This window comes from Harpia harpyja, chromosome 9 (assembly GCF_026419915.1).
Source record: "Harpia harpyja isolate bHarHar1 chromosome 9, bHarHar1 primary haplotype, whole genome shotgun sequence".
NCBI classification, from domain to species: domain Eukaryota; kingdom Metazoa; phylum Chordata; class Aves; order Accipitriformes; family Accipitridae; genus Harpia; species Harpia harpyja.
This window is the reverse complement of record NC_068948.1, coordinates 40,625,328-40,680,723: the sequence shown is the minus strand read 5'-3', so window position 1 is coordinate 40,680,723 and position 55,396 is coordinate 40,625,328. Positions and strand designations below refer to the sequence as shown.

At 41.4% G+C, this 55,396-nt stretch overlaps 2 protein-coding genes across 5 annotated transcripts; both read left to right on the top strand.

Annotated features, from left to right (window-relative positions):
- The first annotated feature begins 5,478 nt into the window (after positions 1 to 5,478).
- On the top strand, positions 5,479 to 21,244 carry TOP3B (DNA topoisomerase III beta). 2 transcript variants are annotated; one of them, XM_052798043.1, is made up of 18 exons: positions 5,479 to 5,568; positions 5,943 to 6,113; positions 6,872 to 7,003; positions 8,000 to 8,106; positions 10,459 to 10,533; positions 11,456 to 11,652; positions 12,105 to 12,261; positions 13,362 to 13,475; positions 14,391 to 14,481; positions 14,790 to 14,944; positions 15,181 to 15,286; positions 16,495 to 16,641; positions 17,335 to 17,508; positions 18,315 to 18,443; positions 18,700 to 18,849; positions 19,282 to 19,382; positions 19,625 to 19,826; positions 20,712 to 21,244. In XM_052798043.1, exons 2-18 carry the CDS (start codon positions 6,044 to 6,046, stop codon positions 21,191 to 21,193), a joined length of 2,589 nt encoding a protein of 862 aa, XP_052654003.1. In that variant the 5' UTR covers positions 5,479 to 5,568; positions 5,943 to 6,043; the 3' UTR covers positions 21,194 to 21,244. The 2 variants fall into 2 exon arrangements, with proteins under 2 accessions (XP_052654003.1, XP_052654004.1); XM_052798044.1 differs by having other exon boundaries at positions 5,482 to 5,573.
- Positions 21,245 to 26,313: 5,069 nt separating this feature from the next.
- On the top strand, positions 26,314 to 55,180 carry PPM1F (protein phosphatase, Mg2+/Mn2+ dependent 1F). 3 transcript variants are annotated; one of them, XM_052798048.1, is made up of 8 exons: positions 26,314 to 26,620; positions 37,212 to 37,345; positions 41,849 to 42,048; positions 42,678 to 42,866; positions 44,038 to 44,181; positions 45,169 to 45,262; positions 46,411 to 46,535; positions 46,990 to 55,180. In XM_052798048.1, exons 1-8 carry the CDS (start codon positions 26,445 to 26,447, stop codon positions 47,101 to 47,103), a joined length of 1,176 nt encoding a protein of 391 aa, XP_052654008.1. In that variant the 5' UTR covers positions 26,314 to 26,444; the 3' UTR covers positions 47,104 to 55,180. The 3 variants fall into 3 exon arrangements, with proteins under 3 accessions (XP_052654008.1, XP_052654006.1, XP_052654005.1); XM_052798046.1 differs by having other exon boundaries at positions 37,215 to 37,345; positions 46,411 to 55,180; XM_052798045.1 differs by having other exon boundaries at positions 46,411 to 55,180.
- The last annotated feature ends 216 nt before the right edge of the window (positions 55,181 to 55,396 follow it).

Below are 55,396 nucleotides of genomic sequence, written 5' to 3'. Positions count from 1 at the left end.
CACTGTAATTGTGAACTGCGTTCTGAGAGGTTTCTCTTAATGAGGGGTCTTAGGTTTTCTTTTGGTTTGGTTTTTTCAAAGCTGGTTCTTCATTTTTTTTCACAGCTGCTTCAACCTCAGCAAGGTCCTAGACTTGAGGGGACACGGGTGGTCCTTCCCAAAGAGCGAGCAGTGTAGCTACAGTTGTTTGGATCATTTTAACTTCAGAGATGTGGGATAGAGAAAGGCCATAAGAAAATGTGGTTGCAATAAGAAGGATAGAACGTATAAAAATATGATTAAGTTTTCAAAGTCCTGAATTCTGCCCCATCCTGGGTGGAGTGAGATGTGAAATTCAGGCAGATAAGCTTTTGGCTGGCTCCGCTTGGGGTCAGCTGGCGGAGCTCTTTCAGCACTGAGGATTCAACCCAATTCAAGGCAGAAATTCCAAGTTCCAAACCCAATAAAAACTCTGGTTCAAAAACCGGCTGAGATTTCAGCCAGGTGACAGCCAAGAATTTACCTCACCTCTAATTTACACAACTCAGATATTTAGAAAGCAAAGACATGAATAATTAGGTATACAGTAAACATTACAAGGCTGTCTAAATCTCCCTGTGTGGTTATGAATTATAAATTATGTATTTCCTCACATCCAGGTTTTTGTTCGGGTTTTTTTTGCAGTGGGGTTGTTTATGGCATGCCATATTGTTATCTAGATTTGTCTCATTTGAACAAGAACTTCAAAACTGCAAATGTAGTCGATACCCAGTATAGGCATGGCATGGCCAGAGTGCATGTGTGTGTTCTGCCAGACCAGTGCTGGGTTTCTGACAGGTCAACTTGAGTGTCTCCGTGTTGCAGTATTATAGCTGGGAGTACGGTGTATGTATAGGCAGGGAGACATGGAGCAGACAGGAGTGACTCTACATGACCTAGCTCAGCTGGGCAGTTATCAGCCTGGTCTCAGTGCCAGCCCTGCCTGGGCCAGCGTAAGGGAGGGTGGGCAGCAGTAGCTGGTCTTCAGGGTAGGAAATGAGAAGCTCCACAGTGCAGGGCAGAACAAAGCCAGCTTTCTCAGGTGAAGCGCGACCACAGCTGGGAAACCCGGTGCAGGAGTCGGGAAGCTAGCTCAGCTCTTGAGAAATTTGCACATCAATGTCCCTGTGCCAGAGGCTTCCCTGGTGTGTGACATGAAGACAGCATTACCTTCCCTGGGAGCACAGGGAGGATAAGCTCTCCTGAGACGGTGAAGCATGCTGAGTCTGCTGATGGTAGCTGATCTCGGGGCATGTCTACACCAAAGTGGTGAGATTGCAATTTATGCAGACCTTTCTACTCAGATAGGCTCCCACGTGGGCTGTGCTACCCAGGTCTCAGCTACTTGCTTGGAGGTTGGGACCTTGTGTGGCCATGGCTAAATTGTTGTTAATTTGCAGGTAACACCCTGAAAGCAGCTGAGGTCTGTGCCTCCTCCAGCCATACTTACAGGTCTGCAGTACAATTACATACACGTGGGGGCATGAGTTTCAAATGGTCACCATCATGTTGCCTTTGGGTTTCTTTTTGCTTTTGTTGTTGTTGTTGTTGTTATTGTAGACCGCATTTGGAGAAGGGACTGTGTTATCCTACCTGGATTATGGATTACTGTCAATACCAAAACTGGGCTGGATTATACAGCAGTTAGTACAAATCGAACCTGAACAAAAGCATGTGTTTGGTTTCTCTCATTTCATCCCTGTGGATCCGCTCCCATTCACACAGGTCCCTTCCACATCTCTTCCTCACTTTAACGTGGCCTTAAAGTGAGAAGAAATGCTGTATATGATAGATAAATGGTGCTTTAACTCCACAGTCTTTTTATTTTGACATTCCCCCCCCCCATTTTAGTAGGTGAGCCTACTTGTTTCTAAGCAGTACTGTACTAATTGGCAGATGTACATTGGATATCTATGGGACGGAAGCCTGGATGTTTGCTAACACAGAGCTTTGGTTATCTGTGAACTTTTGCATTTTCCTTTGAACAAAAGGCTACTACTTAGAGGGAAAACAGAGTCAAGATCCAATGATACGTCATGTGTAGTGTGTGTGTCCCAGCAACTAATAATATCCTGTTTCATCAGCATTCACCCTCTTCTCTCCTTTCTATTATTCAATGATTTTTTTTTTTAATTATTTCTTATAAGAGGCACAAGCATAAATTTCACTCTAGCGCAAAACACTTCAAGTGCTGTTGTTGCTCTGTATGGGGCAGGCTCTGTCTCCTTCCCAGCACTGAAATATCTGGAGCCCAGATTTGTAGTCAAGATTTCAGGCGCATTTTTGTGGCCTCATAGTTCTTATTTAGTTTTTAAAGATAAAAAAAGAAAAACTATTTTAATAATTTGACCTGCATTTTCATCATTTCTAATGTCTGTGGTATCCTTCCAGATGTGTTTCTGCCTGCCCGACCCTCCTGTCAATATTTATTAATTTCATGGCAATCTTTTTAAGTGTGTTTGGAAACAAACAGGAAAAAGTTACTCTAAGGTCAAGAACAAGCCCAGGGAAGCGAAACAGGAACGATCATGCTCCCTACAACAGTTTGTGTTTCTGTAGCTTTTTCTATCTTGCTCTTAAAATGGGCTTTACACATACGGATCTGTAAAACATCCCTGAAGAGGGAAGTTCCTACTCCGGTCCTGGAGGTGAGAGGAAGCACCAAGGCATTAGTTACCAAAATGAATCGGTGAGTCAGTGGTAGAACGAGGAGCTCCAAGGCTCTAACCCCTGTGCAAGCTCTTCTGCTGGAGAAGTGAGACACGGACATCTCAGTCAGAGTGACAGCTTTGGCTACTTAAATAACAATCCACTGGAATAACCTGGGGGATAAATCGTGTTGAAAAACTTGGGACTCTACAGGCAGCAGGACCCGTGAGGTCAAAGTGTCCTCAGCGTGCAAAGTGCTTACCCAGAGCTGTAGCTTTCTTGGTTTTATATGCTTACCAAGTCAGTGTAAATCAAACTCTGGCTAATGATTTAAACCCAGAAACAAAACTTGTTTTTCTCCGAGAAAACCATAGGAGAGGCTACTTGCTTTGTTTTTTTATTATTCTGCCCCATTCGTACAGCTAGAGGGCTGTGTTTATGGTCTACAGCTCTTCAGAAGAGAAGAAACACCAGCCAGAGCTGAAAAAAAGTAAAGGAGGGGGGTGTCAGCTGTCGCGGACGAAGCCTGCCCCAGCGCCGTGGGGAACTGGTGTCTTGGCAAACACGGCCTCTTGTCCTGGGAGTTTCTCCCGGTGGGAACGAAGAGTCTCCCAGGGCCGGGCGCTCCCCGCAGGGACGGTTGGGTCAGGCGAGGCGATCTTTGCAGCCCCCTCGGAAGGGTGAGAAGCTCTATTAAAGAAAAGGCGGCCAAACCCTGAAATGGCAGGAGCACCCCAGCGCCCAAAAGCCCTCTGAGAGGAGCTGGCGGTGGGAGCCTGGCTCGCCGGGGCTCTCGCACCGGGGACAGGAGCCGATCACCGGCGAAAGAGACCGCCGCCGGCGGCGGACCGCGCTCCCTCTGGCGGCGGCGGCGGCAGCGCCGCACACGCCGCGGCCGCCTCATCCCGTCGCCGTCGCCGTGGCCGAGCCAAACCCGGCTGGCAGGGCCGCGGAGCCCCCCTTCCCCAGCCCGGCTGGGTGATCTGGTACCTTCGGGCTGATGGAGCTCCACACCGGAGGATTAGAAATGGCGGGGCCGGGGGGATGTGGGGGGGTCCCAACCGGAGAGAGGGCTTTTCGGAGCGACTGGCGTTGAGTCGGTCCCCCAACGTGGTCCGTGGGTTAGGCCAAGGAGGGTTGGCGTGTACACGGGCTGTGCGGGAAGCAGGGGTTCCTTCAGGCTGGGGAAATCTTTGTGTGGTCCGGTGAAGCGGCCGCGGACGCGTCCGTAGGAGCGCAGCGGTACGTGGGGACTCAGAGTGCCCGGCGTCCCTCGGCTACGTGTCGGAGAGACCCGGCTGCGCTCTCGCGGGCAAGTACAAGTCCGAATTGGCATGTTACGCTGCACGCTCAAAAAAAAGAAAGGTTGGATTTGGTAGAGGGCTTTTACTAGAGAAAACTGAAAAATACGTATCTGATGTATCTGAAGACTTGGTTTTAACTTGCCTCCCAATTGTTCCAGATGTTCCCCAGACGTCAAAGGGAACCAGGCATTGAAACGGCAGAACACGTTTGCTTTAAGAAGTTCTACCTTCGGTATTGCCAAAGAATTAAAAGCCCTGGGTTTGTTTTGATTTTCCTTTCACTAGTAACTTTAATATCTATTAATTGCCTACTAATCTAATTGAAGGTGAATTAGTTCCTTTTTATTCCAGACAGCGTGAGGTTGATGCACATCCTGATCCCGGCTGCTTCCCAATCTCTTCTCTTTGGGTTTGTATGGTACTGAGCAGCTCTTGGAAGAGTGCTACAAGCATTGGCAACAATCGATGCACACCACGGGTAAAAACAGAGAGCTGAGCTCCTCCGCAGAGAGCTTATAGAACTCACCGACTCGGGGCTTCCCTCTTTAGCGCTTCCTTTGACAGAAAGGTTTTGGGGCACGTGAAAGAGTTGAAGGCTGCAGGAGAGGTCGGGAACTGTCCCCGTCTGCTGACAAAACCTCCGCTGAGCAGGGCCCAGCGTCCCCGGGGAGCGGCAGCTGGGGCACAGGCTCTCTGATGCCCCTCCATGGGCCCAGAGGAAGGAAATGTGGGGTGAGGGAAGGATGTGCCTCCGCCCGCGCCCTTCCCTTCCCGCTCTCCTTTCCCTTCTTTTTCTTGCCAAGTGGGAAATCGACATTCAATTAATACTTAACGTGCGGAAAATGCGTTTTTCAGGAATTTATGATACAAATTCAAGATCATTCAAAACGTCAGTATTGTTTCCGTTGCCGCCTCTGGGTGCAAGGGAGTTGGCAGCTCCGAACACTCCGAGGACGAGTTCCTTTGCGCTGGAGGAGATGCTGCTAGAGGCAGAGGCTGCCTGTAGCGTTTTAAGTCTACAGAAGCAAGGAACTGAATTACAGACTGTGCGCAGGCGCCCCGGTTTGACTCAAGTTGCTGGAGTAAAGCAGATACGAGTGGTGTGCGCGGATTTTCTCAGACAGCTTTGATTATACCTGTTTTCTGTGCACCTCTGGTAATAATCAGACTTGAAGCGAGACGAGTCTGTGCGCAGCCGGCCGGTTGTGCGGCAGTGGGTACAGCGTGGTCCCGGTGGCAGGACTTTGCGCAGGAAGTTTGGGCAGGGAACGGTGGCAGTACGTTTTTGTGATGTGCTTGTGTTCGGCTACGTATCTAACATCAATTCCGAGGGTGAGTTTTGGCTTTGTTAAAGTCCTTGGAATAAAAAATAGACGCGTGATGTAGGACAGACGTGCGCCCCGCCCGTTCCTCCAAGCCGCCAGGGGGCGCTCGCGCAGGCGGCCGCCGGCGCGGGGCGGAGGGGCGGGGCCACCCACACGACACACACACCGCGCGCGCGCCCGCCCGCGCCGCTTCAAGCCGGCGGTGCCGCTCGCTCGCGCCTTCCGGTTCCGTGACCCGGCAGTGCAAGCGGAGGCCATGGCCGCCTGCTGAGGTGAGGTGAGGTGCGGAGCGGGGCCGGGGCCGGGGCCGGGGCCGGGGCCGCTCCTCTCCTTCCCTCAGCGCTCCGAGCGGCTCCTTCGCCCCGCAGGTTGGGCCGGGGCGGCTCCTCTCGGCCCCTCTCTGCCGGCAGGTCCCGGCTGTTATTTACACCTCCGGTTGAAGCCGTTCCCAGCCGTCTTCTCTGCCCCGGTGGGCTTCTCGGCGAAGAAGCTGCGGAGGGGTGGGCCCGGGCACCGCGAAGCCCCGAGGGGAGGGTGCTCGGAGCTGTGAAATCCGTCACTGGCTTTCTGGTTTTTGTAGTTGTATTTACTGGAAGTGGTTTTGCAGTAAACCTGTGTTATACTTGCTCTCTCTGTCTCTCTCCAGGCCGAGGACTGACTTTCGCTTGTGAGCTGTGTGCCGTGGTCACTAGTAAGGCCGAGCTGTACCGTTAAGGCCTGTGCCACCTTGCGTCTCATCAGGTGAAAATGAAGACCATTTTAATGGTCGCGGAGAAGCCTTCTCTGGCTCAGTCCATCGCCAAGATCCTCTCGAGGGGTAGGAAAGAAAGCGTGTCTGTTCGGTCCTTCTGCTTGTTGTTCAGCCAGTGGCAGTATCGAAGTGCTCTGGAGTGCCCAGCCCAACTGAGGAGATCAGTGTTAGCTGCCTAGAGGCAAATCGCGCAATGTTGAAGGTTACCAGGTTTTGCTGTAGATGAAGTGAGGTTGAGAAACACCCTGGTCAGTTATTTGGTGGTCTTGGGGCAGCTGCCACCTGGGAGTGGTGGCTTAGGACAGGTTGCGGTTCACAAAAGAGCTGGATGGCCCTTCACGTTCTGTTTATTTTTATGTGCTGATGCCTATTCAGTTCAAGACTAAAGGAATCTGGTTTTGATATTTTATGTAACTGTAGTGTGTGTTGGTACATATGGTTTCTGGAAAGTGCTAATCAAGTAGCAAGTTGCTGTTACGAGATTTTTGAAGCTCTAGTAAATGTTTTATAAATAGTGGAAAATAGAATGAGTTGGTTGTATCTGTACTGGTCTAGAAAACTAGCTGTATTTTCATAAGGATTTCCTGGTGGGAGGGAAAAGATGGAGGAGATAATGGATAGTTTCAGTTGAAAACGAAATATGCTTCAAAAAAGGTCTAAAGTGATAATTAACTGAAATAAAAACTGTATCAATGAGTAGAATTTTGTGATCAGGAAGACCCTAGCTATAAGATCTAAGAAAAAGGGGATGTCATTTCACACAAAATAACTTATTTCAATAGGGTTTTTTTATCCTGTTGATATTTATGGTCTTATTTTCACAGGAAACATGTCCTCTCGCAAGGGACTGAATGGTGCATGCTCTGTGCATGAGTACACTGGATCGTTTATAGGACAGAGTGCCCATTTCAAGATGACATCTGTATGTGGTCATGTCATGACTTTGGATTTCATAGGTATTTGTTCATAAGATATTTTCACTGATATGGCTTGTAGAGCTGTCAAAGACTTCTAATAGGAAAATACTGATCGTGGAAATAATTCAGGAAGAATTTTCAGGAGACAAGCAGAGAGAAAAGGAGGATGAAAGGATCACTTGTGGTCAGCAGTTCTTGATTTTTGTTTCTAGTTCTCTGGCTGACTTCTTGCATGACCTCAGTCATGCCACTTATCTTTTCTGTGCCTGAATTATATCCCTGGAAAATGAGGGGAGATGAGGCTCTATTTGCTTACATGGAAAAGTGTTTTGGTGCTTCAGATGAAAGATGATTAAAGAACGCAGAGTCCAAAAGGATATTCTCTGAAGCATTGTAGTGTATTACTGCAAAATAGAGATCTGGTAAGGATTATGCACAAAGAATCCTGTCACTAACTTGCTTTGAAGTGTTGGACTAGTCATTTGACTACTGTATTTCCTCTAATGATAATTACGAGTTTTATGAGGACTGAATTTTGAGTTATTTACACAGTGCTTTAAAGAGGTACAGTTTCGTGTAATTGCTAAGCAATATTACTAACGGTTACTTTAGAAAAATGGGAATGAACAAAGATAAACAGTAAAACAGACTGCAGTGTGCATGTTGTGTGTGCACTGTGAAAACAAGGAAAAATAGCTCCCACCCCTTGGCCTGATTGATTGATTGTACAACGGAATAGCTCATGTTTTAATTTTAATTTTAATAGCTCATGTGTTTTAATAGCTCGTGTTAAAATTTCTGAATGGTGTGTAGTATTTCTTTCTTTTCTTTCCTATGTCATGCTTCAAAACGGTAGCTGCAATTCACATAAAAAGCTAAGGGGTGCCTTGATATATAGTAAAGCAAGATGTGTTAGGGTAGAAAATTTTCCAATACAAGTTTTGAAAGCCAAGTGTTTTGCAAAGTAATTTTGTTTGTTTGTTTGTTTTTTAAATATATATTTAGAGCTGTACTTAATACACTTTTGCTTTTCAGGAAAGTATAACAGCTGGGACAAAGTGGATCCAGCAGAACTTTTTAGCAAAGCTCCCACAGAAAAGAAAGAAGCTAATCCCAAACTGACCATGGTGAAGTTTTTACAGGTATTCTTTCTTATGAGTAGTATTTGAGAGATATCTTTTTGTTTTGGCATTCTTTTTCTTTATTTCATCTGGAGCATATTCCATCTTCAAGGATTCATTGTTCTTATTCTTCCTCTTCAGATATAAAGCAATGAGACCTATTTTTATCCTGCCAAGAAAAAAGAAGTGAAATTATTTTGTGGTTTTGGAAAGCAATAAAAATTACTAATAAGTTTGAAAGATCAGTGTAGGATTTTGCTATGAATTAGCCTTGCTTTCTAAAAAAAAAAAAAAATCTTAGAAGTTAGCTAGCTTTATTTAAGAACCAGAAGTATAACCCTTTTCCAGCCCTTAGAGTGGGTCAGTGTATTGGGTTTGCGTGGCAAGGTTTTGGTAGGGGGGGTGCTACAGGGGTGGCTTCTATGAGAATCTGCTAGACGCTTCCCCTATGTCCAACAGAGCCAATGCCCGCCAGCTCCAAGATGGACCTGCCGCTGGCCAAGGCCGAACCCATCAGCGACAGTAGTAGTGCCTCCGTGATAACATATTTAAGAAGGGGAAAAAAAAGTTGCTGCGGTACAGAAACTGCAGCCAGGGAGAGGAGTGAGAACATGTAAGAGAAACAATGCTGCAGACACCAAGGTCAGTGAAGAAGGAGGGGAGGAGGTGCTCCAGATGCTGGAGCAGAGATTCCTCTGCAGCCCGTGGTGAAGACCATGGTGAGGCAGGCTGTCCCCCTGCAGCCCAGGGAGGTCCACAGGGGAGCAGATACCCACCTGCAGCCCGTGGAGGACCCCACACCGGAGCAGGGGAATGCCCGAAGGAGGCTGTGACCCCATGGGAAGCCCATGCTGGAGCAGGCTCCTGGCAGGACTTCTGGACCCATGGACAGAGGAGCCCATGCTGGAGCAGGTTTTCTGGCAGGACTTGTGACCCCATGGGGGACCCATGCTGGAGCAGTCTGTTCCTGAAGGACTGCACCCTGTGGAAAGGACCCATGCTGGAGCAGTTTGTGAAGAACTGCAGCCCGTGGGAAGGACCCACGTTGGAGAAGTTCATGGAGAACTGTCTCCAGTGGGAGGGACCCCATGCTGGAGCAGGGGAAGAGTGTGAGGAGTCCTGCCCCTGAAGAGGAAGGAGCGGTAGAGACAATGTGTGATGAACTGACAGTAACCCTCATTCCCCGTCCCCCTGCACCGCTGGAGCGGGGTAGGTGGAGAACTTGGGAGTGAAGTTGTGCCCAGGAAGAAGGGAGGGGTGGGGCGAAGGTGTTTTAAGATTTGCTTTTATTTCTCATTACCCTACTCTGGTTTGATTGGCAATAAATTAAGTGAATTTTCGCCAAGTTGAGTCTGTTTTGCCCGTGACGGTAATCGGTTGAGCAATCTCTCCCTGTCCTTATCTTGACCCGCAAGCCTTTTGCTATATTTTTTCTCCCCTGTCCAGTTGAGGAGGGGGAGTGGTAGAGCGGCCGCGTGGTGCTTAGTTGCTGTCTGGGGTTAAACCACGACAGTCAGTTATCTTCACTCTAGTATAAAAAATGGAGTCTGTCTTCACAACAGATATTTTTCTGTTGGAGGGTAATGCCAGAGGACTCTGTCCTTTAAAACATTTGTTACATGTCTTCCCTGTACTAAGGCAGACAGGCCATCTGAATATAGTGTTTCTCACGCTGCATGTTGAATATTTGATTTAGCAGGTCTATTCGCTTGCTTCCCAAAAGTGGGCAGCGTTTGGCAATGCGCCGTACAATATGCTAGAGTTCTAGGGTCGAAAAGAAATGAGTACATTCCTAAATAAGGATTTTCCTCCCTGCAGAAAGCAGCTTTTTGTCATGGTTAGATCTATTTTATTAATTTTACTGGTTCTTACACTGTCTGAAATCTTTGCCTTGTTGAATTCGCTTTTGCCATTGCCTTTGAGTTTTTTGACTGTCGATATCTTGCTTCTCAAAATTGGATCGTTGGATGCATGTTTTGCTTCTAACAAAAATTTTTTTTTTTTTTTTTGTTTTAAATGATGTGGAAATTAAGGCACAGAAAGGGGAAGTGACTGTGCCCAAGGCTGCACACACAGACTGTGGCAGTTTCAGGAGACTTTCACTGCTATAGAGCTATGCTGATTTTTTTCAGGTCCTACAGAAAAGCATCTCGTAGGCAGACTTCTGGTCCCACGAAGCACAGCTTGCTTCTCTCTCCAAACCACTGTTTAAGTACCTGCAGACTTCTTGTCACTTCTGCTATATTCTTCCAATCCTTTTTACACCAAGTAAATGATCTCTAGTACTTTAAAATAGAAACAAAAAGTATACGGTTATTGAGGAGGTAGGTCTTTTTTTGTGTTGCTAAAGAACTGTGCTAATTTTTCTCACAGGTAGAGGGAAGAGGCTGTGATTGTATTGTCTTGTGGTTGGATTGTGATAAGGAAGGAGAGAACATCTGTTTTGAAGTAAGGTTTCCATTTTTAAGACTTATAATACCATAATATATTTTTCTGTGACATACAATACTATCAGTGTGTTGCTTTATGAATATACAGTAAAATTCAAACTAAGTTGAGTAAAGTTTTAAAGGCATGGAGGTGGAAAAACTCATGTGCTTTTGAACTCTTACAATGTCAGTTAAAGCGTATAAATCAATTTCATAGATGTTGCTTATCTGAGGTGAACAGTAAGGTCTCTTAAATGTTAGAACATTCCAGTGCTTTGAGAATTGGTCTGTATTTCACAGCTGGAGTAGTTATTTTGCTGTTCTTGTAAAACTTCATCTGTATTATCTTTTGTTCATTAAGCAATTAGACACTTTTGAGCAAGAGGCTGCTTTTAAGTGTAGGCTTACTGCAGGAATTTGGACTCTGCTCATAAAAGGTATAGAACTAAAACTTTGGTGTGCAAAGATTTTTTTTTTTTTAACATCCGATTCCCAGAAGTCTACATGAAGGGTATTTTTTGGTTTTTATTTAAAGCAGCACATTTTATCAAGTAATTAAGTTCTTTAATACCACTGTATCATAACGGCCCTGGCAATATGTAGAATAAACCCAGATAGAAACTGATACATATTCACCAAAAGGTGCTGCAGCTGCACTGGTGAATGTCTTTGCACTTAGCTAAGAATAGTGCTTCACTTCCAGCAGTTGCTGTTTAATAAGTAAATCCTTCAGTTTTGCTAACAATACACTTCTGAGTGGATATACAAATACTGCTCTTGCTTATCGGTTAGTGTAATGGCATGACATCTGCTGAATTAAGAAAGTAGTTACATATCAGCAAATAATTTGTGGAGGATGGGGTTTTTTTCTTTAGAGAGAAAAACTGACTTAAGCCCTTACCTTTCAAATACTCTTAAAATATGCTTCTGATCTTCATTAGGTTCTTGATGCTGTTCTTCCTGTTATGAACAAACCTCGTAGCACCGAAAGGACAATTTATAGAGCTAAATTCAGTTCTATTACTGACACAGACATCTGCAATGCTATGAATCACTTGGGAGAACCCAATCGCAATGAAGCTCTTTCAGTGGATGCCCGCCAGGAGCTGGATCTTAGAATTGGCTGTGCGTTTACAAGGTGACAGCATAGATTACAGACAGTTCTATGAAAGGTTCAGGAATAGATCTCTGTCCACAAAATATGTCTCGGAACTCTAGTGCCTAATTCTGCTCAGCACCAAACTACACAATTTTATGCACAGACAAATAAAAATAAATTAAAAATTGTGTTATGGCTTTAACTGAGCTAGGTAAGGTACTATCAGTAGCTATGGTATGGTCTTATTTTACAATATTCTCCCGCATTTCTTTGGGAATAAAAGGATTCAGTGAGGCAAAGTAATTTTGACTTAATTAGCTGTAAGGTGATATTTCTCAGAATGCTTTTTTCCTAATGCCTGAATGATTTAATAGATTACTCATATTTGTGTGTATAAGTTAATGAAAACTTCTGCTTTTCATGGGAATTAGGATATTAATGTACTTGTTCCTGTTTGGTTTTGTGGTTTTTTTTTTTCGCCCCTGTCTTAGGTTTCAGACTAAATATTTTCAGGGAAAATATGGGAATTTAGACAGCTCCCTCATCTCCTTTGGGCCATGTCAGACCCCAACACTTGGATTCTGTGTTGAAAGGCATGACAAAATCCAGTCATTTAAGCCTGAGACTTACTGGGTGTTGCAAGCTAAAGTAAGTTTTACAATACTTGTTTGTATATGAGGAACATATATTTTTACCAAAGAAATACATTTATATTTTCAATTTGTTCATTCATAAATTTGTAGCTGCTGACAAGAATTCACAATGCCTACAGTTTACTCATGTGTTCTCATTCAGTTCACATGAGTGTCACCACTCTCTCAAAAACAGATTCCAGGATGTCAGTTTTGTATTAAAGTGGTTATTGTCTGCTGTTTATAAGAATTCTTCAGTGCTACCCATCTAAGCTTAGACTCAGCCAAAAAGACTACTTAAAATGGTTTTCTTTTGTTCCCTGGGGTCCTTAGACTGACTGTGTTGTTAATTTGAACCCAGGAATTAATTAGGCTGCCAACAAACATTGGCATTGCTGAGTATTGGAATTTTAAAGCAAATAAAATGCTCATTGTGTTAATTGGCAATTGAGTCCTTGGAGTACTTTGGCAGCTTATAGCAGTTTTGTAGCCTTGCTGCTGTCCAAGCTCTGAGAGCAAACCAATATGGTTTTACTGCTTGTGATCACAAGGATTTTTTAAACAAATAAGGGATAGATGGTAAAAAGTTGCCATTTTTAGATTTTAAAATAATTAAAAAAAGATGAAGTCTGGTGTCTACTGTCATCTCTTTTCTGATGTGTCTCACGTGTCATGCTAGGAAGTATTTGGTGCCTGTTTTCAGAGAGTTTTGTGCTCTCTTATATTGGTTGCTTCATATTTATTTTTGTACGTGGGACTTTAAACATGACCTAGTTACAGTTTAATACAAATGACTGATTTTGCTAAATCAAAATGGTAAACTTTGAATTTCTGCCCATTTCAGCCTTTACTGTTCCCAGTACTAAAACCAAGAATAGTTCATCAGTCAACTGCAGGAATAATTCCACTCATTCCCCTCACCCCAAAACTCAAAGTACTCCATCTTTCTTGAAAGCCCCTGTGAAAAAGAGTACAACTGCATGTTTGAAGCACTTGTGTCCTAGTACAGGTATTGTTAGGATTTGTTTGCTGGATTGTTGTTGGAAATGTGCATTCTCACACTTGCAGTAATAGAGTTGATGGGAATTAAATGTTGGGGTTTTTTTGGTCCAATAGGTGAACCCTGAAAAAGAAACTTCTCTCACTTTGGATTGGGATAGAGTGAGGGTGTTTGATCGTGAGATTGCTCAAATGTTCCTGAATATAACAAAGATAGCAAAAGAAGCAAAGGTAAGAATATTTACTAAGTGTCAGTAGAGCCGTATTTCATATAAAGGAAATACCATTTAATATTACATTTGCTGCATATTGGGGGTTTTTTTGTTTTTGTTAAAGAGTGTAGAATATCTATATCTTGGTTTTTACTCCATTCAACTTTGTGTAAATGGGAATAAAAGGCAAGAGATTTTTTTTTTATTGTGGTTCATGTTATGCTAGTGTGGTCATCTCAGCAGAAGCCCTTTCTTAATATTCACTTTGGAAATGATCATCACTCATGATAGGAATTCTTCAGTACTAAACCTGCTAAGAAATACTGTTCAGATCTCTCCAAGCAGACCTCTTATTTCCCATGTGACATTGTATAAATCAGAGTGTAATTACTTAAATGGCAGTATTGCGGCAGTTAAATTTTTAATCGTGTATGGTACAGACTTTATAGCCAATTAACTTCTAATTCTGCTCTTTTCAATACTTGTTTGACAGTATGTTTGGATTTAAGTGCTTATAGCCAGCAAGGTTCGAAGACTGCATGAAGCTTTTAAAAATCCGGACCCTTATAGTTAGGACCATTACTTGGAATAAGCACTAAATCCTTGTAGCGCTGAAAGTATGTGCTCCTGAGGTAAATAGGAAGTAAAGATAGCAGTAAGCTACCTTGCTGCATTCCCAGTTATAGGCCTGATCTAGCCCATAGCACAAAGGCACTTTAGAACTGTAACTTCAGAAATTGGCAAAATTATCTCCGGTCAGATTTTCTAAAGTAAAAACATATTGGTGGTTACTGTTTTAAGAAAACAAAACAGATATGACAAGAATAGATAATGGTAGGTATGCCACATGTCTATTTTTTATTTTATGATTGAAATTATACATCTACCAATTACCAAACTTCAAAACTTTTACTGGGAAAATGCTATTTTCTAGGTAGAATCTGTGAGTAAAAAAGAGAAGGTGAAGCAGAGACCACTGGCTCTGAACACGGTAGAAATGCTACGAGTGGCCAGTGCTGCTTTAGGTATGTGTAAAAGTTCAGATTTCCACACTGTTTTAAAGCAAAATATTTTGGCTTCTCAGCCAAATGAAATAATCAAGGACGTATCAAATATAGTTTGATACCCTCCTCTCCCTATAACACTTCATTCTGGGGGAAGGATCAAGTTTAAAAATCTTGTCAAAAGTGAAATGTTGGGTAAGATCAAGGTGACAGAAGTCTTATGGAAAGGACAAACCATGATTTATTTAAATGGTTGGATAAGGTATACTTTCAGATGTAGCAAACAAATCATAATTGCAGTGATTTTTCTTTCTCCTGTCCTGTCTTAGGAATGGGTCCACAACATGCCATGCAAATAGCAGAGCGTCTTTATACTCAGGGTTATATTAGCTACCCTCGAACAGAAACTACCCATTACCCAGAAAACTTTGACTTGAAAGGATGTTTGAGGCAACAAGCCAATAATCCTTACTGGGCAGAAACTGTGAGTACATGAAGTAAAACTTTGTACTAACAGATCATTCTCTAGTCTGTGTTTTAGGATATATCTTTCTTGGTATATTATGACCTATAGGTCTTCAGAAACAATAAATATCTGTAATTGCTTTTATTTATGGATGTTGTATTGTTATGGATTTGATCTGAAAAGTCTCTTCACCTGCTAAGAGAGACCTGTTGTCCACTTCAGCCAGCCTGTTTTCTCTCTCTTCCTTCACCCAGGTAAAAGCATTACTATCAGAAGGCATTAATCGTCCAAGGAAAGGCCATGATGCAGGAGACCATCCTCCCATCACCCCAATGAGAGCTGCAACAGAAGCGGAATTAGGTATAGGCAAATTGGGTAGTGTTGGAACACTATGTGGGGAAATTAGTTCATTGAGGTATAGGAGCCAGTTTGAAAATCCCTGAGTTTCAACAGAAAATACAATTATTTGAATGGCAGGAAGTGAAGAGAGAGCAGACTTTTATCCTAACTTAAACTTCTAGTGACAGTGAAGTTCAGAGCTGGTCTGCTCTTCAGTAGTTGATCCTAGGGACCATAGTACTGCTAAGAGAAATAGCCATCTTAACAACTTAATGCGTGCTTTCTCTAGGAGGAATTTGCTCCAGCGTAGTGAAATTTTATTGTATTTTTGTGCTTGTAAGTCAAACTTCAGCTGCGTTTTAATCTAGTCTCTATGGTTTGTGGGTTTTTTGTTAAAATGTAACATTTGATTTTCTGTACACTGTGATCCCTCAAACGAGGATTTTAAGGTTATAAGAAATTGTAGTGAATGTTTTGTTTATTAGGAATAGCTGAGATTGTTGTAGAAAAGAGGTAACCTCTGACTTTCATGAATTGGTGAAATAATCTCTGATAGAAAAATAAATGCTTTAAATTTTTGAGTGATTGTATAGGGTACTGAGTGGCTATTTAAGATTTTTTCTTTATATACACAGCAAGATGAAATATGCAAAGCACGGGATTAAGAATTAGAAGCTGATCATAGCAGTGTAACCTTTTGACTATTCCATCTATCTGTAGATTGTGAATAAGGAAACTTTGCTTTGAAAATTATCCTATATTAGTGCTAATAAATAGTATTTTAGAGCGATCTCTTGCAGGACTTCAACCTGCCCAGTGTGGCAGTTGCCACTAGAATCCCATTTTAGGATTTAGATTAAGGTGTGGTCTCCAGTGGCACTAAGCAGCAGATAATTTTATTTTTCTTCATATGTCTTTTCCTTTTTGCTTAAAAAAAATGTCTTTTCTAGTTTACCCTCTCATTCAAACACATTGCAAAACTGGGAGATGGGCTGGCTAAGATAGCAGTCCTTCTCCAAGAGCATCTGCACGCAGCTCATGTCTGTATGACATGGTGATAATATAGGCAGGAAGTTTTAAAAGGGAAACTGGGTGGACTTTTGAATGATACTTTCTTTTACGTACCAGTTTTTCCTGTGATACCTGTGGAAATCTGGTACCTTTTAGTGCAGATTTTATGTAGAGCTGCAGGACTTGAGTTATGTCGGTAAGATGTTGTTTATCCTCAGGTGGAGATGGATGGCGACTATATGAGTATATAACTAGGCATTTCATTGCCACTGTCGGCGCTGATTGCAAGTACCTACAAACCACCATTTCTTTCAGTATTGGCCCTGAACGTTTTACCTGTATTGGAAAAGTGGTAACTTCACCAGGTAAGACTCATCAGACAGTAAGTAGTTAGCTACAGATTTTTTTTTTCCTCATTAATACATTGGATGGATATAAAAGTGAAGCTTTGGGGACAAGTACAATTTTGAAGACATTTTTTGAGCTATCAAGACCAGAGACCATATCTTTGTCTTCATTTCCATACTTCAGTTACAATAGAAAATTTTCATGTAGTAGTCTCAGAGATTTAATACTGCATTTGCCAGTGTGAAGACCTGTCCTTTTGCAGACAGCAAATGCCTTTTGGGGGGTAAATTACACAGAGGCAGATGTTTTTTCTTGGGCCTCTGTAAAAAGAATGTAGCACCACCGCTGAGATTTTTATGGTAAGCACGCCCAATAGTCCTTATTATTTGTATTTCCTTTTTAAGAAACTTCCCATCCGTTCTGGCACTGTGCTTTCATTCAAGGAAAGTGTTTACTTTTTTTTCATATATCAACCTGACTCAAGTCACACACAAAATAGATCTGATGTAGTGTTGTGACAGTGTCTTGTGATACTGTATTTCATCAGTACTTCTAGCCTCAGTTATTTTCTGCATGGTGTGGCAGACAGCCTTTTAACTTTGATCTGTATAACGCGGCCCATGTTAAAATTAGAAACATACACCTTGGCCTTCTGAAAGCTGTGAAGATAAGCTCTCGTTATTTTTGTTTGTTTGTTTGTTTACCTCCAGGGTTCACAGAAATTATGCCATGGCACAGCATCCCATTAGAAGAGAGTCTTCCCCACTGTGAGAAAGGAGATCTTTTTCCAATTGGTGAAATAAAATTGCTGGAAAAGCAAACCAGTCCTCCTGATTACCTGACTGAAGCAGAACTTATCACTCTGATGGAAAAGCATGGCATTGGTAGGAACTTGCTTAACTTGCATTATCCCGTAATACATCACCAGGAGTGCAAAGAGTCTGAATCGCTCCTCTGAACTATCTCTGTCGGTAATGACCTTTCAGTATTCATTTGAATAGGTACAGTAATAATCTCTTTTTCCCTTCAAACCACAATGCCTGTAGCTCCTCCTAGCAGGTGGTAGATTGTCTCTTCCCCCACATTCCTGTCCCTTTCTTATCCTTATGCCTAGTTTCTGGCCAAAGCAGTACCCTTTCATAACACATCCTTGTCACTTCTCTGTCAGAAAGAGCCGATGTTGCGTGGAAGAATGCACCTCCCCATTCTTCGGAATGATTTCTTGTCTTTACAGCTTGCTTCAGCTTTGCTGGCTTTAATAGTCCTTATATATCTTATTATACAATTTACCACAATATTACTTTTTTTTTTTTTCAGTCTGACTTGTTTCCTTCGATGCATTTTCATAAATTTGTCCAGTCAAAACAAACATAGTCTCTTACTCCACTGTGTTTTTCCAGAATAAGTGATTGTGAGAATAGATGTCTTCCCGATAGTAATTCCTTGGAAGAGACGAAAGGATTAAGGTTAAACCATATGTTTCAGACTTCTCAGAATTGCAAAGAAACATAACTTCCTCTCTAGTAACTCTTATCCACTGGAAGCTGGGTAACAGTAAAAAGGTATCTGAATTTTAAGCAGTCTCAGGAGCCTTATAATTTGATGTAAAACCAGAGAAGTCAGAATTGAGTAATTCGATGAAAACTTTGTTTTGTTCAGGATGGATATATTGTTTTCCTTTGTGTGGCAGGAACTGATGCAAGTATTCCAGTCCACATTAACAACATTTGCCAGCGAAACTATGTCACAGTGGAGAGTGGTCGGAGACTAAAGCCTACAAACCTTGGCATTGTTCTGGTTCATGGTTATTACAAAATAGGTCAGTTAAATGCTCTTCCGTTTCCATCCTCCTCCCTTCTTTTCCCTTCACTATCTCAAGGGCTGTTGTCACTGTGTAAGTAGCATTTCTATCTCAAATGATGCATCTAGGAAAGTATTACTAATTCCGAGGACTATAATAATTAAAACTTGTTTGTTTATTTTGATGTCAGTTTATGTACGGATGGATTCCTACCCCCATTTTTTGATCTTTCATTGCTGCTTCTCTCTTGCTGCTGTCTCTGGTTTTCTGTTAGATGCAGAGTTGGTTCTTCCTACGATCCGCAGTGCTGTAGAGAAGCAACTCAACTTAATAGCTCTGGGTAAAGCAAATTATCATCAGGTCCTGGAGCACACCCTTGACATTTTCAAAAGGAAATTTCACTATTTTGTGGATTCTATTGCAGGTAAAACTTTCCCTACAATTACTTAATTGTTGCAAAGATGCTAGTAGAAAATACTTGTATATTAGGTTCCTTTCAGAGGTTTAGGCTTGCTGAAAAGTTGTGCCAGGACTGGAAGTTTCCAGTCAAAATAAGTCGCTCTCCAAAAGAAAATGGACTGAATCATGGCTCCAGAACTCTACTTCACATTCATTTTGTGACAGTGTGGTGGTAAGTTTTCAAAAACTTCAGACTAGCTGAAGGTACTTAACCTTGTGTGTTTGTGCATGCTCAGTGCAAAACACTGTGTATTTAAAAAGTCTTCATAAACAAGGAAGAGCATTGTGAATAACATATTTTAATTCTCACTTCTTCACCAGTCTTGTAGATGATTTTGTGCAAGGTTTCCTTTTAAGAACTAGAATTCTAACATAAATGTGATTATCTCTTTCGCAGGTATGGATGAACTGATGGAGGTGTCTTTTTCACCCTTAGCTGCCACGGGTAAACCTCTTTCCCGCTGTGGTAAATGCCATCGTTTCATGAAGTATATTCAGGTAAGTTCACCTCATGCTTGGAATTTAAATTTCACTTGCTGAGGGGCATTGAGCTAGAAACCCCTTTTCCACTATTGAATTTGGATTCAAATGTGGTTGTCAGGAGTGCTTTTCTAAAACAAAAAGATTGATGGAGTTTTTCCAGAGGGAGCAAACTAGAGAGCAGCCCCAGTTGGATTTACTGCAAGTTTTGAACTCTATCAACACTACAGTTGTTCAGGGGATTTGTATTCTGTTTCCAGGCCAAACCAAGTCGTCTGCACTGCTCTCACTGTGATGACACCTACAGTCTCCCACAGAATGGTACCATTAAACTCTACAAAGAGTTGCGTTGTCCCCTAGATGACTTTGAGCTGGTGCTGTGGTCGTCTGGATCCAGAGGAAAGAGCTACCCACTCTGTCCATACTGTTACAACCATCCTCCCTTCAGGGACATGAAAAAAGGTAGGAATTCTGTAAACATGCAGGGTCAACCTCACTTGAAATAAATTAGGTGCAGTCTATACAGTGTGCTTTTTAGTAGTTTTTAATCAGTTGCTTAGTATAAAGTGCCATTCAAATTACATTAGATACCTAAAATTCACATCAAACTCACTGACCAAAATTTATTAGTTAACTCATTTCTGAATACCTTTTTTTTTCTTTATAAAAGTAGTAAGAAACTAATTTACAGGCATACACAGTAGGTGACCTTCGTAACACTCAGTATGCAGTGAAAGACACTGAGATTGTGACACCTTGCACATTGGAGTATTCTTGGAATGGATAGGTCTATAGATTAAGACCAGGCCTTGAGAGTGTTTTGATACTGAGATAGATGGTGTGTCAAAAGCTGTTGAAGGATATAAGAGGGGGTAAAAGTTGCAGTTAGTTTGGTAACTGTGAGAACAAAAGTTACTTAAAGTAGTGCTTTGAAGTTCTGACTATCAGGAGCTTTTGGGCATCTTTTTACTACCACCTTTTAATTAAAAATGTCTTGTACTACAGTGTATAGTGCAAGTATAAAATAGCAGTTAGTTAGGAGCCATACATTTAATTGAAGACATAGTTAGTTTTCATCACTAATGTGTCCAAACTGCCTGTACTGTACAGTGGCAGTATCTGGCAATTCTGAAAGCCATTACAGAAAAATTTTTGAGCAAGAGATTATTCTGAATCTGTGAAAAGGCAAGTTGCAGTTTGGGGAGTGGTTCCATTCTTTCGTGATTTAGAAGACCTATAATATACTAAGCTGTCTTTGACTTCTGTGTCTCACTTCATCCAAACTGGGTAGAGTGGGTAGTGATATAAAGGGTTCCTTGTGGTATGGTTTTACTCTTCTTCCACCAGGAATGGGCTGTAATGAATGCACCCACCCCACGTGCCAGCATTCGCTTAGCATGCTTGGAATTGGGCAGTGCGTTGAGTGTGAGAATGGGGTTCTGGTGCTAGACTCGACGTCAGGTCCCAAGTGGAAGATGGCCTGCAACAAATGCAATGTGATTGTGCACTTCTTTGAGAATGCCCACAAAGTCCGAGTGTCACCGGAGACCTGTGACTTGTGTGATGCAGCCCTTGTGGACGTAGATTTTAACAAAGCCAAATCTCCTCTACCTGGTGATGAGACCCAGCATTCAGGCTGCATATTCTGTGACCCTGTGTTTCAAGATCTGGTGGAGCTGAAACACGCAGCCATGAGGCACCCCATGCACCGTGGGGGACAAGGAAAAAGGCAAGGTCGAGGAAGAGGTAAAGGCCGGAGGCCTGGAGGAAGACTCAATCCAAAGAAACCCAAGGACAAAATGGCAGCTCTGGCTGCTTACTTTGTATAATGGCTACACAACAGAAAAATAAACTTCTTATAAAAATTTGTTTCCCTTTAAGTTAATTTTTAAGTATTTTTTATCTTTACTGCTTTCCTGTTCTTAGAAAAGTGAAACACCTTAGATTGTTGTATGCCTTGATTTAAGCACAAAACAAATTCTTCTGGATGATCAGTTAGTAACTGAGTAAGCCTTTAAGCTTTTAATTGGAATTCATTGGCCCAAATAGAGCTCAAAAACAGTAGGGAGACTCAAGAAGTCTACCTAGACTGTTACCTGTGGCTGATAGAAAGCAAATGAAATTTCCCTGTTCTGCGATTTCTGGGGCCTTTGTCAGCAATACAAGTGCCAGGAATGTAAGAGCTGATTAAGATCAGTGTTATGGTGCTGTAGTCTTTAGGTGTGGAATTAGACTTGTTTCATCTGACTTTGAATCTTCAAAAATAGTAAATGATTAGTAGCTGTCAGATTTTCAAATTACATTTGCGATAGCAAGAACGCTACTTCAAATCTGTCACTCTGCTGCGTAAGAAAATAATGCCAAGAGACATACAAAATGGAAATTACAAATGTGAAGGGGAATATCTGCCACGAGCAGTGATTTCCAAGTTATGGTCTGTGCAGCCAAGTTACTGTCTTTTGGTCAATGGGCCCCAGTTAAATAAGATCTCCTCCTGCTGCTGGAGGTCAGATAGAATACCCCTGCTCTACTCCTCCTCTGTGTTCACATAGCTGATCATACCTGATCAAGTACAGTTTGTACTGCCTGTACCCCAGATTGTCATTTCAGTGTTGGTTAGTTTTGTTGTCAAAAGGAGGGTGTCCTCATGTTTTTATATGGAGCTGTATCTAACTGCTGGGTGCCACATTACAAAATCTAATTGTACAAATATATAATACTCTCTCCTTTCCTTCCATGTGCGCATAGCTGATCATGTCTGGTCATCTGATCAAGTACAGTTTGTATCATCTGTACCCCCAAAACAGTTTCAGCGCTAGTTGTGGTTGGATGGGAGGATGCCATCGCAGTTTTACATGGTGTAAAGGCTACTGCATTTGAACACAGAATATGCAGAGAGCAACTTGACACGTGATTCACTGGCAACAGAAAGTAAAGACAAGTCCCTACAAAAGGTAATGTACAACTCTGCTGTTTTAATTGGCACAGCGTGTGCATTTACTGAACAAGAGAATATAGACGAAACACCACAGCCCCAAGCTTGTTCCTCTGATCAAATGTTTACACAGTTACAGCACAAACATGAGCTGTGTTTTAATAGTATTGCTTAAAAGACCTAGCCATAGGTAGAAGTTTCTTTCTGAGGTTCTTGTTTGGTTTTTTCCTAAATATTAAATGTTCTGTCTAGTAAAAACAAACTGTCTTTGCATCTCCCTTAGCCTGGAGTGAGTAGCTTCTTTTCATGTTTTAAAGTTCATCTTGCTGTTGTGTCTCAGAACCATGGAACTTAGCATAAACTATAATAGCTTTCAGGGTGCTTCTATTGATTCAGTTGTTCAAGTCCTTTCTCACCTCTGTAGCCTGCTTTGGTACACTAGGATACTGCTCTGAAAATCCCTTTGTGCTCAGCTAGCTTCCGCTGCTGCGTATAACATTGGCTGTTGGCTGGGATTTCTGTGATAGAGAGAGTGGCCCTGGAAGTGTGGGAAACCTGTCATTAGTCATTCTTCGTGGCTTTTGAGCTGTGCTAGAACACTTTCTCCAAGCATGGCTTTTATTTTGGCCACTTGCAGACAAACTTTTGCTTGTAAAATCTCTTTGCTGTATTAGCCCCAGTGGGAATAAAGTGCCGGGAACTTTCTCTCAAGTGCTTAGAATGAGCCGTTTACGTGTTCTGGCAGATTTCAGTGGCTCCTTTGTAACTACCACAAATGGCAAAGTTCTTTCTGATACAGATATATTAATAACTGCGAACAGTCATTCAGAACCATCGGTGCCTATGCCAGAGGAATGAAGGCATTGGTTTTGTGCTGTACCAGTTGCCATGGACACTTATTCTCCCTCTGCAGCTGGGCAGTGCAGGGTGGCCACGGCGTGGGAGAAGGCTGCATGATGCAGGAGGTGCCACAGTGGGCTCTCAGTGCTGTGGCCTGGTACGCAGGCTGGTGGTGGCAATTGTCTCCAGAGTGGAGTAGAAAGAATGCGGAGGTGATGGGTGCTTTCAGTTTCTACTTAAAACTTAGAGGCATGTTCCTGGGATTGCTTTGAAAGGTACAAGAGAGCAAGAAACTTCTTAAAATGATGAAGTCCCTGGAAATGCGTCTCTAACATTAAGGTGAGCACTGCATGTCTCATGTCGATGGTTCTTACTGGAAAAAAGGAATTGTGGCTTATGAAATAAATCTCTTCTACTTTCAGTTTATATTCTGTGGGAAAACCTCAGGGCAAAGCTTCTATTACTTAGGAAGTTACCTTTGAAATACCATCATTCACTCAAGAGAGGAGATTGATTTGGCTCCCATAGCTGATGAAAGAATAAAAATGAATTCATCTATATGATATAGCTGTACACTTGTCCCTGCTGAGATGGCACCCGTGTGCCCTGGGAAGCTTGCTTTTGTCAGCCTGGGGAGAGGGAAGTAGCAGTTGTTGTCCCTAGAAAGTTGGTGCCAAAAGACAGACAGACAGTGCAGCGCTCAGGAGTAGGAAGAGTATCAAAATACAGATTTTTGATCTGATACTTATTTTTGTGTGGAAGGAAAAAAGGGACTAGATCTCTGGTAGGAGCAGGGAAAGAATATAGTACAGACAAAAAACATCTGTCTGAAAGTGATCAGTGGCCATTTTAGGCCTAGTAATACTGAAGGGGTGATTTCATTCCATATCTAGAGTTGCTCTCTCCTAAATCATTTGACTATTTTAAAACAATTTTTGTTCTTGGAACTGCCAGTAGGGAGTGATCATAGCAGGGATGTTGCAGGATACAGGCTGCTATAGTTTAGTGTGGAAATAACAAAGGGAAGAGCTGGGATATGAATCTCCTTAACTTTAATGGTTTAGAAATCTCTAAAAACCTCAGCAGTCTCTGCTGAACACAGTTAACTTTGTGCCCAATGTGTCAATCTGTCATGAACCCTAAACTTGTATCTAGGTTCAGCAAGAGTTTAGAGCACTCGGATCCTTCACAAAACTGAGCATCCAACCACTGAATTAAAAGCCTACTGAAAACAGTGTAATAGTGGCCCTCTCTTTTTCATAGACAATTTATTTTTATGGGATCCTCTGTAAAGTATCCCAGTGTAAAAAAAAATAAGCAAGTTTTGAAAGCACTAACTGTGCTTCCCCTTTCTTTTCAGAAAGGGTTTAAAGAAGTGTGAAGTATATTGTGTTTGCTAGCTTTTTCAGTAGAATGGGGATGGAACATGAGCTAATGCTCTGAAATAGAGATGTCCAAGGAGAAAACAAGAAATCAAGGTACTGCAAGTGCTTGCAGCAATATTTCACTGAATATGTACTAGTGCTTCTGGGTAATGTGTTCTCTGTCCTGGCTTTGCAGCATCTGATATTTTATTCCTTCTATCTCTAAAAGTGTTCTATTATATCCAGTTACCCCTGGACATTGTTATAATGTAAGGACAGAATCCTTATCACTCTCTTGATACCTGAAGTAAAAAGGTATCTCTAGCTGTGCATGCTGGCAACTGCTGCTGTTTGGAAGATAAGACATGTCACCTGTTCATGTCTAGATATTTGAATATTGAGGAGGAGATGGGGAATACAAATAGCATTAAAGACATTGTCATTGCGCGGGAAAGAGTTTTGAGGTTTGGTTTTTTTTTTTTTCCCCAAAACTGAATATTCAGGTTAATGTCTTGATAAAACTTATTTGTTTAATACTTCCCAAATGAAAGGCCCATGTTTTATGGTATTAAAAATCAGAAAGCAAAGTAATAAACTAGAGTCCTGTTTTTGGGAAAGACTTTTGCCATTTCTTGATTGGATGAGGTAAATGAATGGCATTGTGCTTTGGTACCACACTTCAGTGAAGTGAAGCTGTTACACAGCTCTGTGTGAGGCAAGAAGGAAAGGGATTTTAGTTGATATGCTGTAAATACCCAAAAGATCTAGGAGCGAAGTCAGTGCAAGTATTCTAGATGCCTGTGTCCTACTAACCTCACAGGGGGTTTTAACACCGTGTTATTTTTGTGAGTCTAGGATTCAGGATTTTCATTCACTCTTTTCTTGGAAGATTTCAGCTTGGGACAAAGGTAATTCCATCTAGTTTGCTGACACTATCCCTTTTCTAAGCCAGAGGTGCTCTTAAATGAGCAAGAAAAGGTTATAGTTGATTGGTGGACATAATTAACTGCAGCATTTGAGAAACAGGTCAACTTGCTATTGTTGTCTTCAAAATCACTATACCTTTAGCTAAGTCTATTGGAGCGACAGCATCTTGTGTTTTTGCCTGTGGTAAGGTTTTGAAAGCTAGCATTGGTGTTTTGCAATGAATTATGCACAGCGAAAACCCTGGCATGGCTACAAAATCAGGTCTTCTGAATCCTTTTTTTATGGGCATTTCAGTGGGAATAGAAACAAAAAGGGATTGTGAGTAACAAGACTGGGGGGGGATTTGTCTCAGTGAGTGAGTATGGGTGAACTTGTAGCCTGTGCACCCTTCCCAGCTGCACGTATGTATGTCTGTCTGTCTGACTGGTCAGGCCGTGTAATTCTTTGCAATTTGATGTTGAGTAAGTTAGTACTCTAGGACGGAAAACTGTCCCGCTGGGTTAAGTGTTGAGCACCAGGAGAGCTCGGTGAAAAGGTGTCACTTGCAAATACGTTTCTGTGCCGAACACTACCGTTTCAGCCCTTCTCCGATTGCAGAGGGTGGGGGGAAGGAGGGCAACAGCAGCTGCCCTCGGGAGAGAACGGCCATGTCCCGTCCCGTCCCCGTCCCCCCCGCGGTGGGTCTCCAGGCTCCGTTCCCCCCCGGGACGCCCCCGGTGCCGGGGAGGTGGCCCCGCCCCGCCTCCTCCGTCCGGCCACGTGGCTTCCCCGCCCCGCCCCCCGCATTCCAGACATTGTTGCTGGCTCCACCCCCGTGCCGGAGACCACACCCCCGCCGCCTGGCCCCGCCCCTGCGCCTCGCTTAAAGGAGCCGTCACCGCGCCCTCTTCCCCTCGCTTTCCCCTCCCCGGCCTGCCCCCTCACCGCCCGTCCCCGCCGGCGCCTGGCCCGCTCCCGGCGAGGCGGCGGCGGCGGCGGCGGCGGCCGGGCAGCGCGCCTCAGCGCGGCGCCGCCATGGCGCTGGAAGTGGAGGCGGCCGGGGCTCCCCTGAGCTCTTTCCTGAGGGACTTCCCGTCTCCGCTGGGCCCGGGGGAGCCGCTGCCGTGGAGCTCCGCGGGGAGCAGCGCCCTGAGCAAGGCCGAGGTGCCGGGCGCGCTGGCCGAGCGGGCGAGGAGCCTGCTGGGCGGCAGGTGAGAGCCCGGCGGCGGGGGCGGGCGGGGGGCTGCCGCCGGCCTCCCCTCAGGGGCGGCGCCGCGCGCTGACAGTTGGCGGGCGCGCGGGGGGGAGGGGGGGAGGGGCGGCGCGGGGCCGCTGAGGGGAGCGGGGCTGCCCGCCCTTCCCGCGCGCGGCCCGGCAGCGCCCGTGCGGGGCTGGAGCAGGTGCAGGCGGCGGGAGGTGCTTCCTCCTGAGGAGATTTCCCAGCCGTCCCGACGGTGCCGTCCTGCTGCCTCGCTTTTTTTCTTTTTTTTTTTTTTTTTTTTTTCCCTCCCCCCTTATTTCCCCCTTCTTAATCGTTTCTGTGAATATTCTCCTGAATGCTGAGCTTTTAACAGCGTGCTTCTGTCACGGGCCTCCAGCCGAGATCTGTGACTCCGTAGTAATGTTTGTGTGCTCTCAGAAATACTTCTCTCCCATTCTTGGTGCATGAGAGATTAAATTACAATCCTGCAATTAGCGTGATAGGGCGATTCTTGTGGTAAAGCGCCAATACTTTGAATTCAAGTCCCTAAGGGCACCTGTGTGTGGATCTACTTGAAAGTCTGGAGAGAGAGAGAGAGAGAAGGAGGGAGGGAGGGAGTCAGTGAGCTGCAACCTGCCTTGCAGGGCTGTCAGGTGTAAGCAGCAAGCCAGCTAGGAAAGTATTCAGCTCCTTTGCCACTCTTCCCAGCCCTTTTGAATCGTCCCGCTGAGTAGGACATGCATGCATGGGTTTCTCAAGTTGATTTTTTTCTCAATGCTTGAAGAGCATAGTCACACCACCATTGGAAAGCACAGCTCTTTTTTCAGCGATGTTTCTGTCATCCCCTGATTTCAGGAGAGATGTCTTACAACCTTCATCCTTATCAGTTTAGACTGTCTATTTAACACTGCTAAGAATTTGGATGCGACTTACTTCTTTTGGCAAGTTAGTGCCTCACCAAGAACAATTTGCCTTGCTCTAGCCTCCTGTCTCCTGATAACTTTTCTCTCTTCGTGCCTGCTTCCTGAAGCACTTCAGCAGTAGGGCCTGCGTGTTCTAGGTTTTACAAAGTTCCTACCATGGGCTGCTTCATTAACATGTTTGTTAAGAGTCAAGAACGGGGATTATAGATGGTCTAAAAGAATCAAAGCGGAGAGCTGACTTTGTGCTGTGGTACTGGGGATAACAAGTGAAGACAGGGAGTTAAGGGAGACTGGTTCTGTTTAGGTATATGCTGAACGTTACCTGGTTGCTAGAGGAATTTGATAAAGAGATAGAAAACAGGGTTTGAATTACTCGTGTCTCTAGCTACCATCTGGTGAGTTTATGAACACTGAATAGATTTTGTTGTTGTTGTTGTCAAAAGTGTATAGGTGATTTTTAGGTACTTAAATTGCCTTAATCAAGTTGCTTCTGTGCTTTATATTACAGAGATGCTCCTGGACGTAACATCATTCAGTTAAATGGTGCGTCTAAACCTAAGGGTGAGAAATGCATAAAAAAAAAATTAGTTTTTTAGGCTGTAGTTGAAAAAGACCCAGATGATCATTGCATTACTTAGTTGTGCTTTGACTAAATTGCTCTTGAACAAAACACAGCTGTTGCATTCCTAAATGAGATTACAAATTCATTGCGTGCACTGAATCTTTGAACTCTGGAGCAAGAATGGTTCTGGATGAGTGCTTTAAAGAACAGAGTAATGCTAGTCTTGAACAAATACTTATACGGCAACCCATCTGCCATGTGGGCCAGGCTAATGTTTTCTAAAATTGTTTTAGAGAGGAAGGTATGAAGCTGTAGAGGTATGGGATAGGTTCTTCAAACTGTAGTGATTTTTAAAACAGTATTTTTGAGTCACATATCTGCTAACATTCTCTTGTTCTCTAGTGGGCATATTAACAAGTGGAAGCAGAAGAAGAGTGCTGCTTTTGCAATGCTTTCATCTCACCTGTCACTTCTGGTGTTTACACAGAAAGGAGCCTGCCCTGTCAGAAGCTGCATTTTTCACATACCTGCCCTGCAGCCAGTTCTGATTAGACAACCTGCTTTGTGGAGCTTCTTAAGTCCCAAGCTGGCAAAAAAAAAAAAAGGCGGGGGAAAGATAGCTAAAGAAAACAAAACAGATTAAACATGCAGCAATCTACTTATTTATCCTTCTTTTCACAAAATGTACTTAGAAAACAGAAGTACATAAGGAAAGTGTTTTTATGAATTCTCGTGGCTGCCTGCAGGCAAAACAGTGAAGCTACCCTCTGTGTGAAACTGTGCTTGGGTGTAGTGTAGCATACCTAAAGTGTCAAATGTAGAGATCCCAGCAGACGTACAGCTCAGTTTTGGACTCCTATGACAAAGAGAAACCTCATCTTGCAATTGCAAAAAGGCTGCAGTTTTCTGTTGGGTAGGCTAAGTTCTTGCATGTGGAAGAAAAGACTGGTAAAGACCAAGACAGGAATCTAATATTTCGAAAGTGCAGGCCCTCTTATTATAAACTATGTAATTAGGGACCAAAACTAAAGTCTCTGGTTGTGTGAGAAATTGCCAGACATTAGGCTTTTTTTCCCACATTCCCAGGTTTGCTACTGCAGAACAACTCCAAATGCAGTTTTGAAGGTTAAATAAACTTTTCAGTTGATCTGAATCCCACAATTCCACAATAAAATGGATGAGGGAATGTAAGGAAACAGGAGAAGGAAGGATGCTAAAGGTTTTAAGAAAAGGAAAAATAAGGGGAGGGGATGACACTTACAAGACATTGAAATGTTTGTGTAAAAGTTGTTAAAGATGCAGAAGTGATGCCAGATCAGGAAGCAAGTTCGCGAGAGGTCACTGTAGCTTAGATCCAGTGACGTGCTGTTGCAGGCTATCACGGTAGCATCCGTAACACACAGATGGCAGCTCAGTGGAAAATATGCACGTTCAAATATTACAGTGTCAATATAACCAGATTTAACGCTATGAAGATGTTATCAGGTGTACCTTGCTGATTTCTGGCATTGATGCTTGTTCTGTATTTCCTCAGTTTGAGACTTCTCTAACACTCCAGTGTCAAAGAATGTATTTTACATGATGATGAGTAACGATGGAGGGTTTCTCTACAGATCAAAGTGTTATTGGGAATCAAGTTTGGCACGCAGTTCTGCAGTCCTGCTTCTTATTTCTGTGTTGTCAGATACTTCATTCACACCCACACAGATGTGTGGGTCATGCCTTGAGGGGCCCAAGCCAATAAATGTCCAGCAATATCCTTGGCTCATGATACAACATATGGTGATGTTTAGCTTGTCTTCCAGTTGCTTGGAGGCATAAACCTTTGTGTCTTTGCAAGGAGAAACTTTCTTCCTCCACCACCGATCAGGATTGCTGTCGAGAAGAGAATGGGGTGAGGAATAACATTTGTTAGGCCCAACGAGGAGTTTCTGAATGCTATTGCTTCTCTAAGGCTACACGCATCTCTTACATGGAAGCAGTTGGATATCTCAGGCTAAACCCCTTAAATGTCTTTACTAATCTAAAATGAATTATTTTAACAATCTTCTGTAAATGCAGCTAGCATAGCCAAACACTAGCTAAGACAGCCAACCACTTTCACTTCCTGGCAGGACTTGTGCTTAAATCGCTAATCCAGTGAAGCTTTGCAGATGTTTCAAGTTTGAATAATTCATTTAAATCAATGGAACTGCCTGCCTTGTATGGAGCTAAATACATACATAAAATTCTGAAGAATTGGGGCAGGTTTAAGTAATCTTATTTTGCAGAATTTTAATTAACATACACTTTTGGGTAAGAGCTATGTGTTCTGGCCATCTGTGGAAATGGGTCAATGTGAATGAAGAGCCCATTAGTTACTTCCAAAACTTTAGAAAATAACTTGAAATTTTACTAACTTGTACTGAAACAGAACATGAGATGAAATCAGACCCCCAAATACAGAAATTTCTCCTTTCCCTTGATAGGAGCTGAAACTTGTATGACCATCCTGTGACATAGCCAAAGAACAATGTGAAATTCCAGCAGCCTTCCTGTTTGAGGAGACTTTACTACAATAACAGTTGTGAGACTTTGGCTTCCTGTTCTGCCCCCTCCCAAACGATTCACTGTGTTTCATCTCTCGGTTGCCTCAGCATCCTGTTTTGTGTCTTTGTGTTTTACACTGTAGTGCTTACAGCCAAGGTGTGGCCCTGGCATCTTTATTTTCAGCATTTCCCTGCTTTTAGAATAGTTAATTCAGCAATTCTTATATTTTTATGTTTTTATGTGTTGTAAGCAGGAAGAGGGGAAAAAAAAATCTTATCTTGCCTCTGGTTTACCCAATCTCTTCTTAAAACTCCCTTTAGTCCCTTCCTCTGAAAACTACTAATACCCTGTCTACTGTGACCTCTGCTTTTAATAAATCCCCTAAAACTTACTTCCTTATTCCTAATTTGTACCATTTAGTGTATGTTATTGTAATGCACTAATAATTCCCATTGCTAGGAACATGTTTACAGCATCAGTGATCTATTCACTTCAGACAAGAAAGTGAATTTCATGTGTGATTGCCTGCAAACAAACTTTCTAGTTTTCATGGGACCAGTTGTGCTTGGTAGCAAAAGCGAGCATGGGCTTAGCAAAACAGCCTACTCTTTTTAGGAGTTTCTCACTGTTTTAAGATTAATAGTGTAAGAACTGGAAGTCTTGATAAAGTTAACGCGCAAGAGGTATGTGGCACTTCTGCTGTTTACTAGTTAATTTAGCAAATAGTTAACAAACCAGCTCTGGTAATTTTGGGTGGTGGTCAAAACTAGCTGCTTTTCCATTGTGCGCAGTTTGCCCACTGCTGCTTCTGAAGCTGATGGCAGGACGATACACAGCTTGAGAGAAATGATGTGCAGCTCACACTGTACGTGTGTCTGGATAATAAAGTTTTTGGCACTTCTGACCTGCCTCCTACGGTATATAGAGGCTGGACAAACTGTTAATTTTGTGATCAGTAAATTGCTTTTCAGAATGCGTTTCGTAATTTAAAACCCCCAGGGAGTTTTCCCTGTTACAAGATACTCTCAATAGTAATTTTGGGAAAGAATCACTTTGCCTTTAAAAAGGAAGTGTATGTATGGGGATGCCTGCAATACAAGAGAGAAAACACTTGATGAAATGCTGAAAAAAAAGATCAGATCTATAACGATGAGGAAACTTTTAGGTCTGGCTTGCTAGTGTTTAAATCAGTTTCTTTGTTTCTGCTTGGAAAACTGAAATTGTCTTTCCCTAGAACTTGCATATTTTGCTCTCAATCTGTGTGAAACACCCATTCTGTTGTTGTTTGAATCGGGCATCAAGATAAGAAATACTCAATTTTGCAAACAACATGTTTAGGGCTTAATTGAAAAGTGGCTTTTGTGGAATTAAGCCTCTCCTGTTCTGCTGGTGTGCTTTTTCTTCCTGCTGAGAATGAAATGGAAGTAGCTGGTGACTCTCCATTGCACATTTTCTGTAAAAAACTGTTTGATGATGACTGAAGGGCCTAAATAGATGGATTCTGGATTCTAAAGCTGCTGCTGCTTCTGATAGTTTCAGAAGAAAATGTGGAAGAAACTGCTTCATGTAAAGATGGAAATGTAAAAGATTGAAATTCTCTGTGTGGCAGTTTATATATTTGTTTTGATTCCATCTTGTTCATCCACTGTAAAGACCTGATGTCATTAACAAAAGAAACAACTTCCTATGCATTGTAGGATGTCAGATGTTCTCTCCTCAACCGGTATACATTTGTACTTTTCTGGTCACCGTCACCCTGGGAACTCTGGGTGCTGCTGTAATAAGTACTAATGCTTAGAGCCACTTGAGTGGAAGCATTCTGTAGTTGATTATAAGAATAAAAAGGGGGGAGGGAAATAAAAGTAGCAGATTGGGGAGAAAATACTGAATACAAGCAGCTTTTGTTTATGAGGAAACTTGTGACCTGCTATTATTTTGGCAGTATGAGAGGATCTTTCACTTACTAGAGAACTGCTAGCATTTGCAGATCTGCAGTAAAAACACTTTGCTGATATAGCTGTAACGTGCTAGAAACACACACTGAGTCCGCAGTGACAAACTTTGCTTTACTGGCAAAGCTGTCCTGTATGTGATCTTCTGGTGTTACAGAGCACAAACACTCTTCCCTCTGATATAAGTCAGCTGCAGCTGAGTTATGCTAGAAGCTTTTGCTAGCAGATATAGCACTTCTTCATTCCCCAACATATGCATGTATATATATATATGCACGCTCTGAAAGGAAAAGAGGATTGTACAGTGGTGCTCTGGCCTGCAATACCACTGCTGCCTTGTTGCCATGACTTTGGTAATAATACCTAGTAAGAACATCATGTAAACTTTTTTTTTTTTTTTTTAATTTGAAAGGTGGCAAATGATCAACAACTTAGCAAATACAGTTAGTAATCTCCTGTGCTTCTCTTTATACAAACAGAGATTTCCTGACAGTACTGTGGGAGAATGTGTGTGTTTGGGGCTGGGGGATGTGAATTATTTTCCTTCCAAAAAAAGTAAAAAATTCAGAAGGCTTTGCATAAACACTGGGCGTTTGGTATGTCCTAGTGAAGCTTTGTACCACTCTCCACCAGGTTGCACAGAGCTTGCTTCTCTCTGCTCAAAGTGCTGAAGAGCAGCTGTTTGGAGTCTGCCATCTGCTGCACTACTCGCCTTTCTCAAAGCTGCTGTAAGCTGTGGGCATAGAGCACAACAGAAAGTCTGTCATCTGTTTTCAAGCCTTTGAAAAAAGTGTAGTCATAGTTGAGGCTCTGAACAAGATGTGGTGGCCTGACCTTTGATGCTCTGGATGCTTCCCCCATGCCCACAAAGCTGTTTACTAGAGATTTCTGAATATACCCTCTTATATTTGAGGGGAAGAAGAGGTGGAGGCATCTTTGAACTGGTGACTTGTTTGCAATGCTCACTGCAAGTGTACTGGGGATTTAATGACCCAAATGAAATCAAATAAGAAGTGATCTTACTACGGTTTCTGCTTCCTGAAGGAACATATATGAATACACTGTGGCTGTGATGGCATGACAGCTGGTCTTTTAAAGTGAAAGAGAACTAAATTGTATCGCGGAAGAGAAACAAGGTGAACAAGAAGAGAATTAAGTTCTGTTCTGTAACTCAGGCCAAATCTAAAGTATGCAAAATATCATAATTGCTTTTTACTTCCGTCTGTAACTTTATTTTGGCCCACAGGTATGTATATCAACACAAGCGTTGCATAGCTCCTTTTAACAATACTGTATGTGTCCAGTAGTCCAGAATCTTTCAAGGGGGAGGATGGCATATAAATTTAAGTGTGTTCTTTATTAGCATAAGTATTGCTTTACTCTTAACTTACCACTTTTATCTATACTCAAGTTTTTAAAATGAGGCTTATATTTTACCATGAAGTGGCTGGATGATATGAACTCCATGCTCCAGCCACTGGCGATCCGACTTTAGCTGGTGGTGAAGTTACAATGCCTCATCTGCACTGTTACAACACGCATTAATTCTTTTTAAATATTTTTTTTATTGTGGTCAAAACACACCCTTTTTGTTAGTAAAGAAATAGCCTGTGGCAAAGAAATTCTATGTCTGTTTACTACTAGCCTGTGTACGCTGAGGCTAGGTAATTAGTGTTGCATGTGTCATAGAAACGGGGCTGACACGTTTCTTCTAAGAGTCTTCAAGAGAAGGTAACATCCTTTCCATGTAGCACACCCCACCAGCTTCCCTCTTCTTCCCAGCACGGTTGTTTTCCCACTTAGGAAACAGCTACAGTAATTCTTCTGATTCATGAAGATTAAATTATGCTTGGTTCAGCCTGTCAGCAGGGTGTCTTGGGCTTCTTTGAAAGGAAGATTTTAACAATAAGTGACATTGTTCTTTGCTTACAGAAGAGGTTTGAAGTCTGTTACGGTAACTGCAGTGGGCTTCTACTTTTACACTGGTTGCCATAGGTACTGTGTCTGCTTCCAGATACTCTTCTAGCCAAGTGAAACCTTGTAGCTCTCAACTAAAGAAGCAGTTCTTACTCTTCTTTAATTATATGTTTTGGTAACTCTTGAAGTCCCTGATTTAGAGGATGAAATTAGAACCGGTAAATGTCAAAACTGAATGGAAGATGCCATTGCCTTGGAGCTCCATTTACCTGAGCTTGAGTAAAAAACAGGCTTACCAGTATGGTAGTACTAGTATTAAGAGTTCATAAAGTAACTGACAAATATATGTTCTGTTTGGAACTGAGGTTGAATGAACTAAATAGGGTCATTTTGGGGGCTTTTATCTTTTGTCAACATGTCAGAATCAACTGCTCAACGTTGTTGTTGCTGACTGCATAACAAAATCCCAATGAACAACCATTTTCTCTGTATAGATTTGCAAAACTGTGGAGCGGGAGGAAATACACAGGAAGCAAAGCAAAGCTGAATGAAGCGTATCAGTACTGAGGAATCTCTGAATTTCCTTTTTAGGAACTGGGTGGTGACTGGAAAAAGTTGAAGGACGTGACATAATAACTCGTAAACCTCTTTGTTACAGGCATCCTGTAAGCAGAGGTTTATACAGGACTTGTGAATTATAGCACTTAGCTTTTGTTTAAGCTTCTTTTTATGGACCCAGTTCAGCAAGTCAGGGCTCTGCAAAGCAGAAGTCTACGAAGTTTAAAATCAAAGTATTAAGCCCTCTTCTGATGCCAAGCTGGAAACCCAGGCTAGATTTGAATTTTTCCTCCAGCATAGCAAAGAAATTCTGAAGATGACTGAAGCTGTGTCTCTCACTGCATTTAAATGCATAGCTCTTTCACTTAATATTTTGTCTCTGTTCTTGGAGCTGAAACCTACTTTAACTAAAGCTTCTGACTTGCAGCAGCATCAGCTACGTATCTGACATAGTGTGGCTTGTATTTTCATATTGCTTTCTTTTCTACCTGTACAAACAAAAACAGGAAGCAGGATTTTTTTGAGGGTTTTGCCATATCTGTTTCAGATGTATTTCTTGCCTGACCTTTTAAAAGTTTGTCTGTTAGTGTCAGAGTGATTATAAGCAGGCACTGTTACTTTTAACTTGGGTAGGAAAGGAACTAACTCCCCTAAACATATTAGCCTTAGAAAAGAAATAAAAAGCCAATTTCTGGCTTCCCTTGATGTGATATGACTGCAGCTAGCACTGAAAGGACTGCAAACATGTTGCCATCTATTTGAAGTACCAAAATGACTCATTAAAGTAGGCCATCACTGCTACAGAATGTGTAGCATAAAACACGCTTCTGTTAGCAGCCTGCTGACTACACAATGCTTTCTGTTTGCTGCCACAGGAGGTACTCGTACATGGCTGTGAGGATATGACAAGGCCTCTCTTTCAGAAACACAATGGCAAAATGCATTTCAGCTTGTTGGTGGTGGGATCTGAAACCTCACAGTTTTCCCCTCCCTGCTCTTCTGTTTGCACAAAACCAGTCATCTCTGCTGAACATCTGCAGAGACTAGTTGCTTCCACCATTTCTTACTCCGTAGCCAACCAGTTCTATTCAGGACTTTCTAAATGTTTCTTGGCAAAACAAAGTCTTGTCCTTGACTTGCTGCAGGTGCCTTAATGTGCTACTTGCTTTGCTTGTATAATTTGATACTTTGTGGGTATCAAACACCCCATGAACTATGGATAAAATGCTTTTTATGGACGTCCACGCTTATTCTTCATTGTGCTCATAGAAAATGTCAGGAATGTGTGTTATGTACTGTAATTATTAGTGCCTGCCATGGGAAAATAATGAATATAAAAGAGTTATTTTCTAGTAGCCCCATTTTAAAGTTGGATGGGGCTTATTTGTTTACAGAGTCAAAAGCATTATAGCAAGTGTGTGCTTCCTATCAAGAATGCAGCTTGCATAAAGTGTTGAGTGAAAAGGAGAGGGTGTGTAGATTGTGAAGCATTATTGTCTTCTGGATGCTTACCTAAAAGCTTCAGCTGAATCGCAAGTCTTGGAGTCTTTTCTTATCCCAGTCCTCAGTGCCAACTCTTTGCACCTTCTTCCTGGGTGATTTCTTTGGGGAACTTCCAGTCAGGAGAAACTGAGTGTTAAAGGTCTGTAGGTTAGTACTGAGCATGACTTTCTTTGAGGAGGGAAGGGAACTGGAGTCTTAAGTAACCTTTTTGGAGATTTGCATGTACCACAATGCAGAGATCCTGATACTGTCTGTGGAGAGACAGTTGACTGTGAGCAAGAAATGTTGTGTAGTGAGTAGAAACAAAATGTTTATGTTCAGAGGCTAGAACTGAAGGTAGCAGTTCCCATCTGAGAGCTTGAGAAAAGGAGGTACCATCTGTGACTGGAGTGTGAGGCAACAGTTTGAAAACATGATTCATATGCTTCTTCCTCTTTGCGTTCTTGAGAAAGCAGTTGTCCAACTGAAGATCTTACTAAAGATTTGTATGAATAAATATTGAATACATGGTTTCCTCTACTACTTTACTAATGAAATTGGAATTATTGATTGTGTGTAATGCTTTCTAATTCTGAGCTCACCAGCCATAAACAGTGAGGTTGTAGCTCAATTTAAACTAATGCAGTCTATTTTGCTTTCCCTTCCTTTTCTTACCAGCAGAGGTGTTTCACCACTTCTTGCAGCATCGTTGATCCATGCTGCAGTTGATGAAGTCCTCCGAACAGATTTGACTGAATTTAAGCAGCAAAGTGTGGAAACAGAGGGAGAAGGAGATGAGGAAAGGTTCACCTGTAAGTATACTTTTTTCCTTCTGTGGTTTTCCCAGAGGCTGTCTGTTGGAAGACTTCAGTGTTTTGAAATGTTTCCCAGAATATTTGGTTAGGCTGTCTGGCAAGCAGCAGTGAACAGAACTTTATTTGCTCCTGCTGGGTATCTGTGGGATGAAAGGTAACTATGCTAGTTTTGTGGGCAAGATGCAAACGTGTCTGGAGCCCTGGACTGATCGTGTGGGTTGGCTTTCTGGAAAGGGAAGAGAGTTTCTCTTCCCAAAAAGAATTAGTGACTGTATCCACTGTGCTTCCTGAACTGAACTAGTTAAGAACCTTTCCTCACTGGATAATTTCACTTAAATTGAACTGGTTCAGTTCCTATCTTAAGTTGATAACCTCTTACATTTTTGAAGTGCCCTTTTCTCTTTGGTAGACTGACCTTAGCTAATTACTCCTATGTTTTGTCATTGACATCATCACAGTTGCTATTATGCAGCCACGCTGACACCTTAAATTCATCCATATAATCCATCTTGCTTTTGTCTGTTCTTGGGAACCAGATTTTGAGACCTGTGGCCCCTCCACTACCTGAACATCTTGAAACTCTAGATCTTCCTCTTGGCAAGTTTCTCAATAGTCTCTATCGATTATTTCTTCGCTTCCCACCCTCCGCTATAAAGATGGGATGCTGAGGGATGAAGAACCTGATGTGTGCGTCTTCTGTCTGATGCCTGCATTTTCTCCTGAGTGAACCGGAGAGAGAACAGACCTTGGTGACTGAGTACTGGGTTTGTGCCTTGTGTAACAGATGGTCCTATTGCATTTACATGCTGAAGTGTTTTAACATTAGACTTCACCAAAACTTCAGTCCCAGTGCCAAGAATTTAAGTGGAGCAGGATGCAGGCAGAGTCGAAGATAAAAACGGAGGAGAGAGGTCTTAGGCGAACTTGTCTATCCTGTAAGGGGAAATACTCACCCTGCCATTTCCCTGGGATGACTTGAAAGGTGGTTCAGTGTGCCCCAGAGGACGTGTCTCCAAGCAGGGCTCTGGTAATGGCCAGGATATGACACTTCCCACAAGCCTATTTCAATATTCACCTACAAGTCTGAAACGGCAGGAGGGGGAACACATTTAATTAAGTCTTGCTGCACCCTGAATATTTCATCCGTTGCCTTAATGTTTGTAGCCTTCGTATGGCTGGAGAGATTTAGCAAGTTTCCAGCACTTTGCATGGCAAGAGTCGGCTTTGTATCAGCTTGGCTGGGGTCTAAACACCGTGCCCTGGCCCTTCTTCCCCGGCGCAGGGAGGAATGATTCCGCCTTCAGGGGGAACGTGAGCGGCGGCGTGCGGGACACCGGCACACCCGCCTCCAAGGCGAGAGCGAGCCCGGGCCGGGCCGGGCCGGGGCCGGGGCCGGGGCCAGGGGGGGCGGATCGCGCCCTCTGCCGCCCCCCGGCGGAGCTGCGGCCGCGCAGAGGCTCTGCTGGGGCTGGGGTTCCCAGCACCTCCGTATAGAACCAGCTTGCGAGGTACGTTCCGCAGGCCTGCGGAGGTTCTCGCGGGTGCTTCTTCCAGTTCAGTCTCCCCAGAGCGCCCTGTTTCTGCACTCCGTGTTCTGTTGTGTCTGTTGGTCTGTGAGCGGTCACACGGACTTCACTGCAACTAACCTAACCTGGAGCAGGACTCCGCCTCAGACGAGGAGCTGGCAAACAGGAGTTTTGTGTGACTAGATCACTGCAATTGTAAGATAAAGAAGTACAGGCAGCAGTGCTAGAGCATGGCTTTGTGCAGGGGAAGCTGAAGGAGGTCAAGGTCCTGATCTGCCATTACTAGAAACTCCCTATTGTGTTTGCCGCAGTGACTGTCAGGCATGTGGTAAGATCTCCCATTGTCAAAAGTGATATAAAAGCATCTCCATTATTGTCTCCCTTACATCAGAGAGAATTGTATCTTTCTTAGAGTGTTGTGATTTTGTGCTCCAGGAGTGTATATTTGCTATCGCTCAGCCTTTGCAGGAGAATGAGGAACAGCATATTGTAACCCACGTATGATAATTACGTAGGTTTTCAGCACAAATATTTCACAAAGCAGTTGGAAACTGGTCATCCGAGCATCTTGAAGCCACTCTGCTGGGGACTCTTCATTGACTCCCATGTAATTATATTTGAGGTGAACTGTAGCAGTTATACAGGATGTGAACTGCTGTGTATTTGTGAGCCTAGAATTGTAATTCCTAGTTCTGGGTCTTATGAAAATCTTGGGCCCACGGACCTTCAGTTAGTGAACCTCATCTGAACGGCTGAGAAATTATAATATTTAGAAACGGTGAGTAATGAAGAACTTGATAGGACAGGGACATTTTCTTGGTCACAAGCATCTAATGTCTCTGGAATCCTGTATGGTTACATTATACTGGTGACACTTGTACAATAATTCATGCTGCTGTTTTACTCTGAAGGCCATAAAGATACAGGATTGGAGTCTCCTTTTAAGATAGCACAGGCAAAGTCAGAAAATCCTTGGATGAGTTCCATCTTCAACTAGTTCAGGTTCTCTCTCGGTACTCCTTGTTAACAAATGCCCCAGAACCATCCCTGTTCTCATGGTTGAAACCATCTTTAATCTCCGTGTTATATATTCCTGTCTATTTTATCTTTGTTCATTCTTGTGTCACTATTGTCATTTAGATCAAATCGCTATTTACCATTCCCCTATCAAACATTATAGAAATCTGCTTACTATTCAGGTACTTGCATTGCCTAATCTCAGCCAGGAATATCTACTTTAAATGCATTAATTTCTCTGCATGTTTGGACTGTACTTGTTTTCCCTATCTTGTAATTTGCTATTGCATCACTTTAACTGTACAACTAGGAAGGAAGATGTTCCTTGTGCTACAGCACAGTGTGGACTCTCTTCCTGCATTGCAATAACTCTCTGGCAAAAAAGCATTTTTGGATTGAAAGAGAAGCAATTATATAAAAGCAAGTTATGTACGTGTGCCTATATGAGTACCACTGTTTGATGTGGTATATTGCAGAAGAATTTCTGCTGTTAAGGTACTAAATTCTATGTCAGATTTCACAAGCTTAATATTTAAACAGCAATGTGTGTCCAAGTCTTCTGGTCAATATTAGTCAAGACATTTACAAATATGTAAACTAATAACTGTAGACAAGACTGTCTAAGATGCTGTCCTATTTAATTATATTTGTATATGGGATGACTTAATATTTAAAGGTTTTAATATCTTGCCCATTCACACCTGCATATTAAGCAAACCAAAAGTAGTTTCGGTTAATATGTAGTGACTGCTAATCAAAGATCTGTGTTTAAATTTAAGCTTTCAATTCTCCAGGCCCAGAGATGCATCTGAAGCTGGCCATCCAGTGTTGCTGAGAAAAAGAAATGCTTGAGAACCAGGAGTTATGAAAAGGAATTCTGAGGAAGCTTTAATGCTAGCAGTGTTAGCAGGAGTCAGGATAAAATAGGAAAGATAGTTCATGCACTGCAGTTCTTTAGGAAACACATTTAGTGACCAGCAAATTATTTTTGCTCTATAGATGATCTTTTCAATGCTTTTTGAAGTTAGTTGATTTAGCATTGAGGCAGGGTTCTTACTCAAACAACAAAACTTTAAATTATTACCTATTCTGAGAGAGACTGCATTGCAAAGCTAGACACAATGCCAAACACCAAACCATTCAGTCTGATGAACAATAAGTTTGGATTAATTGATCTTTGGGACCTATCCAGAAAAGGATTTGAGTGTCTGGCCGGAGCTTTTCACACTATGCTCAATGGGTGTTTACAGTTCTGCTCTGTAATGACAAAGCAGGAAAGCGGCGGAAGTGTTCTTCTGTCCCTCTAGCTCCTACAACCATGTGTATTTAAAAAGATAAAGACAACAGCTTAAAACTCTAATCTGTTTAGCTCAGCTATGAGTTGAGCTATTGACCTCAGCAAAACATTCTCAGACTTCCTTGTTTCAGTGGAAGTGGTTCAGTAGGACATAACCTGACCCAAAGCCAGGCTAATGCTTTTTCAACCCTTGTGTCCAAGACAACAGCAATCTCTTATCTTGAAGGCTTTTCTGCCCACTTGATTATTTCCTTCTTTTTGGTGGGGGGAGGGGTGCACTCCCAGCACTATTAACTTGTGCATTTTACTTTACATAGTAATTACATTTATGTCTAATATGCCAGACTGATTTGGGGGTCTTTGTTATGATTTTTGCAATATAATCACCTACTTGATAAGCATCTGTTTGGAAAGAGAACTAGTAAGCTTATAAGTAAAGAAGCTGCTCTTATCCTTAATATTATGCTGTTTTCCATTGCAGCTTTCTCTCCACATTATTCTCAGGAGCCTATTTTAATTCTTGCAGAGCCTGTAAAGGCAGAGTGCTGAATGTGTGTATGTAGCTCTAAGGAAAGAAACTTGAAGGAAAGACAGGCCAAAAGATGGAGTAATGTAGGAAAATGGGGCACACAACTTACTGTTTTGTCTTTGTCCTGTCAGTGCTGGATGGAGAGTCATTGCAGCGCTGCTTCTTTAACAAGCTTCGGGATGTTTGCTTTGAGTGGCAGAAGCAGTTGCCACCACTGAGACCACTGAAGCGGTTCCTGCTTGTTTCCATCCATGCCATCCGTAACACTCGACGGAAAATGGAGGACCGCCATGTTCTGCTCCCAGAGTTCAATCAGCTGTTTGGTTTATCAGTAAGTCTGGACAAAATTGGGGAGGCCAGTTTGTTAGCTTTTCAACCTTCCTGTAAACACAATGACGTAGTGATGGATGATCTGTGAAATGGTAAGAATTTGTTGCCACAAGTTATTTATCATGTCTGTGCTGGAGCAAGGACTTACTGACTCAGATTGCTAGGGGCTAACTACGGCCCTGATAAAGAAGGATCTCGTGACCTTGGGTTTCATGTCATAAGCAATATAGGGAGATGGGAAGTTCACCCAGTGTTATTGCTGGAGTTATAATGTTCTTGTGACTGAGGTAACTGATATATTAAGAAAAGAAGGGGGGAGAACAGCAGTTGTACAAGTGCCGGTTACTGAAGCTGCAGTGGGACTACATAACCAGCTGTCTGCTGTTTCAATTCCAGACTTTTTTCAAGGATATTAAATGACTAACAGCAAACAAAGAAAAGTAATTCCCCTGCAAAGTACCCATTTTATCCATTTTACACATGGGTAAACTGACTTAAATTGCCCTTACCTATGCAACGTTGTATGGAAGAAAGCCCAGAATAAAGAATCTTTGCTTGCTGGTACCAGTCTATGAGCTATTTTGGTTTTGAACATGAATATGTCTTCCTCTCTCTCCCTCCCCGCAAAAGGATGACATTGATCGCGCTTACTTTGCTGTATTTGATGGCCATGGCGGAGTGGATGCTGCCAATTATTCAGCAACCCATTTACATGTAAATGTTGGGCTACACGAAGAGATTGTTAAGAATCCAGCTGAGGCCTTGAAATGCTCTTTCCAGAAGACAGATGAAATGTTTCTTTTCAAAGCCAAAAGAGAGGTGAGTGGGTAGAGATTAATTCCACTGTATTTAAATAACACTGAGAACTGTTGGACAACATGGTATTATCCAGAAAATTCTGGCAGTACAGTTTCTTTAAATCACCGACTTCTTTATGAAATTATGCTACATGTAAAGGTTTTCTTTGATCAAATTATTTCTTTTTTTGGGGAAAAACAAAATGGTAGTGCTTGCAAGTTCAAGATGAGTGATTGAAAAGAAGTGTTAAGTGGTTGAAATGGTCCTGACATACCAATTATTTGAGAGAACACTCTGCTGCCTCTTTGCCTAAATTAGGCAGCCCCTAGATGTTCTGTTGTCCTATCTCTTACCTGGAAAAGAGATTTCTCTCTTCCTGATAATATGGTCACTATCTTCCTCTTTCTTGTCCCGCCATTAATATCACAGGTGGTTGTAAGATGAAAAATACATTCTGTGATTTAAATCAGACTCTTCAGTTCATTAAGCTTATTGATCAGCTTTGAGTCAAGTTGGTATGATGAACATTGTTTCTTCAAAACTACATAATGGGAGGGTGGTTTATTATACAGTTTAATGAGAACTCTTTTATTATAGCAGTTATTGAATAGGGAAGTATTCATTGTTAATATCTTCATTTCTGTCAATGAGATACAAAAGAGGGACCAGCATCTTCATGAGGTCTGACTCTCATTAATCTTTACAGGGAATCTAGGACAGTTAGGTTCCTTCCTTTGTTGGCATCCTCATTTAAATACCCAAGGATAAGGGGTTGTATGCAGAGCAAGGTGTCTGTAGTTGCCAGTGGTAGAGTGGAGAGTGTGAAAGGGATTGGGGAGACCTGTGTTTGTTTGTGAAATGTTCATGCTACTGAAATTCAGATCCTCTTTCTTTTCTGTGTGTCTCTGTGTTTTGAACAATAGAGGTCTTAGTCTCCTAGATCAGTTTTGGAATAAATAGCAGAAAAGGAAGAACATAACAGAGGCAGTATTGGCCATCTGCATGTTAGAACATGTAAATAGTTTATTTCAAGTCTGTCCAATATCTCATACCTTTTTTCAGGTGCCTGAATTATGATTGGCAGGTCTACTCTGCTGCATTTAACTGTGATTAAACCTAGGTTTACAATATTGCCGTGTAACCTAGTAGGGGTTGTTGAATATTCACCTAACATACCTGTTTTCTTCTGTAGAAGCTGAGGAGTGGTACAACAGGTGTATCTGCATTGATTGTAGGGAACAAGCTACACATAGCATGGCTAGGGGACTCGCAGGTAATGCTTGTGCAGCAAGGAAAAGCTGTGACATTAATGGAACCTCACAAACCAGAAAGAGAAGTAAGTCTGACTTGTTTTTTTTCTCTCATGTGTGTTGTCAGAATCTCTCTTGAAACCTTTGGATTCGAGCCTTCTTAAGTGTTTGGTGCTTTACATAATTACATATATTGTATGATAGGATTCAGAGAATTGACAATTTCTTTTTTTCCATCCATGCCTGTGTTTTGAAAAGGTGATCCCTACAACTATGCCCCCTTGAAAGTACTGATGGTACTGGTAGTCCTGACTTCAGTTCCCGCTCAGACTGTCTTTTCAAAATTTGTAGTAATTAAAGACTTTCACAGAATTTTTTTGTGTGTGTGAACTTAAAACTGCCTGTTACAAATTAACTTATTGAGATTAACAGCTATTTAAAATGTTAGTAGAATGCAAGTCTTTCATAATGCTATACTGTCATTCAAAAGCTAATGATAATCTACTAGCCTAACTGGCTTAAAGTGTATTGCATTTTCTATATATTTTAAATAGCCAGGTATTTTATTACATGAAATTTGATGGGGATCTTGTGAGTTTAGATAGCATTGCACGATCCTTTGCCTTCATAGCATGAATATTTGTAATAACTGAGTAGTTAAAGGATTATCAATGTGAATACTATTGTTAAATAGTCTAGTTATCTTGTATTTTATTCCAAATATTTATATATTTACCCAATTGCTGTATGGGATGGGAAGAAGTGGCACAAAAGGGTACTCATCCGTATGGGAAAAAACATGCAGATATGAAAAACTTAAGAATTCTGCTTTTTTTGTGGACAAGCCATGGTATGGGTGGGAAGTAGGTGGGTTGTTTCCAGTAATCTTAAGTGCATGTTTCCGAGCTAGATTCTGATATGTGTGTTTGCTATGTTCATAGTATAAATACAGAAGCTGAAGCAGCTCTTGGGTTTGGGGTTTGTCTTTTTTTTCCTCTTCAATTGGGTAACGACAAGGTCAGTAAGCCATGGGTAGGTTTTCAGTATAAAAATTGTATTCTACTGTTTTTCAGGATGAGAGAGCACGTATTGAGACTCTGGGTGGTTGTGTAACCTATATGGACTGCTGGCGGGTTAATGGTACCTTGGCTGTTTCCAGAGCAATTGGTAAGATAAGCCATTAGAATTAGTATTGTTCAGATTAAATTTGATTAAAACACACCACCTGAGACTGTATGTTTGCTGTAAATGACGTTTTGCTTAGCATTGACCAAATAGCAAACCACTCTTACTGTCTTTGCCATAAGGCTAGCTTACAGCTATATAACTTACATAGCTTGCAGCTATATAATCTTATTGGTTTTACCATAGGCATAGAATATTGTTTTATTTTACATGCTAGCAATGACAGTCCTAATTCTTTTATACTTCGAAGTCTTTTGCTTCTTGTAAATGTCTTTGATACCGTGGTGTTCTATAGTAGCTTAAAAAATGTAAAGTATTTAATTTTTAAAAGTGGAGGAAGTAATAAATGTTCATCTAGCCTTCTTTATGTGTCTGAATGTCTGCTTTGTGGGTTTTTTTGTCCACTTCAATATTAATATATCTTTCTCCTGACTGCAGTTCTTAAGTCAGATTGCTGCATCCTCCTTCAAATCACACATATCCAGCAATTTAGGGCATTTTAATTGTAATATTCCAGAATCTTATTAAACGAGCTTACTTTGCTACTCACCAATTAGGGCAGAAAGAGAAAAGACCCTGGGCAAGTACAGTAGATAACTGTAATGTATGAGTGGAAGCAAATTAGTATAGATTTGTATAATACTATTTGGGTCAATAGCAACCCATGTTTAATAAGTATGTCCATATGAAACTGATGAACTAAACACAATGAGCAGATTCTTGTGGCATTGTGCTCTATATCTGGACAGCTAAGAAAAATCTTGTTTTCATAGCATTCTGAAGGCTGTACAAGAGACATACCTGCAAAATGAAGGCCTGACTATCTCCTTGCACAAATATATTTCAGAGAGAAAAAACTTTGAAAGAATTTCCTTAGTTTCCCTGCAAAATTAGGAAAGCATGAATTAGAGTAACCCCTTAGAAGCCAACTGGATTTACGTAGGTTCCAAGCGTTCTTAAAGAAACAAAGGCCTTCCATGCTTATTCCATAGCTTTTCACTACTCTTGTCCTGCATCAGGTACCTCTGGAATATGATCTGGCTGTCCTTGAGGATGGTAAAAGTAACTGATGGGTGAAGAAGTTACTGTTTACATTTGAAGCAATAAAGCCTTTGTTTTGATTGTCTTAGGTGACATATGTCAGAAACCCTACATCTCTGGTGATGCAGATGGAGATTCATTTGAGCTGACTGGTTCTGAAGATTACTTGCTCCTAGCCTGCGATGGATTCTTTGACGCTATCAAGCCATATGAGGTTGTAGACTTGGTCCTAGATCATTTAATGCAAACCAAAGGAGTGGGTCTCAAAGCAGCCGAAAGACTGGTGGCTGCTGCAAAGGAGAATGGATCCAGTGATAACATCACTGTTCTAGTGGTGTTCTTGAGGGATCCTCAGGACATCTTGGCAGACTGTCTCAGAGACCCTAAGAGCTTTGGGGCTGGTGATGATGCTCGGAGCTCACCCTTTAATTTCCTCAGCTGTGAGGCAGCAGCCACACAGTGACAAAATCTGCTTAATCCAGAATGTTCAAATAAGTTCACATAAGGAACTGCTTTCCACTGAAGAAGCCTCTAATGCAATAGGCGAAACATGTCAGGAGAAAAATGACAAATGGACAAACATTTAACAGAAAGGCAAGACTCCTTTTACTGAGTTCCCATTTGTCTTTTCCTTCCTTCCCCCTCCTTTCAAAAAAAACCCTGAGCAGATGTGGAGATTGTACAGCTATTTTGTCTCTGGGAGCAGACTTCTAAAGTGTGTCCCAGGGCTGCTGGTCATACCCCTCTGCCCTGGAAGTGGTAAGAAACCATACTATGTATAAGCTAATGGGTGAGAATACCCGTTTGTGAATTCTGAGTGAAAATTTAAATTAGCGCTTAAAAAGAATGCTGTATGTTATATTTAATTGTGATGTTACTTTGGAGATTGGGAGGAGAGAAGCTGTCACCATCACAGAAAAGCTTGTTACTGCATGTGGTCTGTAGGAACAGGCTTGGTGTGCAAGAGACTGGGTGACACCATTATGCTCTGTAAGTTGCTTTTGTTTTGTACCAAAGATGATATTACAAGAATGATGTGGCCTCTTTATTCAGAGACATTTAATTTTGTGTGTATGGAAAGGAGAAAATGAAACTGAGTGCTCCAGAAAAAGAGCAAGAAAGCTAACTAGAAATATCCCAGGCAAAATGATACAAAATCAGCTGCTTTGTGGGATGCTCTGGTTTACAAACTGGAATCCAATATTTAACTGCACTGGATTATTTCTCCCTAACAAACATGCTTTATTGGTTATTTGGCAACCTGAAAAGAAAGGACCCTTATTGTTGTATTTGAGAGACATCTTTACAGTACGTACGCTCTAGCAGTTAAATATGCTCTGTTTCTGCCTCTTTTTTGTGTACTATAACAAATAAGAATTGTATTTTTATTCTAAGTGTTTTTTTGTTTATTTACTGAACTTTACAGTTGGAGGAATTTTTTGCAGTGTTACTTTATTTTGTTGTGGTTTTTATTTAAATTAGAATTTTAAAGTGGCTGTGTCTTTATTATCTGGTTTTAAAAACTGACAACCCTCAAGTGCCTTAAATATTTCACCCAAGGATTGCTTGCTTCCTATCATATTCTAGTGAGCCAGTTTATAGTGTTTTTAAAATGTGACTTTTTTATTTCATTAATATTAATGTTTAATGCACTTAAATGTTTCATTTTTGTGAATTATTTTAGTGGGAACTAGGTTTCAAGAAAACATGTCTTTCATTGTTGCCAAATCTTGTGGCTTGTAGTAAAAGCTTCACAATACTTACTGTGACTTACCCCTGCCCCATGCAAAAAGCTCTAGGTAGTTAATCATAAAGTAACAATCTGAGTCATCATGACTTTCATTGAAAAACAAATATGCTTCTGACCTTCACAAGAAAATTTACTAACACAAACTAGAAACAGTTTAGTAACAGGTTTTGATTAATAGATGGTTAATTTGGCCATACTTCATGAACTTTTTGGGTCTAAATAACTTTCTAAGGGGATGTGAAGCTAAGGTGAGGATGAATGAACCTTAATGAATGTGTATGTTGTTGTGCAACTGTTATATCCATTACATGCTAGAGCCTCTGGTTGTGTTTTGTCTTGCCTTGCTAGCCTGGCTAGCAGGACTCAACAAGATCTGAAGGCTCAATGGTAAATGTGTTAGTAATTTCTGTATCTAAACAAGAAGTGCTTTACATCTGGCAGCAAGATTGTATGCCTAATTTAGAAGCACATGGCATTGCAATATGTCAGTCCTGTTGATTAAAATGTGTTGAACATTAATGTTCCTTAAGGAGGAATTTTAGGTAGAAAAGTTGAGATGGCTACAAGGAAGAACAGAGCAGCACTGTTTATGTCCATAGTTTCTCTGAATCATTAGCTAGTGTGGGGCAATGCAGTTACCCAAGCGACTTGAGTTTTTTGCTGGATTACTATGGATGATTGTACAGTTTAACATAGAAACTCCTCAGTGAGCTACCATCTCATTACATAGCAACTCGGACAGTGACTTCCTTGTTTTGCTGTGCAACAACAGGAGCTTTTCCTCTGAGAAGGTTGCAAACTCTTTTCCCTCCTACATTTTGCTGTCCTAAAATATGTGGGGAAGGTTTTCTGTGATGGCAACCTGGTAGGGTAGGTGTTAATTTTTGTAGTGAGCCTACTTCAGTTAAAAAAGCCTTTAGGCTTGCATAGTAATCCCTTTGGATTTACTATCTCCTGTCTCTTTGATTTCTAACCCAGATATTCAGTGTCATGCTAAATTCTGATGACCACTAGTGCCTCTTGGTGTCTTGGAAATAGTTCTCATTAATAATATAGTAAGAATCATACAGAATTGTTTGATTTCACTGCTATCTGAGGTTTATCAGGAGAGGGGGAAGCTATTGTATTCATGAAGGGAGGTGTGAAATGTTGGTAAATTCACAGTACAGTTCAGTTTCTGAAATTTGCCAAATTTCCTGAAACATGGAGGGAACTGAACAAGCCAAATTCTTTGTAATAATCCTTCTATTTCAACCTTTTTGGAGCAGATTTGTGTTACAGAGGAAATAAAGTCTTAAGTCTTTCAATCGATACTTCCAGCTCTGTAAGAATATCCTTTTTTGTTTCAAACTTGATAGATTTTTTTTTTTTTTTTTTTTTTTTTAAGGGAGCTAAGTGAAATGGGCCTTTAGAAAGCTGTCTGTGGTAATCAAAAATTTAATTCTCAGGCTATGCTCTAGGGAAGAAATTCTGCATTCGGAGAAGCTGTTCCCATATATAGATGTTGTCATTCTGAATGACCTAGTGCCTCATTTCTTTAAGATGGAAGTGGGTAGGAATAGTCTTTGGGAACTCATACAGATTTCAGCAGGGATAAAAAATATTTCTCTTAATTTTTAGAGACTTCTTACTAGCTTCAAAAAGTCTGGTCCCATCTATAGGAGTTGTAACTGGGTCAAAAATGGCAGTTTGTATCCTATCAGTAGAATAAATAAGTCTTAGCGTGTCATCTACAGTAAAATTCCAAATTCTATTTGGGGGGAAAATTGGTTTTGGAGATGTCTTACCTATTCTTGACAGCCTGATCAAAACCTATGGAAACTTCTTTTTTTCTCTTTTTTAAACTGAAAAACCAACATTAAATTTGATGTTAAATCAGTAATGAAAGTATGACACAGGATGCAAGTATGGATTTTGGAAGTGCACTTTTAAAATTCTATTGAAAATGGTCATCAGGATGGTCTTATCCTTGGGATAGCAAGGCAACCTCCAATTTTGTTTCGCTTGTGACTTTGATATCACTTTCAGAAGCCATCAGCTATAATGCATAATACTGTTACAAGAAGTGTCACTAGTATGGGTGGTAAGGAGAGAGGGGAAGGAGCTCTAGCAGAAGGTATGAAGTTGAACTAAATAGTCCAAAATATGGACTGGTGCTATGTTGTGAATTTATAGTACTAATCTGCTACATTAGCTTTTCTTATCTTTCCTCTTAAAACTTCTTGGATTTCAGGTGTTGGCTGTTCTGTTCTGTTTTCCTTCCCTCTTTTGGGAAGGGTTAAAAATAATGTGTAATTTTGGTGAGAGAATGCTCTTGCCTCTCTGGGCCTTCCCAGCACCATCTATGATATACTAGCACTTGTCCAGCAATGTCAAATGGACTAATGACAAATTGACTAATTTGCCTGTTTCCTTGTTGTTTTTCTGATGGGCCTGCAACAAAACCAATTCTTGAGTCTAGCCAAAATCTTTGAAGCTATAGAAGTTGGCTGAAGGATTCAAGACAAATGTTCAATGAAAAATGAAAGTATTTTCATATTTTACTGGACTCCAAATGAAATTGCTGCTGCTGCATTTTAGCACCCAGCATCAGAAAACTTGCTCCTTAAAGGAGCTTGCATTTTTAAAACCGAGCATGCTTAAATTCTTGTATTGTGCTTGATTGAAAACTAGCTTAGTGGGTATCAAACATCTCTTTTGCTTATGGGTAATTCATACTTCTACCTTTCTTTCCCTTCCCTACCCCACCCTCTCCTACAAATAAACATACCTAAGACAGTAAGTCTTCTGGGTATGACATAGACAAGATTACAATTTTACAAATTACATTTGTTAGGGGGTTGGTTTGGCGGTTTTTTTGAGAATACAGAGGACACAAATGCAGGAAAATTTTTAGAACAGAGGGAGATTAAGTAAAATCCACCCTCTGAGTGATGGAGGAGTGAAAGAGAGAGACAGGAATGCATTTAAGTATTATTAATGCCTATTTTAAAAAGGAAGTGGGCTGGAAAATAGAGCTACAAATGTCACTTCTTTAGAGTGAAATACCAGTGCTTGAAAGAGTTAGAAACACACCCATTAAAAAGGCAAAACTCAGATGTGGTAACTGTGTCTTCAAACAGCCAAGGAAGGAATCGCAGTAAAAGCATCTGAGGTGACTTACTGTGACCTCTCAACACTGTCTTGGAAGCTAATGCTACTAAATGGGTTTTTCTAAACATCTTTATGTGTAAGGTAGTGCTAAGAGGGAGCATTCAGTATATGCAGTTACTGGTCACAGTGCAACTGCTGCCATGAGTAAATGCCATGAAGTGTGTTAATGAATCGATACGGCTGGTGAGCTCTCATAAGATGAGTAATTGGGCATGGAGTGGTTACAGCGGAGTTGGCAGTTGAATAGTGTTAATCACAGTGATGACTTTAATAACATTTAATAGACACTTATCTGAATGCAAAGTCAGATGAGACACTGCTCTTTTTAAAAGCATTTCCAGTGCTATTAGCTTTCTGTCATGAAAAGCCACTAAAATTTCCATTTTTTTGTTGGATGTTGGGAAAAGTGCTTCTCTTGCTTTCTGAATTCTGGAGAAAAGTTGGCTGTCTGCACTGGAAAAACCATTTTCAGTTGATAGCTTAAAGCAGCTGTTTGGGGTTGAAACTTCCCTCCCAGGCAATCCTTTAAAAAGTAACAAAAAAGGTGCTTCCAAAACAAGTGGCTGAGGAACATAGGTATTTCTAAATAGCATTGAACAAAAGGTTACCAGCAAATACCCTCAATCTGTAAAGGGCATAGACAGTTGAGCTGCTTAAAGTCTAAATTAAGATTGCAGCTTCACTCTTTGTGTAAGTGAGACTGTGTTGGTTAAATCACTCGTATTCTTGTGGATGCAGGTACTTAATGCACAGCACCAGACATGGTCTATTTCTATTCTTATATTACTGAAGTATCAAGCAAATGCTTTAGGGAGAAGGTGGGGGGATGTTAGCCACAACAGAGCAGATTGCAGATGATTCATATACAATTTAGCTCTAGTTAAGCCTGAATTAAATTTTCCTGCTTAGTTCTATTACTGTCCCTTTTACAGTTGGGCCTGTGCCGTCAGACAAAATCCTACTAGGAAGTAATGGTCCATTTCCCCTTTTTGAGGAGCAAATAACTCCTGATGGATAAAATGTCAGTCAGGAAGGGTTGGAGAGGGAGAAAAATGAGCTTTCAAATGAGTGCAAAACTTCCCAAGCTATGCTGAGTTATGTATTCTCTCTAAACACGTTTATTGTAGGTCTGCATTTGAATAGTTGTGCTGGAAAGCAATGGGTTTTCTGCCAAGCTAGTCATAACCTTTAAAACTGACAGCACCAAAACCAAGAGACTAGTCTTCCCTGCTTTCCTAAATCAAACCACTAAAACAGCCAGCCCTGTTGAGTATTTGTTTTGCAGCGTTGACAGCTCTAAGAGCTAAGCCAGCCACTTTCTGCATATGTTTTGGTTGGGTTTAATATATTTATTGGATTTTACTTTATCTAAAGTTATTTCTGTTGGTATCAATTGTGTCAGCTGAAAAGTAATCAAACGGAGACATGAGGGAGTGACTGGACCTGGACACCTATCTGTCATGGACTCTTCTTAAAATACTACCTTAAAATGAACTGGTAGGCTCTTGTGATAACCTTATCTCTGAATAGAACAGGAAACCAAAATCTTACAGAGAATCACTTAAACCTTTATTTTGGTGTGGCCCATCAGAGACTGAGCACTCACAAGCCTTCCCCACAAGCTGTTCAACGTTGCTAGTTTAATGTGTTTTCCAAGCTGTGCATGCTGCTGCTGCTGCTGCACACAAAAATAAACAAAAGACAGCTGTGTTGGCAGCATGGAAAATTTAGAAAGATGCAGCTTTTGTCAAACAGAAGAGGACAAAATCAATAGGAAAAGAAATGTTTTCAAGCTTCTTGGAATGCAAACAATGGAATAAAAAAAAAGTAAGCTAGAAGAGTTGGCAGTGCACTGTCAGCTTAAAACCACTGTTTTAAGGAAATGAATTTGGCTGCTTTGTAATGTCTGCTTTATTTTGTTAACAAACTCCTCTCAGTCAGGGTTTCGTGTCTTGTTGTTGATATGTGCTTTTTAGTCTGCAGAGAGAAGATATATTTAACTTTCTAAGGAGCTGAATGCATCTGGTTTTGTGACTAGTTAGATTATGAGTGTTGAATTTTCTCTCAACTATTAATCCTGATTACTAATTTCCAGGAGATATTAATATAGCAAGTACTGAACTTATTAATGGTTAAATGGTTCTGGATTTCCATGCACAAGAACTTCATCAGTCTTTCCTGATCTAGCGGATCACTTCTTGAAGTTTATTATCATTTGTGTGGCAATACATTAGGCATGTGGAAGGTTTGTTACTTTGGTAAATGGAGCTGGAAGGTGTGACCATCACTCCCTGCAGGAAGTATTTATCCTTTTATCTAAGGAATGATGGTTCCTTTTGGATGTCTAAGGATAAAGAGATAATAGCTAGGAAGCTAGAGAGATCCTATGGGGACCTTCTCAGGGCAATTAAATACTATGACTTCCTCTTTTTCATGTTGCCCTTTCTAACTTTGTTAAAAGGCATTCTGCTTAATACTGGATGATTGATGCTGCTTGCTTTTTTTTTTTTCTTTCAGTGTGTTTAATAATAGCAAGATGTTTGTTTTGTTGGGGGCTAAAACTTTACATTGGCAAAAAAAATAAGGCCAGTATAAAGTTTTAACTTTAAGTACTTTTAACTTACTTAACTACTTTAACTACTTCTAACTTCCTCTTCTGAAAAGTCAGTCCTGCTCTGTCTCCTTATTCTCTTCCCAATTTTGTTTTTCTTCTATCTTTTATGTCCTTTTACATTGTCAGCCCCCCTCCCCAAGATGCTGCTTCTTAGACTGTAAACTCCATTGTCTGTTAAGTCAGTTCACTTGCCATGTTATAATTTTAATTTCATCTGTGTTCATAGTGAATGTGGTCTGATCTTTGGAGGCCTGCAACACCAAGAGTGTAGAAAGTACCATGTCAGCTAGGAAGATAAGACACTACAACTGTTGTGTCTTTGGCATTGACCACTAATGGATGTGTAAGAAGAAAAGCCTGTTATTTGCATGTTATTCCATACGGATACTTAAGCTTATTTCAGGTAACAGTAGCTCTCATCCTGAATACCGGACTTCAGAAATATACTTGTCTCTGTATTTCCTTGTTCCTGCAGATTGCGTTTTCAGATATTTGCACTGTTTAGAGTAGGGGAAAAAAGCTTTCTAACTTTCTTCAACAGTTCAGTTCTCTCTCTCTCTTGCCCTAGTTGACGGAACAGACAGGTTGGTAACTGCAGGATACCACATGGCTAATCAACCTCTCAGTCAGTGTAATTCTTCACTGTCTGCTCTGTATGATAACTTCAATCCTGTGCTTATTTAGTGGTAAGTTAGACCTCTGTGACTACTCCTGCTGACTTAATATATGTGTTCTTATCAGTATTAAAGTAGTACAAGAGCAGAACTGTTGCTTTAGGCATATTTCTTGCCACTGTGTTGGCTAATGAACCTTGAATGAAAGTAAGAGGGCCAGTGACTTTGAAATAGGAGCTGTTAGCCAAGTGTTGTAGAATTGTAGTCCTTATTTATTTTGTATGCTAATCTGCACTTGTGACCCTGAGCAGAAAAGCTGCAGTACAGCAGGTTTTATAAGCTGTGGCTTAACCAGTTATCTAGTATCTTAAAACTCTTATTTAAGCTGACTGATTTTGTGCACAGGTCAGAAACCTGCTGTCATTGATCATAAAATGCTATGCATATTGTACATTCATTTACATGGATTGTTCTAATAGTGCTTGTGTGTATTATGCTACATTACCATATTTTTTTATATATATATGTGTGTGTATGTATTGCATGAGGTTCAATTGTTGGGGTTTTTTTGTATTGTCACTTTTGTATTCACACAGTGCCTCATGTATCTATTTGCATATTGCAAGAAGTTGTTTCAAAGCAGTGATTGGAAACAGGCGGGGATAAGAACTCTCCACTGTAGGATCTGATGTTTCTGAAGTATTAATAAAGTATAGTGATTCAAAGCATTGTTTGTTTCTTTTCTTAAATGTATTTTTCATTCTAATACTTCAAGTAGCTGGATCCACAATGGTCATATTCCACATCTTTGAGTGGTTACCCTGTCACCAAATCTTGCCTTCTTCCATAGGGCCCTTCTAGGAAGACACCAGTGGAAGCGCTAGAAGGAAACAATCCTTGGGATCACAGAGCATGCTTACTTGAAAAGATGATGTCGCTAAAAC

Bases quoted from the DNA above. Each gene is read 5' to 3' on its own strand.
- PPM1F (XM_052798045.1), top strand. From the start codon at position 26,445: ATGGCGCTGGAAGTGGAGGCGGCCGGGGCTCCCCTGAGCTCTTTCCTG. The intron at 37,346-41,848 runs GTAAGTATACTT...TTGTCCTGTCAG, and splicing joins AGATGAGGAAAGGTTCACCT to TGCTGGATGGAGAGTCATTG. The intron at 42,867-44,037 runs GTGAGTGGGTAG...TTTCTTCTGTAG, and splicing joins TTTTCAAAGCCAAAAGAGAG to AAGCTGAGGAGTGGTACAAC.
- TOP3B (XM_052798043.1), top strand. From the start codon at position 6,044: ATGAAGACCATTTTAATGGTCGCGGAGAAGCCTTCTCTGGCTCAGTCC. The intron at 18,444-18,699 runs GTCAGTTAAATG...GTTTTCTGTTAG, and splicing joins TCATGGTTATTACAAAATAG to ATGCAGAGTTGGTTCTTCCT. The intron at 18,850-19,281 runs GTAAAACTTTCC...TCTCTTTCGCAG, and splicing joins TTTTGTGGATTCTATTGCAG to GTATGGATGAACTGATGGAG.